Raw genomic sequence first — 72,089 nt, forward strand, 5'->3', positions numbered from 1 at the left:
GAGGAAGACTTATTTAATGCTTTGGCAGTGCAAATAAAGGTCACAACCAATAAAAAAAAAAACACAGCAGAACAACAGATAAGAGCAGGTCTTAAACTTGAACTGGTGACCAGAATGAGCTACTTAGAGTGGAGCACTGTCTAAAAGCAAGCCAAGCATGGACGCACAATACCTTGATGTACATACTCACACCTTTTTATCAGTTGACTGCTATGTAAAATACAACAAAACTACCTGAAAAGTCACCAGCATTAACCAGAAGTCTCAGCAATTCAACCACTTACATTTCCTACTAAAAGAACAGCAGTGATTTCAGTCAGAACAGTTCCAGTTTGGCAACAGCAGTGAGCAAGCAACTGTGTTAAAAAACTGAAGTACCTAGAGCACCCTTTCAATAATCCAGGCAAAAAAAGAAAGGAGGTGATGAACACAGCACATAAGAGTGAACACATTTATTCATGTGAGGGGAGCTGATGCACATTTAAATCTGATATGGTAGGTCCACAGTAAATGATTAATTTGTAGACAAGAAGTTTAGAACAGACTTAGCAGAAAAGAGGTCTTGATGGGATCAACTTCTCTAGAAATAAAGTCATAAACAAGCAGAGGGACCTCTGGGCTCTTGGTTTAAAAAGCAAAGCAGTTCTGGGTAGAGAATTGTATTTCAAGTCAGTAAAAGAAGCTATGGGATGATCAGAGAAGTGATTCATAGGGACATGGAAATAAAAGTATGTCACTTCTCTGGTCCTAAGTTAGAGCTCTAAAGTAAGACATGCATACTTGGAAGTAGGTAGATGAAATCCTTGATCACAATTTAACTTTACATAGGAACCCACTCCCTTTGGTGGCACTACAGATTTAATAAGTTCCTGTGCCAATTCCCACTTTTCTGAAAAGCCTACACTCTGAGATGACAGATACTTAATAAGCTTATTCAGCACAACCTCCATCAACATCATGAACACTATCAAGAATTTATAGAAAAGTTCTCTGGAACACATTGGTCTTAGACATAAACAGGAATATTGCAACTGAGTTCCCTCATTTTTGGTAAATACGAAATATTCATACTCAAACAACCACCCATATTTCCAACCTTACATTTTCATGTGCTTATTGATTGCCTTCCACATTTGCTTGGGAGAATCACAAGTCAAACGACTGGAAAGTCTAGAGCATAGCTTGCCAAACTAGTGACCCTTGAGAAGAGGCTGTTTCAAAAGAATTGCTGTTGAAATGGGATTTTTCTAATACTGTGCACCACTATGTTTTAAAAATCTGTACTTGTGCCCTTTAGCAAGAAACATATAAGGGATTCTTTTATTGATTTAATAATACATATGATGAATCTGTGAGCTTTGTATTCAGTAGATTTGACATTTATGCTTGAACATATGCCACAGATTCAAATTAACAAATCAAACACTAAGAGAGACTTAACTGAAAACAAATTCACAAATTTCCAGAAATTACTAATAATTAGCAATGGATACACTGCTTTTGAATCTTCAAAAGATCATTAAACACCCACTCTCTTATAATTAGTGTTCATCTGAACACTCTTTAATAAATTTGAGTGTTGTATCATTATTAGAGGAAAAAAAGGTCTGGATTTGCTTAAAGTTAAATTTGTTTGTTAGATTCTAACATTTACCAAAATAGAATGTGTTCCCCAGAATTCAGTGTTAGTTTCAAGACCACACAGCACTGATTAGTTAGTTCTCTTTCATACAAAGCACGTGCCCAGTATGGCTGAAATATGTGCGCATCAGTGATGCTAGGGTGCATGCACACACCAAAGATGATAAAGGAAACTGGAAGGCAAACCGAGTTCTCTGAACAAAGAACTCAAAGAAGTACAAGAAATCAGTCACTACCCTCTTTTATCAGCGTGAACCTGTGTCCTTCCTCATTTGCTGATTGTCTTATTTAAATTTCAGTGCTCCTGGGAAACAAGAGTAGTTTCTTCATATTCTATTCAGAGCCTGTTTCACGGTAGGTACTCAATAAGCGCTAAACAACAATGGTAACACCATATAGAGCCTGTAATTTCCAAGAGTGAGACTGACATAGTTGTTTTGAGCTTGCATACTAATGACAATGGCTTTCGATATCTCTTCCCTTCGCAACATGGTCTATCTCCTGCTGGTTGCTCTTTATTTTACTGTAAAAAAAAAAAAAGCAGCTGCTACTAGATAACCATGCTAACCAGTTGCTGCATGAGTCAGGAGACACTGGGCTGTCGGAAGCTGCATGCATGTACATACATGCCAACACAAGAAACAATAAAAGCCATTGCACTCAAAAAAGAAATTCTGCTGCACGCAGGGCCCAGCATCATCACATACAGCAAATAAGACACCCAATTAACAATTAACATATGTACAACTGAGTTCTTGAGGGAAAGATCACATATGCTTTCACAACCTATTCTTGTCGGGAGCAATTACTTGAAGTTAGCTATCTGGTTTGCATAATGACTACAGCTTAAAAAATGGCTTTCCTGAAATATATTTTAAAGTTTTACATTTTACATTTGAAGTTTTTTTCATAAGAAATGATGTCTTCTGATTTAAGTACATGATATCTTCAGCAATAGGGTGTCACTATCAAGTTCTAGAAAGTAGCCACAAGAAACAGCAATAGCCTATAGGACGTTTTAGGGGGGAATTGATAGGAGACTATTGATCAACATCTTAAGAAGGTAACCCATACCAGATACTGAGGTGTTTATTTGATAATCTATAGTACCAGAAAAGACACTGTCTTCTATTATGGGGTAACTCTGTTTAAACTCTTTCTATATAGGAATATGCATGTATATAGAAAGCTTCTATTGCAGTAGTTTTCAAAGAACTAGCTCCTAAAACAGCAATTTTGCTTCAAGTTGAATTTTTATTGTCAATTAGAAATTCATACAAGATCATAGAGGACTTTTAAAAGATATTCATATACGTTCCTTGTTTAGATGTGAGAAGGGAAATGCATATATGGTGAGAAAGGATTCAGGAATCAGGGAAGCTGGGGGAAAGAAGGGCAAAGGAAGGGTGGAACGAAACTTGAGGGACAAGTAAATACTTAAAAAAGAGGATAAGCAAAAGAACAACATGACATTTGGGGGTCTATTCTTTTCACTATTTTAGCAGCTGTGCTTAAATCAACTTTGTGTTTAGAGGACTGCAATTTATTCAGAAGGTTTTCTAAAAACCAAAACAATTACCTTTTTAATATTAAATATGGTAGAGATGAGATATTAATTTCCTACTTTATGTTAGTATATGACTCTTTTCTGTGGAAGGTTTGGATTTCAGAAACTTTGGAGGGGTGGGGCCTGTCCATAGTATGGGTCCTCCAGCAACTGTGTATCTCTCAGAGGACAGAACTGACAGGTGGGCATAGCACCAGACCAATAGGGATAAATGCACCACACAATTACGACTACATGGATGACAAATACCACTTATCCAGACGCTTTAGGAGCAATGATTTCCTTAAATTCTCCATACGTCAATGAAAAAGTAGACTGTGATTATCCTTATCTTACAGTGGAGGAAATTGAGACATAGAAAAATTAAGTATCTCACCCAAGGTCACACTGCAGAAGTAATAGTTTCATAATTTTAACTCCTTCATTTTGGTTCCAGAAACTCTGATCTAAACTGAGCATTCAATGTAATATGAAAAGAAAATTGAGCATTTTGAATACTTCAACATAATTCTACTTGTTATACTGACTATAACAGCAGAATATTACTAAAACTGAAGTTCCTGGGGCTTTTCATTAACCTGGATCAAATCCTAACTCTCTACCAAACACTTCACTCTACATGCTAAATCTTACCCATCACCCAGCTCAAGCCTCTCTCTATTTTAGACTCAGTTCAGACTTTGTCCCCAAAAGAACCTCATGGTCACTTTAATTTTCAGAGAGTTGCCATTTCTCCCTTCATATCCATATTCTCTGAAATACTTATCCCCTCCCTGTCACCACCACAGTGCTCTCTGACTCCCTTCATTTTCCATCTAATAAATTCATTCATTTTAGTTGATTCCTAACGTGACTTTCTGAAGAGTTGTCTGTGATCGCTGCAAGCATATTTTATAATCTTTGCATGTGTAACCCCACATCTACATACAGATATCTTAAAGAATTTACAATATGGCCTCGTTATTCTTTTATTATCTAATACAAAATAATCTAAGACAAAAGCACAGCTGTCACTCACAAACTGGCATTTCTAGGCCTGGCAGACTTCATAGTACAAACACGGTTTGACTCAGGTCTATAGACTTGGGGCAGGAAGAATTTCACCCATAATCCCATCTGCTGCTGGGCAGTAGGACATCATAATGGTGCGTGAGTACAGGGTGGTGAAATGCAGAGAGAAAGAAGCAGTCCAATTCATGAGACAGATCAAAGCCAGGGTGATTAAGGGACAGGTTGAGGTAGATGCCCTGCTTGTTATTACCCACGGTCATGGTGATGTCGCCAAGGGTCTTGACTTGGTCCATGTTCCTGATGCAGTTGGGGAGGTTTGTGTTGATGTCAATGACTCGTGTTACCATCAAGGGCCCTGTGAATGCACAGAGTCTAGGACACTCCCTGTGACCAAGTTAATGTCCAAGAAATGTGTCCTCACACCTCCTGAGGGCCCATGCTGACTCCTATGCCTCCACCCAGAACCATGGTGACATGATGCCAGACTGATCCTGGGGAGGTAGGGAGTATGTCTGTGTCCGTGGCTCTGCTGCAGCTGGACTCTGAATTGATATCCATGGCTCCTGTTGCTTTCAAGGGCTATACAGAGGATCACAGGCCAGGATGACACTTGAACCCATGTTGTTTTTAAAGAAACAAGCTACCGCAAGGAATATATAATCCTGAGTGATCTGTGCTGCCCCCAGGGATCATGGTGTCACCTGGTCTTGAACTGTGGCCATAGGTAATGCTTAGGTCTCTGACCCTACCTAAACCAGAGACTGACAATGTCTGTGACTCCTGTTACCACTGAAGGGTATACATATACCCAGAGTCTGAACGGCCTTCTGTGGACATGCTTGCTTTGTGGGGCTATGTCACCACTTGGGCCATACCAATTTGGGTGATCAGTAATGCCAACTAGGGCCACAATGACATCAGGGCCTGGGATGTTGCCATGTCTGGGTCCATGATCCAACTACAGCCTAAGTCTTACTAATGTCAATGATCCTTCTTGACCCCAAAGTCCACACTGATGCCCAGGATCTTGACCTCCACCTGTGGTCTTCTTGGTTACCTGAGGACTGAGTTGTTGCCAGGCCCACACAGACCTGAATAACATGAGCTGTCAGCAAGGGCCTGGGCATCATATGGGCCTAAACTGCAGTCAGGACCATGTCTAGGTCTGTGGTCCTGGTGCATATAGTACCTGCGCTGAAGTCGAAGGCAGGTGTCTGGGCTACACTTAGAGCTATGTGGGAGTTCAAGCTTCATGCTGCCCTAGGGTCCATGCCGATATAAGAGATCTGCACTGTCAACCAGGACTATGATGAAATCTGAGACCAGGCTGCTGCTAAAACCATGTCTGTGGCCATGGTGCAATAACAGCTGGGCTCTGTGTTGATGTCCATGGCCTGTAGCACCACTAGAGTCCACACAGAGGTCAGGGGCCTAGGCCACCACCTAGAGCCAAGTTTGTGTCCAAGGGTAGAGTCTCTGCTGGGGCCAGGCAGATCTAAGTAACCTGCATTGATATCCAGGGCAATGGAGACATCTGAGTCTGGGCTGCTGCCAGGGGCCAGGTCTGGTTCCATGTCCCTCCCACAGCCACAGAAGCCACAGACTGTGTTGATATCCTTAGCTGAGTGTGGAAGCAAGGGGATGGGGGAAATGAATGTATCTGAATGTACGATATGAAATTCACAAAGAATCAGTGAAGCCTTTAAAAAAAGACAGTTCAAGTTTTCCAGTTCCAACCGCTAGAGAGGAATTAAACAATCATTTCTGTTGTAAATGGGAGACATTTTCATATCAATTTTGAAACTTTGATCTATGTTATATGTATCTCCCATAGAAGTCAAGTAAACTGTTGAAAATTTACTGAATATAATTTCTTTTTGAATTTAGCTGATATCAACATTATTTTAAATAAATATACCTATCAAGGTTTAAATATATAGTCATTGATTTGCTATAAATATTCTTGATGCTATTAAACTATTTAACACATTATGATAATGAACACTGAACCCAGTGTAGTATGGAGATTATGAAATTAAAATTTACATTTATACATGGTAGAAGTGGATTATTTTACTAGCTTTTAAAAAATAATGCACAATGTCTTTCCACAAATTGAAAGTTACTTTCCCTTCTATTTAACTTCTGGAACCAGTCATGGTACCTCAGATTTGTAAACACAGCATCCTGGAGCCTGACATGAATTGCTATGAACTCATGTTTTACCTGGACTACACAGTAACACACTTTCTAAAACATACACAAAAAACAAAGATGGTGTAGGAGGTTCTTCTATTTATGTGTTGCTTTCATTGGTGAATCAATAAAGAAATTGCTTGGCCTGATAGGGCAGAACTTAGGTAGGTGGAGAAGACAGAACTGAATTCTAGGAGGAAGAAAGCAGAATCAGAGAGCCACCGTGGAGATGCCAGGTTAGACATGCTAAATCCTTCTTAGTAAGTCACAAACTCATGGTAAACACAGATTAATAGAAATGGGTTAAATCAAGATGTGAGAGTTAACCAATAGGAAGCTAGAGCTAATGGCCAAGCAGTGTTTTAATTAATACAGTTTCTGTGTGATTATTTGGGGTGTAAGCTAGACAAGCAGCCAGAATAAGAGGCCCCGCTCCCTGTAACACAAAGAAACAAAAACCTAACAAACAATCAAAACCTGAGAAACAAAAGCAAACATCATTCTCAAAATATTAAAAAGTAAGCCAAAATATAAAAGAGAAAAAACTAAGAATATTATTATAAGTTATTTATGCGTACAAAACTAAAACCTTCTAAAGTACCTTGTAAGTTAAAAGTATCCATTGATTATTGAAGAATAATAGTTGAGCTCTATTCTTGCGTTCTTAATATCCATCAGATCTTGGCTTAAAAGCCAACTCTTCAAAGAGTTCCTTTCTGACCACTTCTTTCTATGGCCATCACTTTCTGTTACTCTCTGAAACAGACTGAGCTAAACTACCTGTTATTTCTCCCATCAACAGGTTAGTAAACTCATATCATAGGTTTCTCTGATTGCCAGAGACTGGCATGCTCCTCATGTAGTCTTTTGAAACGTGTACTTCGAGACTCCTCTGCCACTTTGAGAAAGTCAAGGCTGTTTTATGAAGGACTCCTGTGTAGAGGAACCACCAAAAGTCAATGACAAAGTGAAGTCTCTTAGAGTCAAGCCACCTCCACTGCTACCATTTCAACATCCTGCCAAGCCATGTGGCAACTACTGAGCAAAAGGAGTAGTTACGGCTGTTGTTGTTTTCCGCCATTAAGTATACGTTCTTTATTGTATAAGAACGTTGCAGCATCTTCTAACACAATGCTCCGCATTTTATTTTATTTTATAAATGTCTCTACATGCAATGATTTTTTTGTCATCTGTTTCATCACAGTCTCAATTAACTGAGAGCCCATGTCTCTTAGCCCTTCCTTAAATGGTACCTAGCATAAAACCAATGCTTAGTTAGTAAATTCTTCCTGAATAACTTCTTAAAACTCTGCCAGAGAGTTACCTCATTAATGGAACCAAGTACATTTGATTCAGGGCTTTCAAAATTTCTTATGGAGAAAGCAACAATACATTTTCTATAAAATACAACTACATTTTATGTTTTGTGTTCTAGGTAATGGCAGCTATAGGTACTTTATAGTTACAGATTCCATATGTTAGACATCAACTTTCCATGGGTATTATCCGGTGAGAAGTTTCCTGCACAGTACTCATTTTGCCATGAAGAAGAAACATGGGTGAGTATACAAACAAAATCAATTTAAAATGGCTGAGATTTCACTATTTCTTAGGCAATTTTCTAGACAATTCTGTGTGAATAGAAAAGTTCTCTGAAATACTATTTTTAATCCATGACCTTAATAACTATGTTCTTTAAGAAATTCTGTCATGTTTTAATTTACTCTTAAATAATTATTCATGGCCTTTTAAAGTACAGAGCTTAAAACTTGAGAAGAAAACTTTATTTTTAAAGAGGGCATTTAAATAAAAGAACAAAAAGAATCCAAAGATTTTATGATATTTTTCAAAGTAACAGAATATTATAATGATCAGAGAAGCATTTGCCCTTAGTATACACATTCCCAGCTCCACAAGAGAATGAGGTACTTTAGGTCCATGTTGGAAATAAAGTGTCAGATGATCAGCAAGAGGCTTAACTTTAAATTTATGAGTGCACTTTCAATTTCTATGGAAATTGCACACTTTGTGGAAATGTGCTTAGATTGTCATTGTCTAGTCAAAGACACTGAAAATGTAAGTTGAAGAACCATAATTAAGGTTTTAAAACAGATACTTGGAAAAAAAAGGCTGTCTTTCAGGATACCTAATCTATACCTAGGCTGTATGGTTGGGCACAAAATGGTGGTCATTAGTTATCATGATTTGTGGCTTGCTGTGCAGGTGTATACATTATTTCAGTAGCCTCAGCTAGGTAATTGGAAGTTTGTTTGAGCAGAAACATTCTTTGTTTAAGCTCCTTCAAATACTACTACCTTATTCTTTCTTTGGGTCCATGCAGATTGTCAAGTTATCAATAAAAGGGAAATGCTATTATTTTGAGAAGCATAATTTTTTGACAACATGCTCAGGGAATGTTGAAGATAAAGAAAAATTGCACACATTAAATGTGTTATGTAGTTGTCTCTTTTATTACTCTTTGTTCTTTACTCTTGGAAGGCCTACCACCCAGCTCCCAAATAAATCACATGGAATCTTATTCTTTCTTACAAATGCCAATCCTGGATCGTTTCTAGCTAGCTTTTCTTAAATTATCCTGTCTACCTTTTGCCTCTGTGCTTTTACCATTCTCTATGTCTGTACATCTTTTCTTCACCTCTTCTTCCATATCAAGCTAGGTGAATGGCTCCTTATTTTCTCACACTTTGATCTTTCTTCTCTTCTGTATTCTCTCTGGCTGCCAACCCCACCTATCTTTCTCCTGTCTTGCTATTGGCCATTCAGCTCTTTAGTAGACCAATCCAGTGTTTTCAAAAGGTAAAGTTGTAGGGTTAAGCCAGCCTCTTTAGGGGCGGGTTTTCCTCAGGCGAATGCGTATCAATAAATCGGGCAAGTGGGAGGCGGCTCCTCCCTTTTCCTGCCTCCAATGAAAACGGCTGCGCGGGAACATTAAAGCTGTATATATTCTTTAATATCAACCTTGCATTTATTTATGCCGGTACATAAAGTAACATAGCTTCACAGAGTTAAATGCAAAATAAAATAATGCAGCACATCTTTGCACCATTAAATAAATATTCCACAGCATAAACAAATGTAACATATCTTTAACTAATATTCTACAACAATGCCGTATTTTCTATGTATCTGCAGAGATATGTACATTGTATGCTGGTAGAAGGATCAGCTTTGCAAATTAAAGTCTAAATATTAAATATCTGTAGATAAATGTGATACAATTAAATGGGAATAAAGATCTTTAAATTATTACCTAATCTTAAATTTTACCTAGTGATCAAGAATGTTGATACTATTTCCAAGTAGTATCAAATGATTTCAGATTTCTATTATTTGCCTACCTGCCTTTCTCCAGGACATGTGGTGCAAACATATTTGTGATTTTCACCAAGTCCATGGATCTGAGAGACAGGCCACTCCAGAGGAGGAAGATTTCCTGGACTTCAAAGACCATCAGTGCCCTAAAGATGCCTGAGAGGTGCATTAGCATACACCAACATCCCTTCCCATACTCTATTCCCTATTTCAAATGTAACTGTCTATTTCCTGCTATAAAAATGATTGGAAAGGTTATTCATTCTTGTCTATAGAATCATGTTCATGAAATTAAAATGGAGAGATTGGTAAGTCTGCAGGCTGTGTGCTATTTTTCATCTTTTTCACCTCGAGTGCAATTCTGAAGTCTTCAGAAACTCATTGACTATGAGATATAAATACACTGCTTATTCCGTGTTTATTTCAAGGGCAAATTTTCTTGAAGACAAATAGAGACAATTAATTATCTTTAAAACCCCTGACAGAACTCAGTAGAAACCTGTTTCAAGTCATCCTATTCAAATCCAAGGGTGTAGGATGTTATTGAAGCTGAGTGGGAAATCATCAGGGAACAGCAGTCAGGGTGAGAACCGAGAGCGTGTATACAGTGTCAGGGAGGGTTTTTTCCCCAATGAGAACCTCTTGAAGAATTTTAAGCAGGAGAATATGATTATAAAATTTTCAGTTCAAAGGATCACTAGAAGCAGTGTGGAGAATGAATTGGAAGAAATAAGATTGCAGACCGAAACGTCATTTGCAATAATCTCACTAAGAAATGAAAAGAGTCTGCACTGAGGTGTAGAAATAGATATTAGCAAGAGGAAAAAACAGGCTCAAGAGAGGCATAGCAAGTAACACCAGTGGTATTGGGTGACTAGGGGTGAGACTCAGGGGAAGGCATAGTCATGATTCTTGACTTCTGACTTTCTGAGTGAGGTAGGTTGATATCGAACAAAATAGATGAAAAATAACAAAGTAGTAGCTGGTGGTGAGGATAACATGGGGAATCTTAGAATAATTCTACAGAACAAGATGTTTGATGCAGGTGTTGGAAAGCTTTATCTCCTGCTTTAAAAATAAATGAAAGACCATAGACTAATGTTCACTAATGTTGTCAATTTATTTCAAATTATATTTCATGGATACACTAAAGCATAAACACACATATATAATGGGGTATCCTGTGATGTTTTTATACATATATATATTAATTCATGTTCAAAAGAGATCTTAAAATCTACTAATACATTTATCCTTTTCAAGATAAAGCTATTCAAAGCCATTTCTTCTAGCTTTTGGAAGTGTGTAGCATGTTATCATCAGTTATATTCACCATAATAGATGCCAGTACATCAGAACCTATGGATCCAAACTAAATCTTAGCATCCATGTGTCAACCTGGCCTACATTTGCATTCAGTTCAAAATCTTTATCTAAGATATAATGAACCACAGATGGGTATATATACAGTTTATTAACCATTGGGAATAGGTAATCATTGGCAATATTGCTTATGGATAATAGGAAGAATAATGTATAGAGGAGAAGCGGGGCAGAAAGAATTAGGTAACATGAAAAAAAGCTTCTCTAGAAGGCAAACAAATAAGTACTGTTGATGACATCAACAGTCTCGGTGAAACATGGAACTGGAATAGGTTAAGTCATGAATATACATCAATATATTGTAAGTTTGATAATGAATAACAAGATTTTTTTTCATTGAAGGAGCAGTTTCAGCACACTATATCATACCATCACATGAATGTTCTCTTTATCTTGCTTAGGTTATGCCAGGCTATGACAAATCTTCTCTTTCGAATTGCTCACAAGCTACTGTTGGGACACTGATATGCACACCATGCTGCCCTCCCATGCCAACCTCCTCATCTTGATTAGAATCAGGTATAGTATTCCAGGACACCATAGCTCCTCTCTGACCCCCCATCAAGGATCCTTGCTATCTTCACTCCATCTAATACCTTCAGAAATGAATTCTCTATGCTGTGAATAGCAGCAGAGAGGGAGAGAGTAAATGAATGTTACATTTGAAATATGTCAATGGTACGAGTATAATATTATCAAGCTACAATATAAATCACAGGTTCTCATTCATTGGAGAATCTGGTTTCATTTAGAATTGGCACGTGTGACATGCCATTTTGACCATCTGAGAAGTAAACTTGAGAACAGACAGAACGTTAAAACAATAGGCCTATTGGTAGGATCTGTCAGTCACCTTGATTAGAAGAACTTGACTGTATTTTCTCTTGATTCTATGTAATATTGACATTAACAGATCAATGAGACCAGACAATAAAGTTGGATATTGGGTTATTAACAGTGAGACACTCTTCTACTGCACAGGATTTTACACCCCTTTGAAACAACACTAAACAGACTGGTAAATAGAAAACTGACTCAATTAGGTTCTGTCAGCCAGTTTCTGCTATCAGTTGCTCTAGTATTGACAAATTAGCTATACAAGCAGAGTTTCCGTGAGTCAAGTGGCATAGCATCCCACTTATAAGGGATAATTTAGTCACTGAAGATGCCAAGCATATAATCTAATACTGATATAACATAACGTAATCTGCTACTTTTTAGGAGTTGATTCTACTATGGCTCTTCTGCTCTACAGGAGGTAGAGAGATGTCCTAAACATCACAAACATATATTTCATGTGTAAATTTCCTTTGATGCCCATAGATAGACCTTAAGTAGCCTATTATATAAAATTAATCATGAGGACTGGAAATGTAGCTAAGTAGCTAAAATTCTTATCTAGCAACAACCAAACACTAAATTAATACCAGCACATGATAAGCCCAGTATTGTTGTACACATCTGTAATTTCAGCACTGCTAGGGAGGTAAAGACAAGAGGATCAGGGTGTCTTAGTTAGGGTTTCTATTGCTGTGACAAAACACCATGACCAAAGGGCAAGTTAGTGAGGAAAGAACTTACATTTCAGCATTGTTGCTCTTCATTGAATAAAGTCAGAACAGGAACTCAAACAGGGAAGGATCCTGGAGGCAGGAGCTGATGCAGAGGCCATGGGGCAGGGCAGGGGGTGGGTGGGTGGGCGTGGAGCTGTTTACTGGCCTGTATCCCTGACCTTCTCGGCCTACTTTCTTCTAGAACCCAGAACTAGCAGCTCAGGAATGGCACCGCCCACCATAGGATGGGCTTTCTCCCACTGATCACTAATTGAGAAAATGCCTTACAACTGGATCTTATCAAGGCATTTTCTCAACTGAGGTTCCTTCCTCTAATGACTCTAACTTGTGTCGAGTTGATAAACAAAACAAGCTAGTACACAAGATAGCTTCTTTCTTTGGTCATATAGCAAGTTTGAGGCTAGTCTTGTATAAATGGCTGTAGATGTAAAAGAAAGAAAGAGAAAAGGAAGGAAGGAAGGAAGGAAGGAAGGAAGGAAGGAAGGAAGGAAGGAAGGAAGGAAGGAGAAAGAAAGAGAAAGGAAATGAAAGAAAAGTAAATGAAGAGAGAGGAGGAAAGAAAATCTTTGTCCTCAAAGAGATCACATAACCCTGCAGGGTGGACAAGACTCGGTCCTGTTCTGTCATCCATCCTCTGATCCTGGAGATATTGAAAATTAAAGGCACAGAATAATGAAAGGGGATATTTAGACAGAGGTAAAGACATAATGTAGAATATGTTTACAATAAGTAAATCAAATTTCTGGTGGTATTTACGAATGATACTTTTCTAAAGGATGCCTCAAGCAGCATATTGATGGGATATCTAGTTTGCTGATCATAAATAAGCCAGAAATTTAGAGATTCTTAGGAGTGTCTTGTTGTATTATTAACATGAAATGTAAAAGTTTAATAAATGAGAGAGGCCTTTGCAGTGTATCAGAGATGAGCAAACTGCAGATTGTGGACTAAGTTCTCTCATGCCCATTCTCTCACACATTGTCTATAGAAGTATCCACTCCACTGTGAAACAGACCCATATATCTTAGCAAAACAGACTCTATGGTGGAAGTAACAAAGTACCATTCAGGCCTTAGAACCCAGCATGTAGGCACAGCACCTGTCAAAACAAGAACAAAGACCTAATCCACCAAATTCCATAGTTCTCAGAATGTGATAAATGGATTAACTTTGCTTTTTGGCTTGTGTAATTCTGCTTTTGGCTAACTGTTCTCGCTAACTGTCATGTGTCAACCTATGATGTGCTCTTTGTGTTTCCATCCCAGCCTGGGAAAGTCTTGGGGTACACTGAGGTCCTTAAAGCTCAAGGTAGTCACTGACAGAATCTTAAAAACTTCTTTTGATGGACCTTAAACCTGTAGCAGGCTTGGTTTTAAGCCACCAATCATGACATGAGGGCTTCTTATTAGTTATGAATCCTCAGCCTTATCATAGCTCTTATTTTAATCTGTTTCTCTTTATCTGCATTTTGCCTCAGTTTTGGTTTTTTTTTTTTTACCTTTCTTTCTTTTTGTATATCCTACTTTCCTGCTTCCCGTGGCTGGCTGGCTGGCTGGCTGGCTGGCTGGCTGGCTGGCTGGCGGCTCCCTGGATTCTGACACCAGGCATGTCTTTTTCTTCCTCCTTCATTCTTTCCTCATCCTTCTGCTCCTGAGCCTCGGTTTCTCACTTATTTTCAGCTCACCAGCACTGCCTATCCCTCCTCTGCCTATCTATCGACTCTTTAGTGTTTTGTTTGACCAATCAGTTGCCTTAAGCTGGTAAGGTGAATCAAATGCAACATATTTTTACATAATTAAACAAATGCAGCATGAACAAAAGTAACAAACCTTTACAGAGTTAAAGTAATATTCTTAAACAAGCAACTTTAACACATTTTTGCATAGCTAAAATAATATTCTACAACATAAACCTGCATTTTTTTCTGGTAGATATCTCACAGGAAGTGCTGTAAATATGATGGGTTGTTAGAGGGACTATGTACCCTTGAAACTAAAATAGTTATGTTCTGACTTTGACAGAAACTTCCTATCACTTATTAGATGTAATGCCTTATGAATACCACTATGCTCTGGCCCTTTTGACTCTGTAACTTGGTTCATGTTGTAGAGAGGAAGGACAGAAACCAAGAAACATCCCCATACAGAGGAACCTCTGTTTCCTAAGTTTTCCTACTATTAACAGACCCATAAGGCAACTTCTTATGATTTACTCTGAAAAAAAAACCTTTCTTGATCTTTCAAGCAGGAGGTCATGATGATTAGGTAAATTGGTAGACCCTCTTGGTTGTCTTAATTGTCAGCTTGGGTTGTTCACTGACACAGGCTCTTTCTTTCCTACAGTGGAATCATTCCTGGTAGATGCTAAACCTCATGTGTAATCCACTACAAACCTCCAGGATTTCCTGTAGCTCTTTGAATGGGGCTGATTCTCCAATTTTCTTGGTTGCTGTTTATCGCTCACTGATGAAAGTCTTCCAAAATCTTTTCATAAAGCACTTCAATAATCAGAACAATTCTTAATAAATGTAAAGTTTGAACAACTTAGATTGAAACAGGAAGTTATAGACTTAAAATCTTTATCAAGTGCTCCCTGTGGTCTCCACTCCAAAGTCCATGCTGATTTCTTGCATTTCTTTGAATTTGATGGGTGAGACGGGAAAGTTGCTGAAAATTAAGATCTTTTGCAGTGTTAATTTCTCAGTTCCAGAATCAAATCAAGGAGTTTTACCCACTGCTTTACCAATGTATTTATGTGCATTAATAGAAATAATTAGGGCACATTCAATGTGTTGACTGTCTTATTCTATTTGACATAAATACCTAGCTTTCCACCATACTCATCACCGCCAAACTTTAACTCACAGTAGAAAAGGAGAAGAAATTCCCGTTTCATCTCTTCTTTATTTTAAACCATGGAGAAAACGTCTGCTTATGTTCAATAATAAATTAAAAGATACATTCAAAATAAGAAAGACAAATAAATCTATGAGCAAATATAGACATATTTCTCAGTTCAATAAACCAATAGCAATTACAACCTTTCAGGGAATTAATAAGCATTCACCTGGCTGTGAAGAAACTCTCTTCCTGACAATAGGGAGAGAGGGGCAAAGACATCCTGAAATCTTACATCCTTTTGATGTTGATGAAGTAACTTAAAAGCCCTATAAGAACATTGTGGCAGCAGGAGTTTTTTATTTTATTTTTTTGATAATTGCATTTGTGAAAAATTAAGTATCTAAGATTCAGGTGACAGTCACTGAAGAATATAGGAAAAATAAAGGAAAAATAATAATAATAATTTGAATAAAATGAAAGTTATAGTTTGTTTCCCAAATAATAAGCAAAGATTAAGGACTGAATCTTGGGCCTTAAAAAGAGATATATATTTCCTTTCTGGGAACAGGAAAGTCCTTGATAAGTGAGAATGATGATGAAGTTTCTCTTCTCCAGAATGCTCCGCAATTAGGTACTTCTCACAAGAAAGCTTCTACTGTGAAATACCTAGAGCAGGCCTCAAAACACTTGTGCTGTACATATTAGATTACGGTTTAGATACCAGGCTTGGCAGGGAGTGCCAGAAATTATAATCACTTAGGAGCAACAGAGGGAAGAACTCTTGAGTCCAGAAGTTCAAGGCCAAGGTGAGTGTCATAGCAAGACTCTGTTCCAATTCAGTGAACAACAACAATAATAATAATAATCACACAGAAAAGGCACCGGGGATTTGGCTCAGCTAATAAAGTGTTGACATGCAACCACAAAGACCTGAGTTCCATTCCCAGACCTATGTAAAAAACTGTGTGTGGTTGCACCCTGTTTACAATTTACAGATTTGAAGAGGATTGCTTGAATTGGCTGGCCCTCTAGACTCACCTAAGCAGCAAGCTCCAGGTTCCAAAGAAATATCCTGTCTCAAACATACCGAATTGTCAGCTCTCAAGGAACCTAAAGTTGGTCTTGTCTCCACATACACATGTGCACGTGGACAGGCACATCACCATGCACAAACATGCACAAGAAATTTTAGAAAATGTTTTCATTATTAGAACCAATAAATGATCCAGCTAAAATTGGGAAGGAGAACAACCTAGTGGAAGGAGAACAACTGTAGTCATTTCCAAAATTCCCCCTAGGAATATCTAACATGCAATGAGGCTTGGAAATCACTAAACCAAAAACGTAGAGACAGACATGTTTTCCTAAATGCTTTAGGGAAGAAACCTACAGGTTCTGATATGTATTACAGCTGGGGTTAAAGGAGAAAGATCTAGTTTCACAGTAGTAGGAAAACAGTTAGGGAAAACAGATTTTTCTACTTATAGTAGAAATGCAAAGGTTTATATTAATAAGTTAAGGAAAGGCCAAGTTATATTTTATTTTACTTAAATAACATTTATTTATTTTATTTGCTAACCAGTTTCCCTTCCGTCCAACCCTCCCATGCACCCTCCCCAGTTTCCCATGAGGTTGACCTAAGCCCTCTGCTTGTGTGTGACTGTTCTGATAGAGAGGCAAAATTTTATAGAGAAAGGCTTAGGATAAATTCTCATCTGGGTTTGGAATAATTAGAAATCACTCTGAAGATCAACAAGAACATTGGTGACTCCGTAGTCTTTTAGAGCGTGTGCACAAAGTACCTCATAGGTGAGCTAATAAAGATATTTTGAATCTTCCAGTCCCTTATTTTGTTTGCCTCACACATTGTTATGAATACAACAAGAAAAGCTCAACAAAAGCTTAAACCATTAAATTGCAAGTATAACTTAGTGGTGTCACAAAAATTATATCAGGTAAGTGTTTCAAGTGATCTTATTATGGGTATGAGGGTCCAAGGTGCCATGTTGAGGTTGATGACCAATCAAAAATCTTGCTATTATCTTTGGTGTGTATGCATGTGCTAGAATGTCCTGGTAGTTGGGTATGTAAAAATTTCCTGAAGGCTGTCCCCTCCCCCAATGGGTGTTTTGATTTATATTGCCACCAGTTTTATTCTACTTCCACTGATTGGTTTGCATTTACATTTTCATAGCATCCAGCTGCTCAATGTTCATGATTTATATTCATCCAATGTAATTAAAGTATTTGTTGTGGGTTTATAAGCTTTTTAATGGTCTATATTTCTGCATTTTGTGTCTCTCCTTTTCCAAATTTATTTTACTCATCAAGCTGTGTCCTAAAAAGCAGCCGAAACAATTACCTCTAAAGTATGTTAGTATACAGCATGAATAACACTCAGGCTGGATTTCAAACTACCCTCACTCGAATTACCAATTCAGTGCTGAAAATAAATGTGTCTCTCTGCAGAAATTAGAATCTAATTATGTACAATAAACCATGCTAAATAATATCAAGGGTCTAGCCTAAACCAACACAAACTCAAATAACCCCTACACAGGACTGAAATGTTCTCACGTTTGTTATTTGGCGTAAGGTAATTTGCAGGTATCTGCAGCACCGCAGAGTTTGTCCATATATTTAACTAGGTAGAGCTGAACGACATACTGAGGCACCAGGTAGAGCCATTTCTTATGCCTGCTGATGAGCACATACTCAGTTTGATAAATACCTCTAATTCAATCTCCTGTAATTAATAGGTAATTAGCTATGACTCAGAAAGTAACAGGAAAATGCCAAATAAGCCATTTAAACATTACAAATAAAATAGAAAAATTGCCGTCAGTGCCTCAGGATGATTTCCGAAGCTAAATCAACTTTAGAATTTAAATTCTCATTGACTTGCAGCTTAATCCCAATTTGTAAGTTTTAAACTTTTTGGCATTAATCACATCCCAATTCACTGTAATTTTAGATATGTGCTATTAAAGCACCCATAAAATAACTTTGTCTTCACTATTCAATTATTTCATCCCTTTCCAAAACAACAATTTTCACCAACTTGCTAAATGTCAAACCACATTTCTAACTCAAGCCCAGCTTTCTCTAGAAGCCAAACTCCGCTCATGTCAACATGTTCTTATGTATCTAAAATTTTCTCAGGTTTTATGTAGATATAGTCAGTCCCACGTTGGCATGCCAATTTGTTGGCAGCAGCTGCTCATTTGTTCCCAGCTGCCCAGATCTGAAATAATCCCCCAGAAACCATAATATTTGCAATACTGTTTGTCCAATAAATTAAGAATATTTTTAGCTAGGTCTTATACCCTAAACTAACCCATTTTTATTAATCTGTGTATCACCATGAGGTCAGTGAACTCCGGTGGAGGCATTTCCTGCAGGCGGCTACACGACTTCTTGACTCTGCCTACTCTCTCTATATATATCCCTTCCAGCCTGGGTATAGTCTGTTAAGCCATTGGTGGAAAGCAGCTTTTTTAGTCATTAACCAATAAAAGCAACACTAATACAGAAGGACTTCCCAAACCATTGTACAGAGATATACTTCAGATGGATATTTATTCTTCAAACCTCTCAAAAAACTAACAGAATATGGCATTTAAAATGTTTGAAGAAATTAGACTTTTAATGACAATAAGACACATCTGCTCCTGGCAGCACCAATTACTTCAAGAGGAAGATGGGCACTGAAGAGGCTCCTTGTGGAGTTTGTTAGCCATTTGTATGAACTGAAAATGCAGGACCCACAAAGAGATGACTGCTGAACATGCCTAACGGTGAGACTGTCCTTCAGGGTTCTTGCTTCATAAAAAGAGTGTGCCAGACATTTTGCAAGACACGAAGAAAGTGACTGACAAATTGCCAATATAGGTGGAACTGTCTTTGAAATTTTCTGCTTCAGTGAAAAGTCTGTCAGATATTATGGATGTCCCAATGTTATAGAAAAATTCTACATGACTGTCCAGACAGCAGGATGTCTCTGTCAATTCTAGAATTTTGGAAGTTGCTTACGATGTACTTCATGTTTACTTAGGTAATATTATATCCTGTAGTCTTTGATGGAGTTGAAGAATATATAGTTATAATTATAGTTTTCCTTAGTTATGATAAAGATAAAGTAGATATAGATAATATACATATCATTTTTGCTTGATACCTGCTTTGTTATATGTAGTTTTGCTATGTTAGAGCTAAAACCTTCCTTTTCATTTAGACAGAAAAGAAGAAATCATGTGTGAAGTCCTTCTGTATATTGATGCTTTTATTAGTTAGTGAATAAAGCTGTTTTCATCCAGTGGTTTGACAGAATAGAGATAGGTGGAAAAACTAAACTGAATGCTTGGCTAATGAATGATGATTCAGTGAGAAGCGATGTAGCCCCGTTAGAGACAGACACTGGATGTTGGATGCCAGACTAAACTTTACCCAGTAATCCACAGCCGCATGGCAATACACAGATTAATGGGTATGGGTTAGTTTAGGATATAAGAACTAACTAAAAATATGCTTAAGCTATTGCCCAAGCCATATTGCTAATAATATAGTTTCTGTGTGATCATTTTGAGTCAGGTCAGTTGGGAAATGAATTAGCAGTCTCAGTCAACAAATGATAACATGCTAGATTTGTTAAAGTTTGAAAAAATGCTGCTACATTTAGTACAGACATTTATTGAGTAGCTCCTGAAGTTTTTATGTAATTCTCTGCTTTTATGTCCATTCCATAATTGTAACTAAAGACATTTTTGAAAACAGAATCCAAAAGATAACTCTCCTTTTAAGTTATGTTCTCTAGAAACTTATTTTCAAAGGTCATTTTATAATAATTTTAATCAGATAGAAAAGTTTAAAAAATTCCAATTAGTTTTCTATTACTGCTAGAACAAATAAGCACAAAGTTGTGGATACGGTCAACAAAGTCTAAAGGTCAGTAGAGCTGTTTTTCTTGCTTGCCTTCAGCAGCCTCTGGAAGCCATCTGCGTTCCTTGGATCAGAGCTCATTCCTCTATCTTGAAGCCAGTGGTACACTATCTTCAAATCTCTCTCTGATGATGACACTCTGATTCCTTCCTATGTTGATAACAATGATTGTGATAAAACTACACATACCTAGATCATTCAGTTACATCACTATCCCAAAAATCAGCGTGAATTTAGATGCCTACATCACTGGCCTTCTTCTCAAGGCTCAGAGGAAATAATGAGGAAAGGCAGAAAGACTGGATGAGAAGAACATAAGAAGAACTGCTGTCAATAATGTCTTCTGAATATGCCAAGTCCATTGTACACAGGAACTCACAGCACCTGTGACTACCTGTCAAATACCTGCACAAACAACAAACTGCCCATTTACCTGGGACCTACTAGTCTATATTTTCTAGCAATCAGATCATTCTTCTAATTGTCATTATATTATTTACCTAAATCAGAACATTATCTCATAAAATATTACTAGATAATTTGCAGTTATATGTTTTCAGATTTTTCAGGTTGCCACAACAGCCACAGTCACACAGTAAATGATAACCTCTGACCGTATTTTACTCTTGCTGTCATGCCTTTAGGTCCATCAATCTAAAATATTTATTTAACATATTATCATTTCTTCAATAATAGGGATAACTTCTGAGAGAAAAGTCAAGTATTTTAGAAAATGTCCTTCAGTTTAGATTTGGTTAGTGCATCCTTCTGATGAAGGTGGTTAGATTTAGGTCACCATTTTTTTTAGCAGTTTGTCAAGATGATGACTCAGTGGTGAGGAGATTCCCTAGAAACTATTCAGCTACATTGTTTTCAGTTCCATAGAAGAATTCCAAAGCCTATCTACTACCCCTGCCTGGATTATTACAGTCTACATAGATAAGACAATTGAACATATCACATTGTATCTATTACAACTTCGTGTCGACTCACATAAACATTAAGGTAAAAATCTATAATTTGATTCTCTAATATCTTTATTCCAATTATAGAACCTTTTCTTTTGTTTATACCGGGAATGTGATGAGATTTATATGTTGAACATAATTCAAGATGTCCTTCACATTCTGCTGAGCTTGACACACTTCAGGTGTGCTTCATCCTAACTATAGACCTCTGGCATCCTTTTCCTTAAAGCTTTAATTATCAATTCTTTTCCTCACCCTTTCAGATGCAATTATTCTCCCAGGCTTCTGACAGTTTTTTTTTTTAAATCCAGAAATGCCTGTCACAGGGACCCAAGAGTAATTCGCTTAAGAAGCAGTCATCAAAAATGACCAAGTAAGGCTGTTTTAAAGCAAATAGAACATATTTTTAAGATTTCATGATTGCAATTCTCTGTCATTATAGAAGACACAATCTCACAGCAAGCATCATTTGCCACACTTCTGCACCGTCTTTGGAGCTATTCCCAGAGCCATTGGTGAAAGACCCTACAGACCCCCTCCTCAAAACCCGCAGCTAGCATGCTCCCGGGGGAACGTCCTGTTTGCTTTCATAAGAACATCCCATGTGCTTGAGAGAGCAGGATGTCTATGAGATAGGAAGACTGCAAGGCAGGATGTCAATAAGATAGGACATCAACAAAGCAGGTTGGCTGCAAAACAGGATATCTATAAGATAGGAACAGGATGACTATTGCCAGACATCCATGCTGAGAGAGGAAATCATTCATGCCCCCCCCCCCCCGCCTCATTCCGATAACCACGCTTTTGCTTCTGTAAACTTGCTTTTTTTGCTGACACCCCACCTCATTCCAATCGACTGATAACCACGCTTTTGCTTCTGTAAACTTGCTTTTTGCTCTTCCCTATAAAAAGCCCACCCTCCAGTTGGCAGGAGCGCAAGTCTTCCGAGAGATCTTGCCGCCCGCAGGTACCTGTGTCTACTCAATAAACCTCTTGCAATTTGCATCCCTGTGGCCTGTTCCTTGGCGTTGGGGAGGTCTCCTCCCGACAAAAGGTCCTCGTGGAGGGTCTTTCATTGGTAAAGGGGTTTCGTAGCAGATACATTTATTGGGGATATGGATCCTAAAGTCAGTTTTTCTCTGCATTTTGGCCACTTGTTGATTTCTGTAATGGGCTCTGTCTACCTCAAAAAGAAGCATCTTGATGAGGTGATCTAAATAAAAATGGCCCAAATAGGTTTGTATATTTATATGCTTAGTAAGTGGCACTATTTAAAAGGATCAGAAGGTGTGGCCTTGTTGGAGGAAGTATGTCACTGGGGCAGGCTTTGAGATTTTAAAAAAAAGTAAACCAGGCCCAAAGGCTCTCTTTTCCTGATACCTGCAAACCCAGTTTTTAGAATTCTCTGATAGTTCTCAAGCATTTGACTGCCTGCATGCTGCCGTGCTCCCCGCTATGATGAGAATGGACCAAATCTCTGAAACTGTAAGGAGCGCCAATTAAGTACTTTACTTTATAAGGGTTGCCATGGTTATGGTCTCTCTTCACAGCAATAGAACACTGACCAAGACATGAAGTGTTTGGTATTGGCAAGCTCAATAGGAGGGAATTTGTGCCTAGTAATAGAAACCTACTCAACTGCCATGGCTACTGAGGTCATGGAACCTAGAGCAGAACCTCTATTGCTATTTTTTTCTCTCTATTGCTATTTTTATAAATCAGAATATTTCCTAACTGCCTTCAAAACACCTACACTTACATGCATAGATAAGTGCAGCTCTCATTGTGTCAGGACATAGTGCTCACAGCACTTTCTCCAGCACCATGCCTGCCTGTGTACCTCCATGCACCCCACCATGGTGGTAATGAACTGAGCCTCAAGAGTGTAAGCGAGCCCCCAATTAAATGCTTTCTTTTAAGAGTTGCTGCCATCAGAGCATCTCTTCACAGCAATAGAACAGTGACTAAAACAGTACCTAGGTATGAAATTCTAAAAAAAAAAAACCAATGAAATAACTGTTTAAAAAGTAACACTGAAAACAGAATGAAGTCAGGCTGCTCTGCACTCTTTCGATCTATCAGTCTCTGTGGGAGATCAAGAGCTTAATCCCAGTCAACACCACTCAGCAAACACCAAATGGCTTCATTCCATTTATCCTCTTGCCCTCAGAGGTCTGGCAGTACTTTCGACTAGATTATCTTAGACACCTCCTGACTTTTCTTCCAGCAGATTTGTATTTAATCTCCCTTTACTGTTTTGTTATTCTTATTTTGCCTGCTGGCATAGATTTGAATGAAGTCTTTACCCATTTAACTTAGGTGGTGCCATATTTCTTCTGAAATTTTAAATGAATAATTTTAATGTTAAAGCTAGTTTCCACTAAGAAACAGTAAGCAACTAATGAATTACAAGTGTAGTTATGCTTGATATTAAATATTCTTGTTTATATTTGTTTGTGTCAGAAAATGGTCCATGAATGAAACTGTGTGAGATTTCTGAGATTTTGTAAGAAAACCCCAAATATGCAAGAGTCTTGTAACCTCTGCTTTTCCATAACATGGATTTGGTTTTGGAATCTGCTTTCATCACCCTCCCAGGTGTACTAAATAGGAGTGGATTTTGCTTTAGATTACCTGTTATTATTCAGAATGATGTTTCCATGCATAAATTTTCTTTGTGGCTGTACACAGCCTAAACTCATGTGACCTTTTCCTTGTGACTGTATACAACTTTAATGCAAGTGAACTTTGTTCACATGACCCTTCTTAACCCCCAGAATGCCATGAAATATAAATTATCTGAAGCTTTGAATAAAGTTGGCAATTGCAAGTGACTTTAGACCATTGCATTTTTTAGCCCTATTCTCCCAGGTTCACTCCACCAACTAGAACAGTAACTGTTTGTTTATCTATTTAAGACACAGCCTTATTATGTAGTCCAGGCTTATCTGGAAATTGCCATGTATCTCAAACTGGCTACAAATTCTTGATCCTTTCGATGACTTGCATTTCAGTCATGCACCACAGTGCCTTGCTATTATCATCTACAATGATCTTGGATCACTCATATGCTATATTAAAATTATTATTCACATGTGACCATGACTTCCTTTTAAAAAGAAAACTTTAACTCCTTATTCTGTTACTGAAATAAAAACCTAACAAAGTCTGTCCATATTTTTATAGGAACCACAGTGTGTATGGGTTATTGGGAGTTATCATATTAGTAATCTGCTTAATCTCTACGTTATTCTAGTTTACATTTGCATTAGTAACATGCTGGGTTTCTGCCATTAGCATAGAAGCAATGGTTGGTAAATTGAGAATCCCCCTTATTCCAGAACCAGGTGCTCCCCCAGCTCACCTTAAGCAAATCAGTGTAAGAAGCCATGCCATCACCAGCTTCCAAATGTGACATATTTCCGCTGGCACCATGATTTGCCTGTCCTTCATAAAGTCTGTGTCGTTGTGATTTTCTTTCTCCTTCTCCCTCTCTCTCTTGTCCACACTCAGAGGTGGAATTTCATGCCCTCCCCCAGTAAATCTCTTGTATGAGGTCTGTTATATGGTGTGATGTATACAACATTCCTTGACCTTCTGATTGCCTCAAAACTCTAACATTGGTGCCCTGAGACTTCATAGGATATCATGGTACTTGTGCTCCCAGTGAGGGTGTCAAAACCACCCCATAACCCTGTGTATCAGTTCTGCCTGCAACAGATCCAACTTCTAGCCCACCAATAACTTGGACATCCATTCTTCAGCAATTGATGAGTGGTCCCTCCCAAATTGTTGGAAATGATTCTGAGTCTTTACCACTATTGGAGGTAGGTACTCACATTCCAGACCTTTCCCCTTTGTTAAGGCTTTTTTTTTCAGCTCAGTGATGTGGAATTCCCCTCTGTATATTGTGGATATGTTTTATGACCACTGGTTAATGAAGAAGTGGTTTTGGCCAATGGCTTAGCACAGTATGGCAGGTAGGAAACCCAAACAGAGATACATAAAGGAAAGGTGGATTCAAAGAGATGCCTTTTTAGCCAGAAACAGAAAAATATCTGCTGGAACCTTACATTACTGGTTTATCAACCTTATAGTGATACACAGATTAATAGAAATGAGTTAATTTAAGATATAAGAACAAGCTAGATATATGCTTGATCTATTGACCAAACAGTGTTGCAATTCGTATAGTTTTTGTGTGATTATACAGGTCTGAGCAGCCTGGAAACAAAAGAGCAGTCACTACAAATGGTGCCAGTATGGGGCAACTACATCCACCTAAAAACCGAAAGAGCTTGTGAAGGAATTATTCACACTAAAGAACAGCTTCTTTAGAGCCACATTTTGGGGGTTTTTTTGTTTGTTTTGTTTTGTTTTTTTGTTTTTCAGATAGGTTCTGCTGGCTATAAGCAGAGACATGGCTGCTTTAAGAAATGGTAGCTTCCTGGTTCATGCTGGTAGCACAAACTCTAACTCTTTTGGGAGGTGTTGCGCATAAATGGGGTTTGTGAGCAGTGTGTTTCTAGTTGCTTAATGGTGATATAAACCTGCTGTGTCCCAGGATCTGGGGAAATGAGCATGGCTTACAGAGGCTGTGAACATACCTCTGCTATGTTGGACTGGGCAGAACAAACAGGCAGGTCCATGGAGCTATGCCTGCTTAGCATTTTTTTTTTAAAAAAAGCACTCCTGGTCAGAAAATGATTACAGACAAACAATAAAGACAGATTCAGAAAAAAATAAATCTCTAAATGGGTCACAGTGTGTTTAAAAAATATGCATAGACTTGGGAGAGGGGAAAGTATAGACAATTAGAAAAAGAAGTATAGATGGACAATGATTAAAGGAATAAGGATAATAAAATAAATACTAAAAACTAACAGAGTCACATAAAGATGGAAAATACACAGAGAGTCTGGATTATGTATATTATTGTGTTTTATTTTGATGTAGGGAGTCCTTCTGTATATATATGTGTTGCTTTTATTGGTTAATAAAAAGAAACTGGTTTGGTCTGATAGGGCAGAGTAGAGCTAGGGGGGAAACTATACTGAAAGCTGGGAGAAATAGAAACAATATAATGTAAATTTCTAGTTCTTGAAAGTTAACATTACCAACTAATTAGGATATAAAGAAATGCAAATTAGTAGTTAATCATTACAATCAAACTTGTAGTCATATTAGGTATGTTTTCAAGATCAATCAGAGATAGATTTTAGATAGACAGGTTGTCTTTAAACACTTCAGAGATCTGCAGAATATGCAGATCTGTAGGTATTTAAGATGTTTTAATAACATATAATTCTTTTTTATGGTAATGAGACATTTCTGATACTAACAGTACAAATCTACTTCAGAGAAGATGATAGGCATTGTAGAAACTCCGAGTTTACTTTCTTTGTGGCAAAAGTAAGCCTCTGGGCAAAAAAAGTGTTCTTTTCTCTACTGCTGACAATATGCTGTTCAAATTGGACAAACAGGAAGCAAAAAAAAGTGATGGTTGAACTTTGCCGAGACAACATAGAATAACCCTTCAGAATAGCCTGCTTGATAGAAATCTCTGTCGGATATGCTAGGACTATAGGTTAAAGATAGATGCCTCATAGTTACAGAGGAACCTTAGATGACTGTCCAAGTAGCCAGCTGTTTCTGTCATTTCTCACATTTTTAGAAGTCACTCTTTTGCACTTCCTGCTTACTCAGATAATGTTATTTTCTTCTTTAGTCTCTGAAGGATTTGAAGACTTTATAGTTATAGTTTTCCTTGTTACCAATTTCAGAAAAGAAATTTGTTAAATAGACGTAAAATGTATAAGGTTGAGAGATGTTAAAAGATAGTTTTGCTAATGCAAGTCAGAATAAAATGTGAATTATGTATGACCTTTTGGACTCATCAAAATAGGAAAGATATGGAGTATTTTCTCTGAATTTGTCAAATGCATATGAACTAGACATTGTTGATGTATTTATTGCTTGTATATATTGTATATAGTTATTGTACTTATTATATATTGCTTTTTATATTAGTTATGTACTCCTTTTTCATTTTAGACAACAAAGGGAAAATGTCATGATATTTTGTTTGTGCTCTAACAAATAAAACTAGCCTGAAGATCAGAAAGTGTAGCTAGCTACTTGTTAACCATAGAGGTCTGGAAATCTATACAGACATACAGGACGCTATATGGCTGGGCAGAGAACGGAATATAAGGCAGGAGGAGACAGGAGCTTGGCCATTTCTTTGGTTGAAGAGTTAGCAAGGTAAGAGTTGGCTGTGGCTTGCTCCTTTATCTTTCTGATCTTTCAGCATTTACTCTGATATCTAGCTCCAGGTTTTTATTGTTAAGACCTATTTGAACTCAAGCAACAGTGGTACACACCTCTAATCTTAGCACTCAAGAGAGAAAAGTGGGTAGATGTCTGAATTTGAGGCCAGCATGGTCTACATAGCAAGTTTCCAAACAGCCAAGCTTAGGCAGCGAAGGTAACCATCAAAATCAGAAAACTACTGAAGATGTCATTGAAAGATCTCTGAGATCAAAGCCAGCCTGGTTTACAGATCCAATTTCAGAAAACTGCCAGGATTAGGCAATGAAGGAAATCATGGAAAGCAAAAAGTTAATGAAGATGTAACTGAATGAGGGCACTATGTTCCAGCCCCCCCCCAAAAAAATTAAATAAATAAATAAATAGAACATGGCTGCTTCAGTTACATGTTTATATCTTTAAAGGCGAGGATAGAAGGAAAGTAGTATGGAATCTTCCTTTCTGACTAAGAAAAGTCACTTTTGCAAGGCGTGTCAGCGACTCCCTAAAAGGAGGCCTAGAAAGCCCATTGTGTGAAGCTGTTATGTTAAAGCCTATTTGCCTTGGAGACCCCAAAAGGTTTAAGATGCTAGAGCCATGAGACACCTGCAGAGGAAGGCTACTAATAGAAAGTGGAACCCACACAGCAGAAAGAAGGGTGCTGCAGTCAACAAAGCTGAAGGAGTTGTATATCTATCGAGTATTTTGAAATTAGACACAGAGATCCAGCATTTGGAGTTTGTCCAGCTGAATTTTGTTCTTACTTTAGTCCAGTATTTCCTCACTATGCTCCCTTCACTATGTTTTGGAATGGTAATGTATATCCTGTGCCATTATATATTATAGGTATGCAATCTGATTTTTATTTTAATTTATAGGGGGTTACATTTAGGAGATTGCATTAATCTCAAAAGAGCCTTTGAATTTAGACATTTAAATAGGTTTGAGATTATTATAGACTATGGGGACTTTTGAAGTTTGGTTTAATGCACTTTTGCATTATGATATGATTGCAAGCTTTTGGGGGTCAAGGAGTAGAATATGATGGTTTGAAGGAAAATGGTCTCCAAAAGGAGTAGCGATATTGGAAGATAGAACTTTGATGGTGTATGTAAGGTCTTGTTGGAAGAAGTGTGTCACTGTGGAGTGTGTCACTGTGGAGGTGAGCTTTAAGGTCTCATGCATGGTCAAGCCATAGCCAGTATCTCAGACTACTTGCTGTTGCTTGTGAGTCAAGATGTATGGACTGTCTAGTACCTCTCCAGCACCCTGTTCACCTGTGTGCCACCATCCCCCACCATGACAGTAATGAACTAAACATTTGAACTATAAGTGAGCCACCAAAATTAAATGTTTTTCTCTATAAGAGTTGGCATGTTCATGGTGTCTCTTCACAGAAATAGAAATTTTAGCTAAAACAACATGTGTGTGATATTTGTTCTAAGTTTTATAATAATTATAATATTGACAGACATGCATAATATAATATAGTATAATAATAAGATAAAAATTTGCATGCATTAGGTCTTTAATCTATCACTCATACTCTGTAAGAGATTATTATTATGTCTGGTTTGCAGATGAGAAAGTTAAGATGCTCAAGGGTTAACTAACTTGCTGAATGATCAAATAGCAAGGAAATTGTAGACCTTGAATTCAAACACATGCTCTTTGGTTTGAAATTGAAACATTGTCTACTACATTACTTTGACTGACTCTTAATTATGTTGAATATATATGAATATATGCATATATACATTTATATAATATTTACATGCTGTGTGATGCATTTTCTTCATTTTTCTATCATTATTTGTGCCTAGAAAAAGTGCCTGTTTTGGTGTAAATAATTTACTAAAGGTCTAATAGTCTGACCTTACACTGCATCTTCTGACCACATTCTAAGAGCATAACTATACACAAAAAAATGTCAACGAGCATTTATTATTTGTTTCGATTTGAAAGCAATACGCAGTGGTTTTATTGGTAATTTGGATTTCATAAAAACCCTTCGATTGACAATATTCTTGGATCTAAAATTTGAGTTGCCTTATTTAGTGGTGAAGGAAGAGTTCCCACAGAGAAGTTATTTATGTCTGCAGTAGTTGTTTGCTTCTGGATTGAAATGAGGAGTCTATTATACAACCTAACTGTTCTATTCCTATAACTACTTTGCATTTAGATACATTTTGTTCAGAGTCCACTATACATGATTTAAGCTATTTATGTTTAGATATAGCTTAGGCTATTTCTGAAAAAAGACAAATAAATATCCCTTTTTAAAAAGGAGGATAATTTCAACTTCTGGTGTGTTATATAAATAAAAATTGTTGTATTTTTATCCCCAGAGAGAACCCTAAAAGATGTATGTATGTATGCATGCATGCACGCACGCACACACACACACACACACACACACACACATACACGCATGAGTTCATACCTGTGTATTTCCTTCAAAACCCAAAGTGCACATCTATTTGTGCATTGCAGTATACACACACACACACACACACACACACACACACACTTTTTTAGGTATTAGTAAAAGCTATTTCTTCAGACTAAGGAACAGTGACCATGGAAAATTAATTCTTTTTCATTATTTTTTTCTCCTTTTTTCCCTAATAGTCTTCCTACATTCTTAACCTTACTGAGAAACAGTCACTGTTTTTAAAAACCAAAGAACAGTGGGGTTCTTAGCTGCATATTTTGCCAAGAGACTCATTTGGTGCTATAGTTTTCAATGACTTATGGTTTACATTCTCTTCAAAATAATCCACAAGTCACAAAAGTCTTTGAAAAATTATTCCTGGGGGCTTTAATAGGCAGTAGCTTTCCCATCATTAATATCTTTCTATAATTCTAAATAGATTACATTTCATACCCTATTCCCCAGCTTCTCTGCTTGAAAAGAAGAGATTTCCTCATGAATAGGGTGGAAGGATCTATGCACATCCTTACAAAACATGAGTAGAAAAATTAAAGCCTGTGAATTTTCAGGGCAAAGTGTGCACAGCAGCAGGGTGCTTTTTATCTTAGGTTTTGAAGGCATATATGTGTAAATGTGTTTTATGTATGTTTTTCTTCTTGGTTCTTTCATAATTAACTGGTAGAAGACAAACATGCATCTCAGTGACTTTTTTGATACTCCAATAAAATGCAATGAAAAGGAATATTTGAGATTATTTATATTCAGTAAACATTTTAATGTTGCCTGTATTTCTTTGGGTTCTCCTCATTTAGCTTCTCTAGGATCACTAATTATAGGCTCAATGTCCTTTGTTTATGGCTAGAAACCAAATATGAGTGAGTACATCCCATGTTCCTCTTCTTGGGTCTGGCTTACCTCACTCAGGATAGTGTTTTCTATTTCCATCCATTTGCATGCAAAATTCACAAAGTCATTGTTTTTTACTGCTGAGTAGTACTCTAATATGTATATATTCCATACTTTCTTTATCCATTCTTCCATTGAAGGGCATCTAGTAATATTCATATTCAAAATAGTTGACTATAGGTGTATTTGCACTTAGCTTCTGCACCTCCCAGCCCCGATAGCTCTCTGTGAAGCTTTTCTTGTTCCCCTTTCTCCTACTTTGGTATTAGCTCCTCTATGTTCCTCTTGGTTCTCTTTTCTTCCCATACTTAATTAAATTCTGTGGAGCAAATGTGGAATCATCCTACTACACACACCTTAATAACATACTACTTATGTTAACGTGTTAACTCTGCTATTAGCTCTGGCTTTTTAGGGAATTTGGTAAAAGTCTGTTTTCAATTTTCCCAAACTCATGGGATTGTTGAAAAGATAAATTTATCATTTATTTTCCCCAATTTGTTTATTAATGCTTGATGAAAAACAATAGTGCCTCTTCTTGATTAAATTGCCATTGACTTGACTCACAGTTGGGGGTGGTCTTAACAGAAATCCAGAAACTATAGAACAAGAGCACCTGGGCCAAGGAAGATCCCAGCTCTTGCCCTCAAAATGTTGCACTGTTTTTTCCCTATGCATCTCAGTTTCACCATCCTGAGCTCTCTTTTGACATTTGGGAAGGGAACTACCCCGACACTTGGGAAGTTAATAGCATTATAAATTATAGTACTTGTAATACGGCAAGTCATTTGCTCAGTTTCCTTTACCACTTCTAAACCCTTCTTCTTCCTCTCAGTGAAATTTGCATCTCTGCCTTTCTCCACTGTAAAGGCCCCCAAATCCATAAATCACGGTATTTCTGAAAACATGAAAGTTATGGTTTGACTTTTCCATTGCCTGTTTATCCACTGGATTAGTGATTTTCATTAACCTTGGGAATTTAAGGAGGCAAAGCTTCTGACTCAGAATAGATTTTTATCATGAAATCAAATTATCAGATGAAACCTTAATTAGGATTTGTACTGGTGATCAAAGGAACAGCCAAGGGATTATTTATGGGGAGGAAACATAATCCACCTCATGCCAATGGGCTGATTTTTCTCTCTGATATTTCTATATGGACAAAAATAGAATTTTCTGTTTGGCCCACTAATAAAGTAGAAATATGTATTCGATGTTTTCAGGAACTCTAGTATTCACTATGTAAATCTCAACAGAAAGAAACAAGAGGTATATTTCAATAAAGTCAACAACACAAGATCTGCAAACTTGGTTAATTCTGCCTGATACCACCCTCTCTTCCTTTACTTCTGTCCTTGGAATTATTTACGACCTATGATACTTTGAAAGGATGAGATTAGTCAAAGAAGTGTGCTTGTAAGCACATAGAGTTCAACACAGAGTCAACATAAAGCTCATCAAGAGAAGAAGAAGGGGAATGCTCTTCATTGTTGATTCCCTGACACTACTTGGGGCAGTTGGCACATAACGATGATTAACCAATATTAGTTAGGTAAATGAGATGAGTCATGGGAGGAATCACATTTGCTTCAGGATTATGGGCCCATAATCACATCTATCTTTTGATTCTAAAATCAGCTGTATCTACCTGCCACCACATTGGGCAGCTGCTGAGGCTGCTGAATAAGCCTGTGCTGCAAACTGTATCTTTAAGGTACTGGACCAGTAGAGCCATGCCCATCATCAGACTCACTTTCACCCTGTAAACAATGTGTTTGGAATGGGTCTTCCCCTTCTTCTTCTCTTGATGAGATTACTGTTAACTGTTCGGTGAGAAGTTTAACAACATCAATAAACTATGGTAAGTGTTTCATTAAATGTTAATATGACAAAGGGTACAGTGAGACACAAGAATAGTTAAGTCCAGATGCAAGGGGAGAGGAACCCCAAAATATTTCTTCAAAGGATGAAAAGCCTGGGGATGCAAGCAGTGGGAAGACATGGGTTGACTAGAACCAAGTCATAAAGGAGCTTGTATTTCACACTAAAATCGTTCAAATTTCAGAGCTGCAGAGATGGCACAGAAATTAAGAACACACTCTGTCTTGGCAGGCAATTCAAATTCAGTTCCAAGCACCCACATAGGATGGCTCATAACCACTTGTAACTCCAGCTCCAAAGGATCTGATAATTTCTTCTGGTACCAACAGGTACCCCTACACATGCAGTATAAAATTACACAGATACACATATACACATGAATCAATCTGAAAACAAGAGTTCAGAACTCATCTTGAAGACAATAGGGGAAAGCTGAAGTTTTTAAACACAGGAATGATATAACCAACTAGAGATATATTTTTTGAGTTCATGGTGGATCACTTGGTAGAAATGAACTAGGATAAAGATAATCATCCAATCTAGAGTAATTTAAAAATCTGAGATCTGAGAGTAATAGTGGAGATCAGCCGGTTTAAAGAATTTGAAGGATGTAGAGTCCTAAAATAGGGCAATGCTTAAAGGAAGGTAAAATCAGGTAAATGAGATTTAGATATATCATTAAAATGTCCCTCATGGAGCAGTGGGTAAATGATGATATATTTTTTCAAAAATCTATATTATATGAAAGTCAAAGTTTCTGGAATGCAATATATAATACAAATTGTGTTAACATTTACTGGGAACAAGCCTACAAACACTCATATGAAGCACCAGCAGGCAGAAATTAAAAGAGTCTGAAGCATGGGGAACAGGTGTGAGTTACTGCCATGTGGAGGACATCAGCATAGGAATAATGAGTGGACTGGTCCTTTACTGGTAGATAATGGAGATAGACAAAATCTTAATGAACGTGTAGAAGAGTCCATTTTGGAAAAATAAACTGCATCTTCATCTCCTTCCAGTCAGTATGATTTATATTTTGTTCTAATTTCTGCTTCTTTGCCCAGCTCCAGTTAAGCTAGCTGTCCATATCTATATCCTAAAGTAACTTGGTTAGATCCCTAAAATACTTTACCTGTCAAGGCCCCTTTAAAAACCAAAATACTGCACTTTAACCACCTGCTGCTGAATAGACTTCTCCGAAACCCTCGGCCTCCAGTTCTTCCCATGTATCAGGTTAAACTTTTAGGATATTCATTCCACTCTATATTAGGCTCAGGGTTGACATATTGCTTTGGTCTTCTGAGCACCTGCTTTTGATATTAATCATACTTGAACTCAATAAATATTGGTTAAAATATAACTAATTGTACCACTTAGTAACGATGCAATTTTTGATCAGTTATGTTTTTAAGTGTCCCTTCTCTTAGTGAAAAATGGATTAATGATTTCTACCTCCTCTGCTGTTTTCAGGATTCTATGAGTACATGCACATAAGTTCCTGCCTCATCCTTGTGAATTAATACATCTTACTCATTTCTACATTTTATCTAGCTTTATTGTAAAATGTTGAGAATGCTATAATGCTTGCTGTCGAAATAACTTCATGTAGTAAGTGGCTAAGTGTTTATATTTTTAGAGTTCTTTAATGGGTTTAAAATTACTCCTGGGTGAGTGACTTTATATATGCCATTTTTCTTTTCAAGCTCTAGTTTTCTCATTTGGAAATCGAGGATAATAAATGGTGTTATTTACTTCAAAGTTATCATGTGAACCTCAAAGATAATACATGTGACAACATTTGGAAGACCAAAAAGTTCTTTTAAAATACAGAATATTATTCTAAGCACTGTGTTTCCTCCTAGATGAGATTCGCAAATTCTTCTCCTTAGTATCTTTATGTGGACACAAAAGATATTGACAATTTATGACAAGAAACATTTATTGATTATATTTTAGTTATCATGAATACACTCAACTTTATGTTCTATGACTCTTAAGACTACAAAATTTTTCGTTTTTATTCATTTTAGAGTAAAAATGTTATAACAAATTTATGTATGAAAATAAGCACTCATATATTGTCTTACATATAATGCATTTATATAAATATATATATATATATATATATAGAAAGAGAGAGAGAGAGAGAGAGAGAGAGAGAGAGAGAGAGAGGAAAGAGACAGAGAGAGAGAGTTACATATGTTCATCCTATTACCTACCCTCTTCCCCCAACCTCTTGGTATTTTTCTCAAAACAAACAGTCCCCTATGTTTGTTATAGGCTACACAAAGTAAACTGATAGTGTCTAACTGCCATAAATTTTCACACTTAAGTAGAAAAACCAAATAATAACTATATGAATTGATTAAGTTTTATAGATTACTTATATGGATCCAGTCAAAACAAGAGGACATTTTACCTTGTGGTCAGATCAACTGGATTTACTCCTTTTTGATATAATAGCCCATAAAACTTTATAAATAATGGGTTGCTTAATTTAAGAAAAGTGAGATGGGAGAGTAAAAAATGTATAAAAAGAAGGGGAGGGATTCACTGGCTATTAGTTGAAAGAGGAACAGATCATTACTGACTATCATGTCATTCAGCCTTCCACTGACGAGCAGCAGTTATTTCAAAGTGTTGACTTAAAATAAACCAGTTATTCTGCAACTACATCTCAACATAGCTTAAATAGCAAAATTCCATGGGAAATCTTCCACTTTTATACATGCCGAATTTAATAACATTTAAAACCACTTGGATGTCACGTTTGACAAGTGACAAACTGATAAGATTTTATTTTATGTGTGAAGATCATTTTCAGCCAATGGACGTAAGCATTTTATTTGCCCAGGACACATTTTAAATAATGCTATGTGAGCTAAATGACAAGTTCTGAGCCATATGACTTTTTAAATAGGCCGGTTGTTTTTGCCCCCACCCCACTCCACTTTTGTTCACTTCGTGGAGTTTCTGTACAAAATGAGGACAATATTCTCAAATCCTTAAAATCACATCTATTTCAAAATAACCAGTAAATTGTGGTGATTATTACTTCAGAAACCACAAACCTTGCTGAGGTAATTTTGACCCTGAGGACTTTGTTTAGTGTCCATATTTATCACTGATAATTCCATTCAAAAGCCAATAATTGTATTCCAAGCAACGTTATTATTATTCAGTGTAAGTCTGAGCAGTCCTTCATTCTCTTGGATGGCACTCCTTACTGGCTTTAATTTATTATAGCTGCACACTTCCTCTCCCAGTGATTATCCATACAATTGAAAATAATGGACCACAGAAATCAGATCAGTGAAAAGTTCTAACTGTGCTTCTTCCATGATGTGTGTGTGTGTGTGTGTGTGTGTGTGTGTGTGTGTTACCTGTCCTCGTGCCTCAGCATCCCATGAACTAGGATTGCCGATGTGTGGTATTGTGCTTAGGTTCTATGTCTTTTTTTTTTTTCAATTTTGCAGCTACAGATGTCTTAAGTAACCCTTCTAGAGCTTTTAGGTACCTCTAAACTATGAGTCTTTTTCTGAACTTTTCAGGTAAGGATATCTCCTCTACATCCTTGTCTTAAAAACAAAGTCACCCATTGAGGATCCCTAATAATTAGCTCACAGTGCATTATTTAGAATGTATCTTAGGCAAATAAAATGCTCAAGTCCATGAACTGAAAATGAACTTCACACATAAAATGAAATCTGATCAGTTTATAGCCCCTCATGAACAGAGCTCCCAAATTAGGCACTTCCAAAGTCAGCACAGCAAACACTGCCAGGCACTGAAGCGTTGTGGCATCAAAGCCTCTAAATCTCCCTTTCCATGACATATAAAAGATTCATCAGCATAGAGGTCAAAGAATATGAGGCAGGGGAGGTATAAAGGAAAAGTAAAATAGATTACTTTCTTTAGTACGAAGAGATAGAACCTAATTACTCTTTTATGCAGAAAATCCCTTTAGCTGTACACATGAATAAGAGCACTCAAGGCAGCAACATTTTTCTTATAATTAGAAGAAATTATGATGTCTCTCTTGAAAGGCAGAATTTTCCTTATCATGAAAAACAGTGTTCTTTATCATCCTTACTTTTTATTAGAGCCTTCAGAATGAGGTTTTCTTGGACCTCTTGAAATAAATCCAATTCCACTTTGAACTGCCGGAACTGACTATTAAAATGTGACCTGATTCATCCTAAGAAACAGCCACATGCTCACTTGTCGTGGATAATAATGACTGCTAGGTAAATTATGAAGAACACTGAGTTCCTTTATCCTACAACATGAACTGTTCTGAAAAATGTATTGATCACCTCTGTTAACAGGCTGGTGTGTCTCTTCTCCACATTTATTTCTTATATTTTTCAACAAACATTTATTGAGAGATTGGGAAAGGCAAATAGCTGAATTTGCTGTGGATGCTACAGAAAAGGTAGTGAACTAAAAACGTTCCTAGGACATGATAAAAATCAAATATATTGAAGGAATTTTTAAATGGATTGTGCAGGGTTAATAATGCTTTTTAGCTCCACGTAACTCTCTGTACAGGGCATAGACTGTACAACTGAGTTGTTATTGGCAACTACTAAGAACATTGACACCAGGGATACTTATCAGAGTGCAGTAACGACCATGCTTGCTGTTCCTCATGGCAATCAAGCAAGACGGTCTCATTCTAGGGAGCCTTCAGAGAGTCTGGCTTAGAAGTTGGCCACTCACTGATTAGGGCTCCTTCTCAGCAGCCTAGAGTCATTGCCAAAACGCTTTCTTTGTCTCCATCTCTGCCCTGTAACTGCTTCCTGTATTATTTTTTCTTTCTATTTTTCATAATTCCTTTCTACTTCAGTTTCTCAGAAACTTGAAAAGGCTTATAAGTAAAAATAAACTAAAAACTTTCTAATAGCTGTGCCTCTGTAAGTTCCCATTAAAGACCGTCAATCCCTAGTCTCCTCATATTTGTATTAAGTTGTACTTATTTGTAATTATCAGACTACCTCTTCCTAGATAATATTTTCCTAGAAAGAAGAGGCTATATTCTGTGTATTCCTGTGTATTCAGTCATAGTGGGTATTTGAAAAGTAACTCATAATGAAAAACTTACATTTCTTTTATTGTATTTTATATATTGTACATAGATTACATTAAATTATTTTAAACTTACATTTTCATCCAACCTCAGCCATATATAAGACTCTATGCTACCAGATTCAGAATAGCAATAGATCAAAATAGAGATTCTGTCTTTAGAATAGTCAGAAGAGACAAAAAACAATGAATAGAAACCAAGTGTAAAGAGGGCAAAAGCTTAGGACTTCGGAGAAGCAGTAAAAACTGTCAGTCATGACCATCCACAGACCTAAGACTTATGGCATGAGTCATGCTCTACTTCCTCTCCTGTGCAGTTTTAAAAGGTATGCCAAAGTCAGCATTGGCAATCAGCATTAAGAAGAGCATAAGCTAACTGTGAGTGCACTGTGGACCCATGACGTGTGTTGTCAGTAGAGAACAAGATGGTGACAGAGCTCAAAGTGACAAATGGGTGCATTTGACTGAAAGAACATGAACAGCTTTCTTACAGAGATGTTACTTAAGATGGAACTATAGGGACAGAGGAAAGTCCTCAAGGAAAGCAAGTAGTATATAATATTTGTATGTGTGTAAGTGTGTGTGTATATATATATATATACATGTATATATACACAATATAATAATATTATTATATATAATATAATAAAATATACATGAATGTTATACTATAAATCAGTGGTTCTCAACCTATGGATCATGACCTTTTTGGGGGCCAAATGACTCTTTCACAGGGGTCACATATCAGATCTACTGCATATCAGTTATTTACATTAGCAAAAATTACAGTTATGAGGTAGCAGCAAATCCAGTTCTATGACTGGAGTCACCACAACACGAGGAAATGTGTCAAAGGGTTGCTGCAGCATTTGGCAGGTTGAGAACCGCTGTGGTAGACGATCGGGTGGAAGTCAACCACAGCCCTCAAGAGCAGATAGGAGAGTGGAAAAAGCCTTTGGACTTGAATTGTTAGCTTGACCATGGGGTTACAGTGTAAGAGTAATTACTAGAATTTCGCTGAAGTGAGTGACTAAGGGGGACCTCTACCATTCAACTTCCTGAATGAAATAATCCTACCTTCCAGTGCTCTGGAATTACAGCAAGAGCTGGAGTAAAGACCCAGAAGTATCTCTCATAACGATGAACCTGGGTTCAATTGTCTCATGTCTCTGGCATCATTCAAGAATTGAGAAATGAAATACCTTGTGATATTATTAAATGCCAAATGTTCAATAATAATTCATTGATAGGATTTGGAGCCTTAGAAAAACCACATAGTGCTTTTGATCCTACTGCACGTACTGGCTTTGTGGGAGCCTAGGCAGTTTGGATGCTCACCTTACTAGACCTGGATGGAGGTGGGTGGTCCTTGGACTTCCCATAGGGCAGGGAACCTTGATTGCCCTTCGGGCTGACGAGGGAGGGGGACTTGATTTGGGGAGGGGGGAAATGGGAGGCGGTGGTGGGGAGGAGGCAGAAATCTTTAATAAATAAAAAATAAATAAATAAATAAATAAATAAAAAATAAAAAATATCAAGGAAAAGAAAAAAAAGAAAAACCACATAGTTAGGCTATAATAAGAATCAGACATAACCTCTGATATTTGCACATTAGCCTACAAAATGATCTTTTAATCTCCTAGCAACTACATCAGGAAGGAGCCTGATGAAACCAAACGTGAGTCATTTTGAAAAAGTGTTGTATTTTTCCGTCTTTTTTCTGTAAAAAAAAAAAAAGGTTTAGACATGTTATTTTACTATACAATTTAAGAGAAACAGAGCACTTTAAAAATGAATACTATGTTGCCCAAGCTATCAATGACCCATGACCTAATTTTTAATCTTTACACTTATGCAAAATGTGTGCATCAGTCAGAGAAATGAAGGCACATCCTCCACAAGGCTAAGCAACAATATGACTGACATCGGCTCGTGCTTTTAGATTCATATGTTGAACTGCAAGAAAGAACAAACCATGGGGCAGGTTTTGTCACTGAGGATCCATTAATCCCGCTAAACAGTATCACCAAGAAAATTGAAGAGAGGTAGCCGCTATTTTTACCAGCACAAGATCTAACACAGCAGCTTTCAGACAAATCATAGCCTTATTCAATGCTTTATTTAAATGTTTATTGATTTTATATAAGAAAAATGGAATCAATATTTTAAAATTATAATGTAATCTTTGAGCTTCATGGACAAAAACAATTTTCTTATAAATATCTGTAAAAATATATCAATAGACACCCAAGGGAAAACCGGGGAGAGACAAATGATGTTTAAAAGTTCTTTTTCTGTCAGTGAAATGCCACAATTAAATGTGCGTAAACACATTATGATTAAATCATAGGAATGCGGCTTTAACGATTAGTTTTTCTTTTGTTTCTCTCACAGCCACTCAGCCTCAGCCCAGCCTCCTGTTGCTCTGGTGCTGTTTTTACCTGCAGGTCAGGAGGTTTTAAGAACATTACCTGTGTTGATTGCATTGTCCTGACTGCCAGGAAGAGATATCTTTAGAATCACTAGTCACTTCATGTTCCCTCTTGCTCTTGATAAGCTAAATTCTTTACGTAGTCGGATATAAAATCTACATGTGCTGCTAATTTCTTTTTCTTTTGTCAAGACATCTGTCGGATCTGACAAAGAACAAATGTTATATATCCACTGTTAATACAGACTTTCCTAACGTAATTTCAGTCCTGATTGGAACTTTTGGAAAAGGTAGTCGTATCTTGCAATCAATTCTCATCCACAACCTAGGGGTTCCAATAAAGGTCTTTTCAGTTCCATCTTTTGGATGAAGGACTGGATCATAAGGAGTTAAAGTAGTTTAAGAGTTGAAAGAGAAAAATGTTCCTGGCAGGAAAGGCTCACAGCTAAGTAATGAGCACCGAGGTTGAGGCTGCTCTTTCCTGCCTTGCTGCCAGAGCCAAGTTACCCACAGCTGCCAATCAGCTAATCTGAAAAGAATTTGTTCTTTACTGAATTTCTCCTTTATTACTCCCACCCCACTGGTCTGGTGTACATTGCCTCCAGCTACGAGGGTTTAGAAATAGTTCCTACACAGACAGCAAATGCTGGGTTGTGAATCCAAGGGCACTGGACACCGGCGAGAAAAGGACTTGTGTTCACCCCATTTCCTTTTCACATTTAGCCTTTGCTACTCCAACACTGAAAAGCCCCAGCTACTGCAAAAGGAGAAATTGCCTGTCAGTTTCGGAAAATTCAATGCTGAACCGTTACTGAGGACTCAGGGTGCAGCAGTGGTTACAAGACAGCGATATGATGGGAGAAAAAAAAAGATTTCCATGCTAAAAGAAATAAATTTAAACAAATAGGAACAAGGCGCTGCTGCTTAAGTTGAGTACTATTGCATTTGAGGCAAGGGGATTGGTGTGATTTACCGTTAAAAACAAAGAGCCCTACAGATGAAGCTGACATCCGCCTTCTACAGTTATCCTTTCATTGACATTTTGAGTGTACTTATGAATGCTTGCTATGCCAGCATTCAGTGCAAGACTGCACTCACATGCACAAGAGCAATGCCTGCAGATATGAGAATAGATATAGGTATAAATAATTGGAGATGTGTCTTACAACCAAGTAAGGAATGGTGTCCTAGAAATTTTGATTAATACACCCGGGTACGTTTCAGCCCTTTCATATATTCATGAAGCACCAGTTAAGAACGTTGGAATTTATGGAGGTCTACTGGGGAGTAATTATCATTCGATACATTAGCAGTGAAAAAAATCAGAGCTTGTTGCCAGCTTCCCTCCCTTCCAAGGCAAAGCTTAACTTTCTCCCAGACTGAGTCAGAGGGTCTTTGTTCATTGCCGGCACGGATTCACCAAGCTGCAATGCAGTAATGATATTTTTTTTTCAATTGCAGATGTTTCCATCCTGTGGAAAACATGGATATTAGTATTTTTTCCTCTGTCTAAAAGGGAAATGGCTTCCCATTACAGTGAACATACCCAGAGGATTTTTAGCTAGCACACACACAGGTAGGGGAGATGGTGCAGATTGGTCTTTACGTGGTTTGCCTTTTACCGCTGGCGCTTGAGCCAAGTGCACGGATATATTCAGATTATGCTGTCAGCTAAGGGACTTGGTCAGTATGGTTAACTCATACATATCTCACACAAGCTGAAGCTTCCTTATCAGTCCTGGCATTGTTGCTGCTGAATAACAGGCTCAGGACCTCACTCTTAGCAGAGAACTACCTCTGCACTGCTACCTTTAACCCACGGCGTTTGCTTTGGACTTGTGCCTCCTCTCCCTTGAGCTCACAAATCTTTTTCCTGACATCCTACTAGCTCACATCCCACTCCATAGCATTTCCTTTCTGAGGGGGTGAGGGAAGAATGCAAGCCTCTGGCAATCAGGACACTGCAGCAGACAATCACACACAGGCAAACTCATCCTAAAGTCAACCTAGCCTCTACGCAGCCTGTACCACTGCAGAATCCACTTCCGAATAAGCGCGAGTAAGCAAATCATTGTAAACACCCAAGTGGTTCCTTCAATGTCATATTCTCAGCCAGAGATGCTTCATAGTTAGGAAAGACCACTGAGAATCTAACACACATCACTGTTCCTTTCTGAAGAAATATGCATTCCTTGCTACCTTGACATGTGTATAATGCCAGTTAAACGCTGTTTTGTCAGACATGAACTATCCTGATGTGGCTCACTGATGCACATGTGCTTATGTGTGCCTAGAAGCCATCATGTTCGAGAGGCAGAGCAGGAGAAGGGGAGTGAAGGGAGGGAGGGAGAGTAAGAGCATGAGAGCAAGAATGAGCTATGAAAAAAAAAATCCAGAGGACTCACTGCAATGCAGTTTTACATGCAGACCTGTAGGAGCAAACGGAATGTTATTAGACCGTAAAAGCCCATCAGGCTGATTTATGGTTTCTGATCAAGGTTTCTGTGGAAATTACTCTGCATCACCAGCTCAAGGTGACTGCTACCATTAATGTGTGGAAAATAAATGAGATAGGGAGGCTGATAGCAGAGGAAGGAACGGAGCACAAGGCGGTTTATACAGCACAGGTTCCCCATTTTGTTTTACAGTGCACAGAAGCCTGTCATCAAAATGATTGCTGTGGGGCAGGAAAGGCAATTCGTGGTAATTAGATCTTATGGCATGTAGCTGGTGCTTTCTTACATCCAGTGTGTTGGGATATTAGGACGGACGCCTGCTTTCTGCATGCCGCCTTTTCGGCTCTCTGCGATATTTAGATCTACTAGCCTAGATTTAGAGAGAATGTAATGTAATGCTGTTTCCCCGACTCTATTTCTTTTTAATCATGGTTACTCCACCTTTGCTGTTTTGCTACTCTGTTTGCTGCTAAAGAGAATTTCTCTCTTCCAAATAAATAAGCTTTCACATTTGAGACTTTCCAAGGAAACTGATATCCAAAACTATTTTTGCATAACATCTTGTTGTCACAAACAATTCTGCCGGAATTTCTCTTCCTGACCGTTGAGATCCCAACATGCTGACACTTCATAGATGGAAGACTATGCTGTGTGTTTAGATGTGTTCAGAGGAAAAGCCATATATCACAAGATTTTTCAAACACAGCTTCTACAAAAGATAAAAGCTCTTGGCTTACAGATGCCAAGCCTTCTTCTTGATTACACTGAGTGTCTCCACATGGATCAGAAGTCAGGGAGTGTGGTCTGCTGCTGGCTTTTCCCCGTAAATACTGGCAGAGAATTGGGCATTTTGAAATGCTTGAGCTCAAACTGGGCATACTAAAAGGTTTCCCAATCCTTTCTCTGCATCTTTCTCCCTGGCTGATAAAACATGCCTTCTGGGGCTTTTGTGTAGTGGTCTACATCTGGAGCGCATAGTATCTGCTTCCACACCTGGCTTCTTCTGCTATGGAGATAGAAAAACACAACTCCAAAACAAACAAACAAACAAACAAACAAAACCAAAAAAAAAAACTTGCTCCCAGGAAACCCACAAAACAAAGAACATTCATTACCTACAACCAAGAAAGAATAAAGGAATGGGGCCTGACATGTTCCCATGCTGTCGTCTTTATTACTTTTGCTGTTTGCTTTAACTTGTAAAAAGTAGCATACAAAAGATTTGGTTTCATGATGACATTTTATATGCTGTTTTCATTCATCTCCCTCCCCTACTCTCCTTTCTTGCTGCCTCCACTCCTTACATTACAGCAAGGAGGGATAGAGTGTGGCCTCCATGTGTTCTGTCTCTATATATTTTTCTCCTCTCCCCCTCCTCTCTGTGTCTTCCTCTTTCCATCCTCCCATCACATTCATTCTGCAATATCGTTTCAAGTCAGTTTTTCTTTTCCATGGGTCAAAAAGTCTTTTGCAGAAGGTCAAATGTAGTCAACATTTTGTTCCAAATATATAGCAAGCTTAACTTATGAAAGGGATCTTAGCACCTACATGACAGCTAAATTCTTAAGAACTCATATTAGCTTGGAACTTCACCGCGAAGCTCAGAAATCACGAGGCAATGAGATGAGAACTCAGAAAACATGCTGTCTAACACAGAGAGCCATGCTGTACCCACCCACAGATACACTTTCTCTAGGTAGGAAACCACAGTTTAAACACAAAGTTATGGGTCTTTTTCCCCTTGATGATCCCATTAGAGCATCTTAAACTCCCATGCCCTGCCTCAGTTAGAAAGCTGATTGGTTCTAATAACTGCACTGGGCTTGGCAGGGAGTTTTCAGTTCTCGGTGTCATTAGCACTCATTCCTGCCCCAGGTCTGTCTTCCCAGACAGAGGCTCCAAAACTCCTTTTCTTCCCTTCCTCCTAGAACATAAGCTATTCAAGGGACAAAAGAAAGCCAGGAGAAACAGTCAGAAAAAGGACTCCAACTTTCAGTCACTGAAAAGGGATTCTTTCAGAGTCTGATTCCCCTGCAACGAGAAAAGAAGTGCCCACTGTATGGTGGTGCTTTCTTGTTGTCTTTGCCCAGTGATCAGCTGCTTTGACAGGTGCCAGGTACTCTGAGGATCACTCTGGGTGAGTTAGAATCAATCATATTTGCACATAATACACACTGGATGGTTGACACCCCCCCCCCAAAAAAAACCTGCCCTGTACTTATGGATTGTCGTCAGACCATTATAACAAACTCACATAGATTGATTAGCTTCCAAACAACAAAAATGCCCCCTGACCCCATGTGTATGTGTGTATGTAGTGTGTGTGTGTGTGTGTGTGTGTGTGTGTGTGTGTGTGTGCAAACACGCACATGTGCCTTATTCTTGGAGGATGGCAGCCCATCCACATGTTCAGGATGCAGAGTGGTAAGCAAGAACACGATTGGGATTCAGACTGGTAAAGCTCTGGAAAAGTCAGCCTTCATCAACTTTAGAAAGGGCCCAAGCTCGCTCTCTGGCTTCTTAGAAGACATAGATCCTGCTACTGAGTTCTCCATTCTCATGAAATAAATACCATTGAAACTTATCATCCCTAAACATTAGGGGTTATATTCCTATGTATGCATTTTGATGCGGAAACAACTATGTAGATCATAATAGTCATGAGCCTTGCTTGGGTTAGAGAGCTATAGCAAATGCCTAATAATATGCATGCATGCATTTTAGAGAAAACAGTGAGTCAAAGCAAGACTAGCAAAAAAGTGGGAACCACCATTCTCTCCACGAAAACAGCAGCCTTTAACTGTCCCCTTTCCTCACACAACAGACAGTAAACAATATAAATCTCTATTCATAACATACAGACCAGGCATTCTCTCTCTTCACAGAAATCCTGTCTTGCTATGAATTCAGAAAATGTCCATCGGTAAAATGCTATGCTCTTCCCTCTCTAAGGAAACACATACTGGTAGGTCTGTTTAAATTTAGGGCAGTGGAGAGAAACAATTTGCCTCTCAGCCCTAGTAGCGTACATCCCCACTGCTTACACAATGGTCTGTGTTTTGTCAGGTTTGCAGCAACAGTACCCGGCAATTTCTTTAAGTACTGTAATTTTAAATTTTTCCATTTATTCCAGAAGATATCATGTAGTAGCCAATCAGACAAAAGAAACAAAAAGAATGACAAAGCCCTTTAATATGCAGATAAGAACCTTTCCAAGTTTTACACGATAAATGGATTTATCACAGATAAGATTTCATTTTCTTTGTGTTCTTTGCAAAGTTTAGTAAACTTTGAAAAATTTTTTTTCCTAGCCATTCATTTCTCATGCATGCAAAAGAAAGAAACCACAATAATCTCAAATGTACCTTTTATCGTAAAAAATGGAGACATGATACCACTGTAATCATTTGCAGGGCATTATCATATGGTGTCAGGTTACCAATGTCAAGAATGTTTTGATACAGACATTAACTTTTGCCTCCTTCCTTGGCCACGGAGTTTTAAGTTCAGAATTAAATGTTCTTTTCCTTCAAAAAGGAGAAATTGTACTTTTGATTGATTAACTCTGAGTGAAGAAGTTCAACAAGATTCATTGCTTGCAAAAGATCTTGGGGGAACAGTGAGGTACGGTGGAGAAAGCAAAAAAGGAGGGACCTGGTACTTCCTAAAAAGCCTTGACAAACAGAGAAAGAGGAGCTTCCTTTCAACCTTCTTGTTTCTAAATGGGAGGTGAGTGAAAAGGAAAGGCAGGGTGGAGTATCTTGAAAATCAGAGAGTATTGTCTGAGGCCTGTTGTTCCACCCCGGCCTGCAGAGGGTACTGGAATGTACTGAAAGACACTCTGAGTACCGGGAATATCTCTAGCAGCTCAGCCAGCATGTAGATGCCTCACGTACTTCACGCTTCCAGACGTGGTGCTGGTTGATGTTCATATTTTTTTTTTCTGGAGAGCATTTCCTTCCTTTTCCATTCAAATAGCAATTCTGCCAAGATAGTCAGCTTGAATGATGCTTCCCAGGTATATGGGTGTGATAGCTCTACAGAAGAGTTCTCCTTCATCAATCTCCACCATGCGCACACATTCCTCTATTGACCATGTGAAGCCTGGGACAAAATCCATAGGGTCAGAACAGGTGGCGACAGAAAGAGCAAATTCTGAGAATCGCTGGAATTTGGGTTGTATGTTCTCCTCTTACGGAACAGTTTCTTATGCATTCCTATGCAATTCACACAGTCTGTCAGGGCGTCAGACCTGGCTGAGGTCTCAGGAACAGGAGCACACACTGTTCTGGAGGGTCTCCACATTTCTGTTGGAAATTCACCCTTCATTGTAAGAGGAGAGTGAATCACACACAATTTCAAATGCTGAACCCTGGACTTCCTAAAATAATGCCTTCTTGTGGTGTAATGTCATAGATTATTTGAGGATGTTGCATGCCAGACACTGAAAGCTAAAAAATTTTCTGTCAGAGCCTCTTAGAAGAGGTATTTCATGGAGAAAAAGCCAAAGGAACTGACCATGAAGCTGTGTTTTCTGAGCACACGCACTGATTTCTCAGTTGTTTTCATTTGGAATGCTGCACTCCTCAGGTCCCGCCCCAGCCTTAGGTACCATTGCTGTCAACCCTGCCTTCTTCCTTGTCTGTTTTGTAGCACATACGAATTTAAGGAGGTTTTCAGCTCAGGGCTTTTCTCCCTCTGCCCTGCCTTCCTTTCTTGCCTTCCTGCCTTGTTACCTCCCTCCCTTCCTACCTTTCTTTCTTTCTTGAAATAATACTTTATTACAATTTTCATCCTTTAACAGCGGTGTGTATTTGTTTTGCTAGAGAAAAGCCTCAGGGCCTCGTATATGCAAATTAAGCGAAAGGCAGCTAAATTTCATGCCCGGTACCTTGCTTTCTGTTTCCATAATAATAAAACAAAATATTAAAATAATTGGATTTCTTAATATTTTAAAATAAAAAATTTAAATTTAGAAAAGTTTAAAAAATTGGATTCCCATGTGAATATGTTTTCATGCGGTCAGTCTTTCTTATACAATCATGCTCCTTCAAGCTTAAAATAATCTTCATCATAGGAAAAATACTTTCCATACCAAACTCCCTACATTCTCACTTTATCTGAACAAAGAATGATTTGCTTTAAACCTTCAGTATATGACTTCACATTCCTTCTCCTTTCTTTTTGTTTCTTTTCTGCTTGTTTGCTTTGTTTGTTTGTTTGTTTTGTGTTGTTTTTCTTCGCCCTGAGCTTGGTCTATCTGAATGGCGCTCTGTAATTTCACTGCCAGTCACCCAACCATGGCACTCTTGTCTGTTAGACCTTCCCTGTGCTTTATGTCCTTATCCTAACTTCCCTTCCCTGTGCGAATCTCCCATGTATTTTTCTCATTCCGCATTACATTATCCATTGTGCTATTCCAATTACTATTTGTTGCATTCCATCTTTTCCTTCCAGGGGATGCTACTGAAGTTCATATTCTTACCTTAACTTCCACATCGATTTCCACTACTGTTGACAACCCAGTATTTCATGTGGCTTTCAGATTTTATGAATCTGGCCCAAATATGCATAATTCTTTAACAAACAATATGTCAAAAAGTGGAAGACAAATAAAGTGGCAGGAAGCTGGTGATGAAAAGCAGAGCACTGGAGTTATTGGAGAATCACTGTGGGTATAGTATTCCCAGGTCACAGCACACTCCACAGGATGCAGGATGGAAGCCACCTGAGCTTCTGACTAGAATCCAGGGTTAAAGGCAATGCATTAGAATTACAATGGGAATGACACCATAGCTCCTGGGATCATGGAAGGTGATCAGTACTGGGTTCTTCTGGGATTAGAGATAAAGATGTTGTATTTGTTAAACTACTCCAGATTTTTATTTGGTCTGGTATGAATATGGAAGGACTACGTTCAATTTAAATAGGAGAAATCATTTTGACTAGCGAAACAATGCAAAGACTGATAATCCTTTATTTCTCTGCTTTAAAACACTGGATGATTCTTTATTGCCTTTAATAATCAATAAAATCCTTGCTGTGTCCCTGAACTTTCTAGTCTTTTCTGGAACAACTCCCATAGTAATCCATCCAGCCTAAAATCATTGCTAGCTTCACTTTTCCACTTCTTGGTTTCAAATTCTAAAATGCTTTCATAACTGCTCAAAATACTGTCTGCCATTCAAGCATGCCACCTCCTTCCAAAGGCATTTCTGAATCAGGTAAACAAAACAAGCTGCAAGCTCTTCAGGCATGTCAATTTCTTACATTATCTTGCTGAAAACCAAGACTAACAATCAACTATGTATCTATATGCAACATTTCTAAGAACTACAGTTTTGTTCTCTGTTTTACACTGTGGACATTTCGTACTCTTCTAGTTCCTTCAACAAAACTATATACATTAATTTTTTGATAGACCATGAGAATTAACTCATTAATCCTTAGTGAAACCGCAACAGTGCCTCGTTTAATACAGGACTCAGTAAGACTTACCTAATTTGTTAAATTACCTCTTATATAATTACATTTTATAGATTAGTACTTGAGTACTGCTTCTAGCCATGCCAAGGTACTTTATAGTGATTATAAATTAATTTTTATTAATGTTTGCATGCAAAGCCCCAAGACTCCCTGGGCCTTGTTTTGATCTTTCAATATTCCCTCATGTCAAAAATATTTGAGGATCTCTAACTGATGACATGTATTTAAAATCTGTTCCAACTGCCTCAGAATATAACTATTTTCAGATATGGACAGCATAATCTAGGCACCTAGGTCCCAACAGGTAGCCATCACAACTAAAATGTTCTCCTCTTCTTGGACTGATATAACTGCAGATCAGAAAGCCCAATCATTACATCAGCACTTTGTGCCATGAGAAAAATCCTGTTCCCTGAACTATGCTTAATTTAAGGTGGGTGACAGCAAGCTGAAAGTGGTGTCCTTAATTAGTTCACAAAATTGCACAACCGTATCCCAGTCGCTTCCACTAACGACCACAACTAATAAAGTCATCATTTTGCAGTCCCTGCTGTGTTAGTTTCACAGTTCTGACAGGTAACAATTCCTGGCCTGTACAATATAAACACTTCTTGGTCAAGCTGTGCACTAGACTACTGTAATGTAGTATACTTACCAGGGCAAAATGTTATGGTTAGGATTATTCTTCTATATTCCTTTAGAATGTGTCTCCAGGCAAGATGAATGAGCTCAATTTCTTTTTTTTTCTTTCTTTCAACTTACATATGTATATGATAAGTGATCTTCAACTTATAATCTCCATATTATCTAGAATGGACGAAATTAGGCATTGGCCACATATCTTCTTACTCTTTTTGTCCTTCTTCAGTTTATCGTTACAGCTGCTTTCTTTGATCATGAATTGTCTCTCGGGATTCCTTTTTCTTATCCTGAACAGGCCTCCATTGGAATCAGAATGGCTCACTGATGGAGTGAGGATAGCTTTGAACTTCATGGTGATCAGGTGCAAGGTTTCTGTTTTATTCTGTGGGGTGTTTCATCCCATCATACATTAGTGAATGTAAGTGAGATGGAAAGGAAGGAGTAGCCACTGAGTCCTTTATCCTCACTATGTAAGCTGTTAATAATTATGGAATGCCATAAACTATTTAATGTCTTTTAACATCCTTAGAGAACACAAGGAACATGAAATATTAATTATTATTATGTTTAGTTATAAAGTAACCAGCTAACCTCATAGTCCCACCTACTAGGTCTAGTAAAGACCAATCTTTCAGTACACCACATGAGTCTGGAGAAAAACACCATCAAGAATGCAGAACACCCATAGAAGACTGAGAAGAATACCTACTCAGCTCAGCCAGACTGAGAACTCTCATCATTCCAAAATCACTAAGGGAAAACTCACAATGACCACCATGGACTCACAATGTATGAATCAGCCAAAGGCACAGGACCAATACAGAGAGTAATCCAACCAATAGACCCGAAAGAAATACAGAACAAATCTTAAAAATAGCAAAGGATATGACATAGTTATTTCAACAGCTTCTCATGTATTCAGAGTCATTAGAAGAAATTAAAACTGAACAGTAACAGTAAGGAGGAATGGGTCTTTTAATGTAAAAGGGAACCTACGCTGGAAGAGGCTGAAGTCGGTAGCATTTGTGGCTCATACTTGTCTGAGAAAAAAGAAATGCTAATTACCCTGATCTGACCATTAATCATAGAAAAATGTATACAGTTATCATAATGTGTCCTCCAAGTATATAGAAGTACCATGTATCAATTAACAGTCTTAAAGATCCAAACCATAGTTCAGGACACACACGGTTCACAGACATACACACAGGCAAAACCACATATATACACAAAGTATTAATAAATAAATGATTTTTTAAAGACCCACACTTTACTTTTAAGGAATAATAGTATAATCACATAGACAAGAGCAAACCTTGTCTCTTGGACATGGCTTCATGGCCTCTGTAGAGCAAATGTTTCTTTGACCTGAGAGAAAGTTACCTGGTTACTTTTCATTGAAACATGAAGTATTTCTCATAGTCTGTAAAGAAGATGGAACAGGCCGGGCGATGGTGGCGCACGCCTTTAATCCCAGCACTTGGGAGGCAGAGGCAGGCGGATCTCTGTGAGTTCAAGACCAGCCTGGTCTACAAGAGCTAGTTCCAGGACAGGCTCCAAAACCACAGAGAAACCCCGTCTCAAAAAAAAAAAAAAGAAGATGGAACAGCACGTGTCCATGACCTGGGTGTTCCTCGTGGACTTCCAGCTCTCTCACTCTTGGATGAACTCTTAGGTATAGTCTTTAAATATTCATTCTCAGTCTTTTTCCTGCACGTGGATAGGAACTGTTTCCATGAAAAGTAGCAGTGATGGAGACGAGAATGAGTTCCTCCATAGCTGAGCTCTAGATGGCAGCTTCTGTCATGGCTCCGCCCTGCTAGAAATTGATAAGCTGACCTGCACCATTACTTTTGCTTTACTCTAATGCTCAACCTGTGCACTGTTGACCTGGTGCAGACTTGCCAAGAGAAATCTCTAGATCTTACTCAAGTACCCAGCAAAGCATATTCTCCTTCAATGTCATTCTGAAATTTCTTCCAACAGAAACCTGAGTGTACTGGCTCTGCCTTCTGTACCCCAAGCAATGATAACTTTTGCCATATTGCCTGTAGAACTTTTGCTTTAATAGACTAAATTTCTTCTGTCCTACAGAGCTACCATATCCAGAGCTCAGTACATACTTTCTCAACTTTGGGTAATTTGGACCAGATTCTTCTATTGTGAGGGCTTTCCTTTGCATCTTTGAGTGCTTTATAGCATCTCTCCCCTTCTACAAGAAGTAGTATGCTTCTCACCTCAGTAAAAACATTCAGGAAATGCCAGTGATGATCCCATGAGATGGACCATCTGGTAAAAGTACTTGCTGCATAAGCCTGACAGCTTGCATTCTATTCCCAGAACCTATGGTGGAAGGAAAGTCTTGACTCTCAAAAGTTGTGCTCTGACCCCATATACACACCATACTCCATAATAATAATTAACTAAAGAATTATCAATGTGTCCCTCTTTGCAAGTTACTGTGCTTTGAAACCACTTGCTCAATGGTTGTGCAAATAAGAAACAAAATTCATAAGAATCATGAATATATACATAATTATAAGTATAAAGTACATCAGTTTTTTATGTACGACCAGAAATGGCAGAAAATAAAAGGATAACATAACATTTCATCTCATATTTAGCCCCAAGATAGAATATATGTTAAGATAAAAGGGTCACAGTTTGGAGTCCTGTAGCAATAAAAAATAAGGTTTCTTATAGGAAACATAAATGTGATCTCTCTTTTCCAGTCCAGCTATTGAGTAGCAAAGCCAGGCTTTCAATCTTGGTCTTTATGCTTTATCCAGAAAAACATTGTGTGCATTTCCTGTTCGAACACAGAGTTAAGCAATGTAAACCATTTACTAAATGGGGCAGGACCATGCCTCAAGGCTTGCAACTAAAAGGCAAACAGGTTTTACTGGTTTGTTATGGTAAACAATCTCTCTGTATTCCCCCAATTTAGAAAACTAGCCTCCTGGAGACCTGAGAAGAAATAACAAACTCTCCACTTTAATGGATTAAAATAGGAGGGAGGGTCCTATATTTTCATGTGTGGATATGATCAACAAGATTTGGGTGACAGATGTATATTCTAATGGTTTGGGTTTTTAGAGCAGGTCAAATATATTTTTTGCACCAAAATGAGCATGTGAGCATCTTCACGGAGATGCAGAAATCATAAATAGAAAAGCCAGTGCCAGCACAGCAGCAGTGCAAAAGATCAGCACAGAAGCATGACTGGCTGTAAAAAATAAAATGAGTTCTGAAGAGACACACTGAATATTGGTGGCATCTTCGGTTTTGTTTTTTAAAAGCACTGTAACAAATGATGCTAATATCAACCTTGGAAGACTGCTCAAAGCTGGGCATCTCAAAGAAGTGATTCTGTCTTCTCCAGAAAAAATAAAATGAAAATGAAGCCAGGATATTTATTTCCCTTCTTAACACAGCAGGAATCACTTACAGAAAATAAGCCTACTAACACTCTCCTTGAGAGGACCAAAAACGCTACTGGGGAATGAGTGTCACCATCACCGCCACCATTATCCGCAGGATGGATTCATGAAGTGTCAAACCATGTCTGACAAATGTGTTCCTGCCTTTAAATGGCAAAGCTCTAAGCCCCCTTTCCTCCCCCCATAAGATTCTGAAAGTAACATGACATAGCAAGGAAAAGCCTCAGCAACCCTCTCTCACCTCTCCCAGTGCTGACACCCAAGGCAAGCAAGAAAGTGGTGGACCCAAAAGCAGCAAAAGACGCAAAATGCGAAATGGCACCACCGGGGTAATTTGCTTTACTCGGCACCTCTGTTTTGTCAATGATTTATATCAGTTTCAAATATTTTTTTATGCAAGCAGCAGAAATAGACTGCAAACCTAAGAAACAAGATGTCCTCATAAAGCAGGTTCTAGGAATAGAGAGCAAGGCCGAGAATACCTGTGTCTTCCAGGAGCTCAATCAATGGAGACTTTCGAGAGGAATGTTTGTGAGTGTGTGTGATGGACACTTAAAAGCAGAATAGGCCCTTATCAACCTGAGAGAAAATTAAATTTAACAGCACTTGAAACCAGGGGAGGTGAGTTCAAGGGCATCAGTGGGGCTGTAACTGCAGCCTTGAGCAAGCAACCCAGGCCCCCTGTCTCGTTTTCTCATTTCTGAAATGTTTTAAAACTAATTCATTTTATTTTCCATAGATTTTTTTTTGGTACATTTAGGTCAGGTAATTCACCATGTGTGTGAATAAGTAATGGAGTTATTATTTCAATGACTTCCAGAGCAATGGATGAACTTTTAATGACTGGATAAAGAAAAAAAAAAAACGCACCAAATCTTTGAAAACTGTTTTCTGTTGACTCTAGGACTGAAAGTGAATAGTTTTCCTTCTTTGGATTTTTCTGAATATTCCATATTTCCAATAATAAGCATATGTATATTTATAATCAGTAAAACATCAGTATTTAAGACATTTTAAATTTAAATTTCTTGAATGAATTATTTGGCAGGATAACAAATGTTAATACAACTTGCATAAAGAGGTGGCTTTTGAATGTACAAATCTATGATTATGCTGAACACTGAAATTGTGTCAAACAAGTCCTAGGTCACACGTAGAAATAGAAAATCTGCTCTTGGGTCTTGATAAGTGTGCCCTCTGATGCTCTCTCCTAACTAAAGATGTCCAAGTGAAGAGCTGTGTAGGACAGACTACGGAAAGCAGACTGGGGCCCCTCTAGCAAGGGCTCAAGCACAATTCAAACCACTGCCATATTCAGCAAGCCCTCACTATCTATTGACTGTGTCCTGGGCATTTTCTGGGTGCTTTGCTATAAGTTCAGACAAATGATGCATGTCCCATTTTAGATGTGATTGTTAACTATCTGCTTTTGTTTGTTTTCCCCTTCACAGGGAAAGATTAAAGGAGATAACAGTATATACCATGCCCAGTATTGGGGACAGAAAACCTTTCTTCACTGAGTTTTCCATTTGTATGGAAACTGAAGAGGTCTGAAATTGTAGTAATAATAATACGGCCTTGCCTCTAGGTCCTTCCCAAGTGATTGCTTATTGCTTTGGCTTCTGAGTAGTAAGAATTGTGTATCCTATTATTGTGTTTATCTTTAGTTCTTCCCTTTTCTTTCCTTTGATTCCAGACCAGAAACTGTCCTTGTGAACAGGGCCTCAGTTAGTAAATACTACACCTTTGTTCAGCTGCTAGAATGGTGTTCCTGTGAGTGATGGAGTGAAAAAATGCTGTGCTTTTTTACAATTTACAAATTATACTTACAAAGAGACTTGTTCTGTGTAGCTGACACAGCCTGTAGGAAATGTGCTTTCACTGTTTCAAGGACCTCCTTCCTGCATTACCTCATAACCACAGTGTCACTACAGTCTCCAGAGACCACGAGGTCAAGCAATGACCAATCCTTAGCCCCAACTTTACATTGTAGTAAAGGAAACACAGTGGCAGAGTTCAGCACTCCATGCTCTTTAAGAACTATCTATACAACTCAGGTTCTTTGTTTTCACTTGTTTCGTTTTTTTCTTCTTGTTTATTCACATTTGTCCCAAGACCTTTTAACACTTAAGTGGCTTTAGACATTGTGCTTTAAATATATTCTACTTTTTATCTAAGACAGTCCCTTCACTGAACCCATCTAGTGCCATGGGTTTAAATTAGCAGTTTCTACAGCTAAGTCCACACCTATGAATTCCTCCTGTCTCCCAGCTATCTCAGCTCAAGTCTAAAAGTTGACACACACAATGCGATCCTAATCGTCTTTCTGTGGCATTCTGTTCCTTCCTCTTAATTGTTCTGATCATTGCCGCCTAAGTCTTGAAGTTACTTAGAATTCTTCCTCTCTTTCATACCCCACATTCCCAGCATTCTCACTGCTATTGCCTAAGCAGTGAAGGAATTTAACAATGTCTCAACACTTCCGACAGTCACTCTCTGTCCATGCCACCTCCAACATCTACCCTGTTCCAATTGTTCCCTAATTGTTGACTCACCCTTGGTTATGGGTCCCTTTCAGTCTGACTCCCATGTGCGTCAGCAGGATCATTATAAAGTTGCCCTCTTGAAATATCACAGTGATAGTCTACAGAATGGGGAGGAAAAAGTCAGTTCCTCACACAGGTTTTTCCCCAATGCACCCACCGTGTTACTGCTCTTGCCATAGCTGCACCACCTTCTCCCAACACACTGGCACACACACACACACACACACAGCATGCACCACCTTCTCACAACACACTGACACACACACACACACACACACACACACACACACACACACCATATGCATGCACCACCTTCTCCCAACACACTGGCACACACACACACACACAGCATGCACCACCTTCTCCCAACACACTGGCACACACACACACACACACACAGCATGCACCACCTTCTCACAACACACTGACACACACACACACAGCATGCACCACCTTCTCACAACACACTGGCACACACACATGGATACACAGAAAGAGAGAGTTGAGGAGGGAGGGAGGGAACGAAGGAGTAGGGAGCCAAGGTGAAGGAAGAGAAGGAGAGAGGGAGGAAGGGAAGTAGAGAATGCCTTCACCTCTGCTAATGAAATGTTCCCCCTAGAAACCTCCCTTGCTGCTACTGCTTTCATAGTTGTTCCCTTCTCACATGGCTACCTGACTTCCATTGTGAAGAATTCTACCCTGTGTTTTGCTTCCCAACCATATTATTCAGTTTCATAAAAATCTGTTTGACTTTTAATCAGAACATGACTGTCAGTATATTTTTAATACATAAGATTTGATAATTAATAATTATATATTAAAATATTTAAAATAATACATTTGCAAATGTGAATGAAGGCATTCCAATTTTCAGTAGTAGCACCGCTTTTTGTTGAGATCTATCTGAAAACTCAAGACTCAAATACCAGCGCCATTTGTTAAAGATGCTTTCTTATTTTCATTGTATAATTTTGGCTTCTTTGTCAAAACTCAAGTGTCCCTAGTTGTTTGGATTCATATTTGGGTCTTTGGTTTGATTCCATTCATCCACCTGTCTGTTTTTATGCCAATATCAGGAGTGTTTTAGTGGTATAGCTCAGAAGTAGAGCTTGAAATCATGGATGGTTACACCTCCAGAAGTTCTTGTATACAACTGTTTTAGCTATGATGGGTTTTGTTTGTTTTTCTATATGAAGTTAGTTACCGTAATAAATGTCATTGAAAAGATATAAGAAGTAATTTATGCCAATCAGAGACATTGAGTTGTAAAGTTTACAATTATGAACTATGCATATGTTCACCATTTGAGACTCATTGTCATCAGTGTTCTATTCTGCAAGATTTTATAGTTATATATAATTATTTGACTAGTTTTCAACAATGGCATGAGAAATTCACTCTATCAATGTGGTCTTCCATAAGAAAACAGAACCACATGACTCCAGCTGCCAAGACTGCCAAATCACCCTACACAAGACACCAGCTTCAGAGAGTATATTAAACTTGTTACAGATTTTACGTAAGTGACAAACAACATGGTTGTCAAAGACACTGACATGCGGATACTGTTTGTGATAAAACCTATACTACCTAACTCTTTCTGTACAGATAAATGTTCATGTAAGGCAATATGTATAAGGAATGATAACAAGTAAGAAAGGAAAGACACTAGAGCATTCAAAGAACATTTTAAGCTATGTGATGAGAAAGTTTAATGAAACGCAAAATGTCTTCCACAGTAAAACCTAAATGAAAGAGAACTGAAAGATGTGTATAGATTTGTGTGATGTGATAGGTCTCAACAAAAAGAGGCTCCAATGAAAGGATAACAAAGGGAAGCACAGGCACACACATTTATTTTTCTTTTCTCTTCCTTTCTCTCCACCCCTTACCCTCTCTTTCTTTCTTGATGGGGTTTTGCCCTGCAGCCCAATCTATTCTTGAACTCATTCACTATGTAATATAGTTCCAGCTAACCTAAACTTTTCCATCCTCATGCCTCATTCTCTTGCATGCTAAGATGACATGTTTATGCCCTCATACTAGTCAAGTTATTCTTCATGAGGGTGTCTGTGTAACTGTGTAGCATGCTGTGTCAACCAGTAATTGACAAACTGCTTCTTCCTCAGGCGTGTCTCAAAGCCCTATACCTTGCAGGTTTATATCCATATTCAGCTACAAATATTTAAATTTTCTTTTACTATTGGTTTCTGGTTCCATTCCTTTTCATCAATAAGAAGACCACACTATGATCTTTGGTTGACTGGCTAAGTGATTGATTGGAGTTTGGGGTTTTATTTCTATAGGTTCTGTGGTAACCAAATGTGTGTTACTCTTGCTTCATAAAGATAATGTGTGGTTTGGGGTTTTTTTTTTTTTTGAGATGAGGGATTTATTTTCCTGTCTGGTTTAAAATTTTTCTCCTTATCCTCCATTTACAGCAGTTTGGTCCTGATATATTTGTCAGTTTCTTTGCATTTTTCCTGCTTGGCTGTACTCATTGTTTTTCTTTTGTCTGTGGTTTGATTTCTTTTATCTATTTTGAAAACTTACTAGCCATTATCTTTTCAAATATTGCTTCTGTTGTGTTCTGCAGCTCATATCTTACTTATGATCTAGTGACATATTAATGAAATGAATTGTCTATATACTTTATGCTTTATTGTTCATCTTCTTAATCTTTCTGTCTTTGTGCTTCATCTTAGAGACTTTATTCATGTCTATGAGTTCATTTTCTTTTGCTTTCTTCAAGCCTGTGTTCAAACTAACTTAAAATATTAAGTATTTTATTTGCTATTTACTTTATAGACTATAATTATTTAATGAGTTACTTTTTATCTTTCATGTCAATTTTTTCCTCTTACCTACTTGATCTATATATAGTATATATTTATAGTTGCCTTTGCCAACTGAATATCTGTTTGTTTTTCTATTGATATGATTTTTCCCATTATTGAGCATACTCTTTTACCAAATAACACTAGTTAACTTTTAATTTGTGTGCCAGACAGAATATACATGATAAAGTGAACTTATTTTACATAAAGGTTTTGGGATGGATCAGTTGGTAAGCACTTCCTAAAAGTTTTAGTTTGATTAACAGTATCCACAAGGTGGAAAGAGAACCAGAACTCACTCAGCAAGTTGCCCTCTCACCTCGACACAAGCACCATGGGACTCATGCACTTGCACACATTATATAAACAGAAAATAAATCAATAAATGCATTAAAAAATTTCCCAGGAAACATTATCTTTTTTTTTCATTGAGAAGGTGAGTTGAAGAGCTGATCCTATCTAGTATTCAGCTTAATTAAAGCTGGAGATTTAAAAGTCATTTTGCCTCAGTTTCAAATGAGGGGATCTTCTGTCTTTATTTATGCTCCACTCTCTCCTGAGATTTCTCCTAAACATCATGAGATCTTGGAAGATTTAATCTTGGTAATTGAGTGCCCCAACTTCTCATCACTGTCCTATTATTTGGCAAATATTCACATAAAATACATATGCTAAGTTTGAGGTGTCTCTGTATTCCATCCATTCATGCTAGCTTGTACGGCCATTTCCCCACTCCTGATTTCTTTTTAACCTGGGAGGACTCTCGCCCTATGGCGAACATGACTTTATTCATTCTCAAGCTTGGCAAATGCCACAGGTAGAAAATATCCAGCAAGATCATTTCACCACAGAGTGACCTCTGTCTCTAGAGCTAGTTCACTTGTTTGCATCTTCTAAAGATCATCAATAAATTTTAAAAAGTAAGTTTTATGCCTGTTTTGGCTTTTCTTTCTCTAGTTGCTATAACAGGAATTGTATAGTTTGCCATTATATGTGTTATTTTAGCTAGTAGAATCTCATTGGGGATTTAGGCTTTTTAATTGGTTATAAATGTAAGATTCTATAGCTATTATTGTTATGCTTTAAGTCCATTGAACTTAATTTCAAATACTAATTATGTTATGCAAAATATTGGAAATTATTGCTAGTTCTGTGTCCTCCTTAATACCTTTTGATTAGCATATCATTTACAAATTCAATCAATGAATTAACTATGCCTAAGATATTCTGATTAGGGTTAACTGTAATTGTTTCTTGCAAAATAATGGAAAATGGGCTTGAATTAATAATTCTATCAATGAATGTTAAGCAAAAATAGACGTTAGATCTTTCTCCCCTAATTTATTAAAGTAATTTTCCTACTTAGAAGATGATTCTCACTTGTTATCAAAGGAGAAAAAGTGTTCTCAATAAATGAATTACAGTAGGTTTATTTAATTTTCTTAAAATATCTTCCATAGTAAAAGTTTCTTAGAAGTCAATAATATGTTAAATTTGTAACTAACACTTAGTAGCGTAGAAATGATAATAATTCTGTGTAGGCAGAGGCTGCTGGATCATTCCCTGCCACCCAGACCTGAAATAATTACACAGAGACTATATCATTTAAAACTCTGCTTGGCCAATAGCTTAAGTGTATTGCTAGCTAGCTCTTGTATATTAAATTAGCCCATTTTCATTATTTTATATTTTACCACAAGGCTCGTGATTTACCGGCAAATTTCCCGGGCTTCTGTCTCCTTCAGCGGCAGCTACATGGTGTCTTCCTGACTCTGCCTACTCTCTCTCTACATAGAGATGTAGAGATTTCCTGCCTGGTTCTACTCTGTTAAGTCATTGGTCAAAAGCAGCTTTATTCATTAATCAATAAAAGCAACACATATACTAAAAGACTTCCCACATCATTTCCCCTTTTTCTATTTGAATAAAATGGAAGGTTTTAACTTTAACAAAGTAAAATTACATATAACAAAATAGCTATCAAGCAAGAATTATAGTTATAATATTTATATCTACTTTATCTTTTTAACATAACTAAGGAAAACTATAACTAGCTATTCTTCAGCTTTATAAAAGACCTCAGAAGGATATTATTACCTAAGTTAACAAGGAGTGATGTGGGACTCCCCTCCATATGCTATGAATATGTTTTATTGCCATTGGTTAATAAAGAAGCTGCTTGACCCATTAACTCATGGCTCTTGTTTCTTAAATTAACCCATTTCTTTAAACTATGTACTGCCACATGCTACAGGAAGAGGGGCTCTTGTTTGTCCCAGCTGCCTGGCTAGCTTACACCTGAAATAACCATACAGAAACTGTATTAATTAAAATGCTACTTGGCCATTAGCTCTAAATTCTTTTTGGCTAATTCTTACATCTTAATTTAACCCATTTCTATTCATCTGTGTATCGCCACGTGACTGTGGCTTACCAGCAAGATTCTAACCAGCATCTATCTCAGTCAGACGATCCATGGCATCTCTCACTCTGCCCTTCTTCCCAGCGTTCAGTTTTGTCTTCTCCACCTACCTAAGTTTTGCCCTGTTAGGCCCAAAGCAGTTTCTTTATTCATTTAACCAATGAAAGTAACACATGAACAGAGGAACCTCCTACACCAGCCACGTGGTTGTGGCCTACCTGTAAGGTTATGCCCTCCATCTGTCTCCTGTAGCAGCTACACAGCTTCTCCCAGATTCCACTTTCTTTCATCCTCTATCTGCTTGAAATTCCCATGTTATTATATTCTGCTAAGCCACTGCCCAAAACAGCTTTATTCAGTAACCAATAAAAAAACACATGTACAGTTCTTTTTTAACTGCTGTTTCTATGATAAAGTATATTGAGAATATTAACATAAGGGAGAAGGGTGCTTTTTGGCTCACAACTCCAGATTACATCCTATTACAGGGGGTCAAGGCAGCATGTACTCAAAAAGGCTAGTCATAGCACATCTACAGTCAAGAGTAGAGAGTAATGAATACATACAAGCTTGCTTGCTCACTTGCTTGCACCTTGATTTCTCCATTCCATTACAGTTCAGGAAACCCTGACTAATAAATGGTACTACCCACAATGAGCTATAGCTTGTCATATTAATAGCTTAATTAAGGCAAATCCCCACAGACATGCTTGCAGACTAAACCCAATGTAAACTGTCCCTAAGTGAGTCTCTCTTAGTAAGTTCTAGGTTGACAGTTAAAGCTGTCAAAATGTGTTCAAATTTTAAAAACAGTCCAAACTAAATAAATAAAGCCTCCATCTTAAGTTTGAGATTTAAAACATTGCCGAAAAAAACAAGTTTTATTTCTGAACTGTACTATAAAGTATAATAAGAGAAATCAGCATGTAAGATAAAGAGGCTCTAAAAGTGTTTGTAAGAAAATCAACAATTTTAATCCACACAGATATAGTCATCTAACAATTTTTAACTTAAATATTACTTCCCATTGTTAGATTGTAAATTCATTTGATATACCAACATCAGAATTTCTAAAACAAAAAAATTAGTTAAATAGTGTATCACACATACTTCATGTTTTGTTTTGAATGTTTCCTTTTATTATAGAAGAAAGTTTATTTTAGTTTATACTTCCACAGGGAGGGTCTTTGAGGGTGGGGCTGTATGGCAGCAGGAAGCTGAAGCAGGAAGCTTCACTTCTTTTTCCATACCGGGAAGCTGAGAAAACAAACTGCAAGTAAGACAAGGATATAAATTCTTCCATGCCTGTCTCTAAGACTATATTTCCTCTCCAGCAAGGTTGTACCTCCTAATGGTTCCATAACATTGTCCCAACAGTACCACCAACTGAGAACCATATGTGTAAAACCTGAGCCCCTGAATTACATTTCTCATTCAAACCACCACATTCCACTCTCCGGTTTCATAGACTTTTAATCATCGTATAGTCTGAAATGCATTAAACTAAGCTTCAAAAATCCCCATAGTTTAAAACATTTGAAACACCATTTAAAGGCCCAAAGTCTAACATCTTTTCTAATATTCAAAGCAATCGTTTAAATGCAAACTCCTAAAAAATAAAAATGCATGTTACATACTTCCAACATATGGTTGCATAGAACATGCACTCCTATTCCAAAAGGAAGAAATGAGGACATGGTGAGAAAATACTGAGCCAAAGGCAGTAGGGCAAATATTAAATCCTATAGTGCCATATCAGATGTCAAAGGCTTAGATGGCTCTTCCCTTACAGCTTTGCTGCCGACAACACACACTCCCTCTTTAGCTGGTTACTCCCTGTTTATATTCCTTGGCAGATGTTTAATAGACTTGGCATTTCCAACATCATGGTATGTTTATTGCAACCCAGGCTTCACTGTTAATTCATAACAAGCCACTAATGGGGACTCCCTTGTCACATGGCCTCAGGGGCTCTCTGAAATTTCAGAGAAAAAAATCCTTGACCACTTCATCATTACCTCTTTCAAACCTTCAAAGCTATTCCCACAAGGGTGACCCTGTTAAGGTTAGGTGCCAGTTTAGGGTAGACTCCTACCCCGGGGAATCACCTTTGCATCAGCATTTGTGTGCTTTCTATGAGCTAAAAACTTCTTCAGCTTTCTGACATAACTGATCTGGATGGTCTCTTGCCCAGGAAGTACTTTTCTTATCTTTATAGTATGGAACAGGTTTCTCTTTAGTGGTGCTAACCTCCTTAGCAAGTACAGTCTATCTTTCAGCACATAGCTTAACTGTAACATTAAGCTCCTGGGTGCCCCTTTTCTCTCTAAACTGTACATTTTGTATTCATTCTTCTATACGTACTCATTTTCATCGTAGACCTTTGTAAGGGAAATTAGTAATAACTGTACTGCAGACTCAACATTATAGAGTCTCTAACAAAGAAATTAGTTCATTACTTTAAAATTTTGCCTCAATCAAATTCTTAGGACATGGATAAAAGGCAGGCAGATTTTCTGACAAAATGTCACACAAGTAGCTGCTGGCTTACTTTCTGTTAAAGTACTTGCTTACCCTGCAATCTCTTCAGCGGGACCTCTACTATACACATCACTGCAGCAGCACTGTCTTCTTAGATCCTATTAGAGCAGCCGATTGCGTGCTTCTTAAGACATTCAACAGCTTTTCTAGTCCAAAGTTCTGAACTCCTCTGCATTTTCCCAAAATATGTGGTCAGGTCCTTCATGACAGCATCCAACTCTCAGTACCAACTTATGTATTAGTTACTTTTACCATAAAGAAAAAGAAATAATGGAATAATTTATTTTACCTTACAGTTTCATAGAGTCAGTAATGGGAGAGATTCATGACAGTAGTATCTGGATGAGTATGTTGAAAGATCACGTCGTTATCCACATGCAGTATACAAAGAGAACTGGCTTTGTTTAACTAGTGTGTGTGTGTGTGTGTGTGTGTGTGTGTGTGTGTGTGTGTATGTGTGTGTGTGTGTGTGTGTAAGCTCCTTCTATGTAACGGTGGCTGGCCTGGCACTTGCCCTCTAGAAAAGGGTAGCCACAAATTTGCAGTGATTCTCCTCCAATACGCTGAAATTTCAGGCACAGATCACTACCATAGGCAATAATTTATTTTATAAATAGTAAGTATTGTCCATAAAAACTTTGTTTATTAACTACACATAGAGATACAGATAACATTTTTATCTGACCCTTTTGAGTTCAGCAAGCTCTAGGTTCATTGTCTATGTACACATGGCTCCTTTTGTAATTCACTCAGGATTCATTCATTAGTTCTCGCTCATTTATTTCAACTTAAACTAAGTCTCATAGTCTCATAAAACTTTACTATTTATTAGACTCTATCAATCCCAAATGACCATGGATGAGAAAAATCCTACGTTCACTACTATTGGCATTAGTCCCTTTACATAAACGCTCCCTCATAGTGAGAAATTAAGTATGATTTCTATGACTGTGGTAAAGTGCACTCACAAGTTGTACAAGAATAGAAAAATAAGAAGAGATAATGTATGTTCATGTCCAAAGATATGGCTTTGAAACATTTGTTTCAGTTGTAGAAGCAAGCTAGAAATTATAAAGAAAAGCAACTAAAATCTGTGTGTGAATATTTGTGTGAAGAAAAATAAAACATGTTGGCTTCTAGCACCTGATCAGTTTGGAGACCAGACCAGAATTCTCTAGACCACAAACCAACTGACTATGTAGTTGCTGTGAAGAAAATTTAGTTCTGACATGAAATGTTCATATAACTAAGAGTCCTTAGAGAAAAGTTCCATGACACTGGAAAAAAATTAAAAGTATAAATTGTCAATGATACAGAAGTCTAAATGTCATAGGTTGAGTTAGAACTACAATTCATGGGAAACAGGAAACACAATCTCTATACTTAACAAAGACAAGTCAGAATTCCTTTATCATTTACCTCTGATGCCTAGAGGCCAGATTATACCAAAGAACAAATAAATGCATAGACCATTAGCTATATAAACTACAGGATAACTTGTATTGTGATTGAGCTGGTGGAGGTAAAGGTAGCAGTCAGTCTGGATAAATAGCATGGATCAGAGAACTAAGACCGGAGCTAAAGGCATAAAGAGACACTTGCTTAGAAATGAATTCCAAGAAGCTGAGTAGAACTAAGAAAGCAATTTGAGTGTTTTTGCAAAGCTTGGAGGCTTAGAAGAAAAAAGAATCTATAAAAACAGATATCTCAATGGTTGCTTCAGGACCAAACAATGCTGACAAGTAGGAAGGCTGAATCCAATAAGGTTAGATTGTTACATTGAGCAGACCACTTTAGCAGCTGTGAACATGCAATGAATGCAGAATGAGCCTGGGAACTGAAGTAATTAATAAGTCAAAGATCAATATAGATTAACGATTAATGTGAGAGTCAGCCTGTGCACACTGGAGGCTGATAACATAAAAGAACAGGGAGAACGGATGCTGACATTGCACAGGACAGTGACATCCAGCCTTGATGCGAGAGATTCCCCCATGGATATCTTGAACTCTCATTTAGAATGTTCAGATACACCTTTGTTCCAGGCGTTTTCAAATGATGAGATAATTTGCTACCCCACATCATTAATGTTTTAACATGCTTATAGGTTTTATGTGAGTCATGAAATATAAGTAGATTTAAAAGTTTTATCTATCTATCCAAGCGCTAACATATTTCCATGATGTATTTTTCTTTGTAAGCTTGAATACCAATATATACTTACCAACACATATTCGCCTACAATTCTTGATGTTAAAAATGTCCCGTATAGTTGTAAAGACTGAGGATGGATGCTTCAGAAGGAAAAGCAGACATACTCCCATATAAATAGATATGAGCTAGAATGAGTGGCAGTTCAGGCGGCATGGTGGTAAAGACGTGAATTGAAATGGAGAGAAATGAGCCTCTGTCATGAGTTCAGATTCCTCTGTGTCGTTCCCTTACTGTGAGATTTGGGGAACTTATTTATCTTTCTATGGATAATGTTTTAACTTGAAGACAGCAGTGGATCAAAACTTAGAGTGCTGGTACAATACAAATGCTACTGTAGGCACAGAGGCTAGCCCTGGGCAGGTCCTAGCTATGTGCAGTGGCTGTAGCAAGCTTATTTTGTGTCAAGGTCTTTGTCCTGTTGTGAGCTGCCATGGAAACAGCAGGCTTTGGTTGTGCTAGCCCAAAAATAATGTGAAGACATAATTAAGCAGATTTAAATCAACTAGAACTCTGGATCAAATCCAGTATCATAATCTGAAATAGTTACCTCAGCCAACCTGTACACACATGAGAAGGAAAAGGGCTTCCTTTGTAAGTCACTGAGATGTGGGCCAATTGAGATGCAGTATTTTGACACCAAAACATATTTGATACAGTACAAATAAATTTAATGAATAGGATTTAATATACAGAAAAATAACTTGTATATTTTCCCACATATTTTAAATATTCTCAGATGCATATTTATACAAAGTTTAATGATACCTCTAATATATTGTTCAAAAAAGAAAAAAGTCATTGCTATTTATAAATATATAATAGTTCCCACTTTCCTTGAATCTTGCTTCATATTACATGATGAAATTTTACTCCTTTTCATTATAAACATTCATTAGCGTTAACACAAATAACCACATGATAGAGTCAATATTAGGCTGTTTTGAGATTTCCTCTGCCAAAGAAATTAATTCAAAATCTTCACTTTAGCCTCAGGCAAACTTTTTGGACAAAGGACAAAAACAGCTGCATTCTTCATCAAAATATCACAAGACCAGTCTACAGGCCACATATAAAATTCTTCTCCTCTGAAACCTCCGTATCTAGACCCCACAGTTCAAATTACCCTCAGCACCATTTTCCATGTTCCTATTAGGACGGTCCATTAATATCCATTTAAAGCATTCAACTGGTTTTCTAATTCATAGTTCCAAAGCTCATATTCTTACAAACAAAACTGTGGTCTGGCCTATCACAGCAATACACAAATCCCTGGTACCAACTTCTGCTTTAGTTAGGGTTTCTATTGCTGTGAAGAGACACCATTACCATGCTAACTATAATAAATTAAAACATTTAAGTGTGGCTGGCTTACAGTTTTAGGTGTAGTCAATTATTGTCATAGAGGAGAACACAGTGGCAGGCATGTAGACATGGTGCTGGGGAAAGAGCTGAGAATTATATATCTTGCACAGGCAACAGGAAGTGAACTATGTGTCATACTGAGCACAGTTTGATCAAATGAGACCTCAATGCCAACCCCACAGTACCACACTTTCTCTAACAAGGCCAGACCTCCTTACAGTGTCATTCCTTATGAGGGCCATGATTCATTTAAACCACCATACATACATTATATTTTCACCCACTTTCTTCATCTCATTCTTTTCATCCATTGGTTCCCCCCTGCTTATATGCTTACGTGTGTTAGTTTTACTGGGAACCAGACCCTTTAAAAAAAATCCCTAACTGTCCCTCTTACCATTTATTAATTGCTAACAGCTCCTCAGGAAGGAATGAGTTTGACACACACCTCTCCCCTCTATGCCAGGAATTTGTCCAATATAAACTTACATAGATCATGTTCATGTTGTTGCTACTGTTTCATATGCACAAATGCCCTATTGCATCCAGAAAACACAGCTTCCTTGTAGCCATACGCCAACTCTAGCTCTTACAGGTTTTGTACTCTGTAATAGGACATTTCTCTCCTGCCCGCCAGTTCCCGGATAACCAATCAGAGGCTTAATATCAACATAATGCCCGGCTGATGGCTCAGGATTCTTACTGGCTAGCTCCTACATATAAATTAACCCTCCACAAACCCCATGGCTTACCAGCAATGCTCTGCATCTTACCCCTCTGACAGATGTGGGTGTCTCCGAGACTCCACCTTCTTTTTCCTAGTATTCAGTTTGGTTTTTCCACCTAGTTATATTCTGCCCTGCCATAGGCCAAAGCAGCTTCTTTATTAACCAATGATACTATAAAATATAAATTCACAGCATATAGAGAGAGGGGCATCCCAGATCATCTTCCCTTTTTTGCCTAATCAAAAAGAAAGGTTTTAACTTTATCATAGCAAAATTGCATATAAAAATGGCTATTAAAGCTATGATATTTAGTCTATTTGTATTTGACAAATTTAAATACTCTCTTGTCTATTTTATCTTTGTGAGTCTAAAGTTTTATATATAACTTATCTTTTATCATAACTAAGGAAAGATAACTATCTAGTCTTTAACTTCATTCAAAGACCCCAGAAAGATATAATATTACCTAATTAAATAAGAAGTGCATTGTAAGTATTCCTGAATACTGGGAGAGGGAGATACAATGCAGATGTCCCATTTTGGGCCACATATTCTAAAATCACTTATTCCTGCACCTTGTGAGTCTTGGCATTAATTGACATCTACTGCAAAAAGAAGATTCTCTGATAAGATTTTAGAGATTCAATAATCTATAAATATAATGAGAAATCATAAGGAATATGTTTAATAAATAATTCCATTGGCAGAATAATAGTAGTTTCTACCCTTGGGCCTACGGTCTATCTATTCAAGGTTCTTGGCCTTGATGACTGTGTCATGTATGGATTTCATCTTATGGATCAACACTTAAATTTAAGCAGATACTGTCTGGTTTATTCCATGGTGTTTGTACCAATATTGCATCAGTAGGTATATGTTACAAGGCTTGTCATTATTGTTGCTCTATATACCAGGCATGCCATTATTGTAACTCGATCTGACAGGCATGTCATTACTGTAGCTCTCAGGGTTCACAACGAGGTAAAATTGAAGGTTACCTTTATCCTATATAAGTGTACAAAGCAGCTTTCTGCACTATTACTGAAGTAAATATAAAGTTAATATTTTTATATTAGCATTGTATCCAACATTATTAAATTTCCTTATTAACTGTTCAAGTTTTCTTAACTTATTGTTCCTTAAGCTATCTAAATAACTAGCAATATTGCATTCATATCCCTCAGTATTTACTGCAATTATTTTTGCTTTCTTATTTTATTATGGTCAGAGTAATGAAAAAAAACTTGTTTAAAACATTATAGAGAATAGAAAACTTGTACCTTGGATAGGAAATAGAGACAGAGACATAGCATTGAAATGAAAAAAATAGTTTTTATTCACAGTAGACCAAAAAATATCAATACTTGAGTTAAAACATGTATCATTACTTTTTTCTAACATACTGAAAGGTAAATTTAAGAAAGGCATATCATGTGGCATGTCACTACTTTGCCTAGGAGGGGAGCTAACATATTCCTATAGACCCATGTCTATTAAAAGCAACTATGTTCTTTGGATCAGGGTAAATAGCAAGAAGTATTTGGAATATGTATTTGCTAGAAAGCAAGAATATGTTTAAAATGCATATAGAATATTTTACTATATGCAGCTATGCTGAGAACATGAAGGTGTGCCTCCTGCTTTAAACTGCACTCCAAAGAGAAAGAAACATCAGGGTTTTCATTTTCATTCCCTTTATTCTTTATTTTTCTTTTTATTCATTTTTCCAATTTTTATCTTGTACTTTTTTCAGAAAAATGAGTCAAATTTTATCTTACCTAGCTATCTGTTATAGTTCTGCTAATTATTTAAGCTCCATTTTTTCATTGTTTCATCCAATTCACTTTAATTGACTTCTCTTTTGTTGTAAATACTTATGAAGTTGAATTTTCCCTATGTAGAACTACAGAAAAGGAATCTCATAGTACTATGTATGTGTATGTGTGTGTGTGTGAATGTGTGTGCATATGTGTATGCAAATGTGCCGTATATGTGTGTGCATGGGGTGTGAATCAGCTCACTAAAATAGTTGGCCACTGAGTCTTCAGCGAGATTCCAAGACTGGCAACCTGGCTTTAGCATGTTGCTGAGTGCATCAAGCATCGCCCTTAGAGAGAACCCTTTTGACTTGCTTTTGTTTTTCTCCAGATGCACCCTTTGTAGCTTTTCTCTTTACTGATTGGTCTTTGTTTTGGTTTATTATTATTTACAGTGGTAAACACACCTTTGTGCTGATTCCTGTGAGCCCTCTCAGCAAATAGTGAAGAAAGAGGTCATCTTCCCCAGCACAGCTATGGTCTACCTATCTAGAGATAGGATTTATGCATAATTACTAAGCACTTTCTAACCTATGTAATTATGCTTCCACAAACTCACTATATATTAGAAAGATGTCAGAAAAGTGTGTTTTATTCTTTCAAATAGTTTAGTATGAACTTTTAATCCTGTTGACTTGTTGGCACATAGCTGAACTATATCATCCCTTAGATAATTCTAAGACTTACTTTGAAGTAAAATACATGTTGTTTTCATAAATCATTCCGTTGTGTTTCAAAATGTCTACTGCTAAACAATTGTATGTGTGTGAGTGTGTGTGCATTCATGTATGTGAATGTGAAAATTATAAAAATATGCACTTCAAGGAAGACAAATTACTTGAGACCTCTCTGGAATAGCTAGCTAGAAAAGAATTCCTCTTGGTATTCATCAGATACTTCAAGCAAGATGTGCCTGATCGCCGTTATTACATTTCTTGGATGGAAATCGGGCACTTCCTAAACAATTCAGGGGCGTAAAACATCAAAAGTCAAAGAAAATCATTGCTAGATTTAAGGAAGAAGAGCAATGCCAGAACTGCTTGAAAACAAATGTGATGATTCTGCTTCCTGTAGCCTGGATGCAGGTAGGGAGGGGGGCTGACTCACTGGAGGCTCAGGTGCCAAAGCACGCTCACAGGGCTGCCTCCTGATCAAAGCATCAGATCCCACCACTCAAAGCAGAATTCAAACCAGCCATCTTAAAGGATTTTAGAAACGATTTCTGTTAGACCTCCTTTGTTCAAAAACGGAATTAAACATTTAAATTACACGCATGCTGATTCTGGAAAATAAGAACTTAGCAAGACTCTACAGGATGCAGGATACCAAGTATGAGGTAGTAGAACATGCTGCCCTCTAAGGTAGGGAACAGTTTGGTATTCCAGAGTTCATCTACATGCTTCCTGCTCTCAAACTTCGTGTGAGAGTAGTTTCCCTTGGGGCTAGATTGCTTCCAGGGCCCTCAGCTGTGTTGCAATGGAGACATGTAGACAAGGCTGCATGCGCACAGGGACCTTTCATCATGCATGCTACGTGTGTGTGCTGCAGTACTGTGATAGTAAGATATTTACCTGAAAAGCAAGACAGAATCTCACACAGTGCATAGAGATCCCACTGGACCCCCCACTGTCACAGTTGCTTTAGTCCCCAAACCATGCTGTTAAATTCTGTTCTCAGATAATCTCCATCTTTACTGATTTGGCGCTGATAGTTTTATTGATCCATGGAAGAAAAGGTAATAGTCTGTCAATGGGGTGTGGCTTTATTATTTTTTTGTGGTTTTGTCAAACATACATGTAAAGCCGTGAGTCTCACCCAATGATAGACTTAATCTTCCTGGTACAGGAACACATATCCTTATCTTCAATAATACTTGTATGTTTGACTTTGGTTTTCTTGATTCTTGTACTTTTGTTCCCACCAGAGTCTACCTGATATGACACTGAAATATGCACCCATCCTTGTGTGGAGGTTATTTACCCATTACTTCCTTTACTTTCTTATAACTTTCAATGTTTCTCTGTTCTGGTATTTTAAGCCTTAATCATAGCAATTGCCTGCTTTTTATTCAGTCTGAAAAGTTCACTCTTCTAAT

The sequence above is a fragment of the Microtus pennsylvanicus genome, chromosome 14 (assembly GCF_037038515.1).
Source record: "Microtus pennsylvanicus isolate mMicPen1 chromosome 14, mMicPen1.hap1, whole genome shotgun sequence".
NCBI classification, from domain to species: domain Eukaryota; kingdom Metazoa; phylum Chordata; class Mammalia; order Rodentia; family Cricetidae; genus Microtus; species Microtus pennsylvanicus.